Here is a 62370-nt window from a genome sequence, read left to right as displayed (position 1 = left end):
TTTTTAAAATCTGCAGTTTAATGGAGCAACGGTAACATGTGGTGCAAATTGCTCTTTTTTATTCATTTGGCTGCTGTCTCTGTTAGTGTTAGCTTTGGATCTGGTGTGTGTCTGTTGCAGAAAGTTGATGCTTCTAGTGCTGATCTTCCGAGAATTCTGTGCTGCGATGGCTTGTATATTGGAGTACTATCACCCCTGTGGCATGAAGTGAGTAAAGCCATAGAGCCTTAGTTTGGATGCTTCGTAATTAGGGAGAGGAAAGGAAAGAGAAGGAGAAGAATGACAGGGAAAGGAATGGACTGGAAAGTATATGAAAATAGGCCCTGTGTTTGAGAGAGAATGGAGGGAGAATATACTTCTCCAAATTTACCTCCCAATCCTAGAAAAGCCTCGTATGGAAAAAAAGAAATATGTATCTCCTGCAAATTGCAACATCCAAACAAAGTGCATTTTTTTCCTTTAGATCTTTTATTCTAGCCCATCTTGACTCTGCTTCCTTTGCAGGGCATGGAACTAGACCTGGGGGAATTGCTATAGAAACTAGTCCTTCGGATTAAGCCTAGTGTTACAAGATGCGTGAGATTGGTTAGATTATAGCAATGTGGCAGGATGACTGTAACCCTTTCGTGTTTCTTCAAACCTGTTTTTTTCAAGGAGAACAAATTCGGTTCTTGATTGGAAGTGCTTTTGATAGCTCAAAAGTCTATTCCCAGAGAATAGGCAAACAATAATAGAGGTGTTAGACTAAAAGATTATTTCTGCAGAGGAGGGGAACATCTGCTTTGATGAGAGCAAACACCCTTTATGCAATATTCGTAGTAGTGGTTGCTAAGATAATAATGGAGCTATGAATTGAGAAAACGAGGAAGCATAGACTGGAGGAGGAAGTTATATTGACTAGATGATTGTTCAGAGATATATATAGAATCTGATTTTCTTAACTTAGCAAAGTACTTACTATTTGCATATTTTGATATGAGTACTATGATGGGAAATAAAAAAGGCACGGTAAAAATGGTTGATGATTGGAAAATATATAAAAGGTCATTAATGGACAACATGTAGGGGCTGAAATTGGTTGCTTTGGAAAGCGTGGGGTCATTAAAGATTGGAGAAAATCATCACTTGTAGTGAACTGGACTGTAACTTGGTTAGTGGTTTAGCTGGCAAGTCAATTTATGAGGTTTAGGGCCCTTTAGTGTCATGCACTCACTTATGGGAATCCATATAAAGACTTATTGTGCTTACTTTGTTCGATATGATTTGTATCTTTTTGGTGTCTTTGGTTTCTGCACTGATAATATAGTAAATTCGGAGAAGACCTTACTTTGGATTATCAATGAGGTTATTGCCCTCATTATAGTCAAGTGAAGTGTGGACTCCTCTATGAGGCCATTACTATTAGCTGGAAACTGGAATTCGGGATAATTCTGAATTATTTTTAATTCGTGCGACTGCATCAGGAGATCTTATATAGGAGGATAACATAGTACTATTGATTTTGCTTGTGGAAAATCATTCTGACTCAAAAATAGTAGATGTGGGTAAATTTTGTTGCACTTTAATTTTTTTGATGTATGTTTCAATGTTGCCACAACACTCTTTTAGATATTGCATATGTCAACCAGTTTTTAGTTCATAGTACTAAATGAATAGGAGGTCTTATTGGTATTTGTAATTTCTTTGGAAATGATTGGAAACTTGAGGTATAGTTAAGGGTCATTTGTACACAATGGTTTTCAGTCATGGATCTCTTTGATTATATTTAGACTGCCGAGAGTTCAGCTTGAGCCTTCTTTTAGGTTCTAAACCTGAATATGTTTAATTTCTACTTTAGTTTTTGTTGTATGATTTAGCTTTCCCGGTTCTTTCTGGACTTATTTTGTCACTTTTCTGCCTGATACAGGACAAGATAGTGATAAGGCTTCTCAGTTTCATTCTCTTTCCTTTTCTCGAACTCCATTGTCCTTAAGAACAACTTATCGACAATCAATTAGAAGACAGACACCAATGCTTGACAGATATTTTCTCTCAAGATCGAAACAGGAATTGGCGATTTACTGTTCTATGGATCAAAGTTTATATCTTCAATCTATACCAGCGACATATGATGGTGGGCAAGACATGATTAGTCAAGAAATAAACAGTTCTGCTAGTCTCCAGCCGGAATCTAGAACATACCAGAATAGATTTCTGAACCTTGTACGAATAGGTTCAGTCCTTAATAATGCTGCCGAATCATTTTTCAAGAGCGAGATTCGGCGGAGATTATTTGTGACAGCTGTGTTAATTGTGATGAGCCGTGTTGGTTATTTTGTCCCTCTACCTGGATTTGACCGAAAATTGATACCCCAAGACTATCTCACCTTTGGCTCCGCATCTGTAGGTGAGCTCCACACATATTTGCAGCATCATTCATCAAGCATGTTAATAGATAATGATGCACTCATACATGATTGATGCATGATATGCACATGCATCAATGCTTTTAGCATCATTATGACATTATAGAATTCATGTATGTTCTGATAACTTCAGTTTTTTAATTAATTTTTGGCAGATGAGCTTGGTGATTTTGCGGCGGAACTTAAGCTCTCGTTTTTCCAACTTGGAATCAGTCCCCAGATAATTGCTTCAATTATTATGCAGGGCATCAATTGTTTTTTTTGGTCTCTCTTCAAATTACACTCTGTCACTGTGATGTTCTCAAGCATTAATCACGATACTTCTAACCTTTCAAGTTTCATCCAAAGTGGTATAACTAATTGACAATGAGTACAACCCATGCTGTCTTTTCAGAGAAAGAAGTGCAGCAAGTGCTAATTGTTGTAAAATCTCACTTAAAAGCTGCACACTTTTGCGTGTTCATTGTGTTGAGTCTTGATGGGTTCCCCCTGCATCAACCATAATTATCAAATCTGGTCAGACATTGGTTGGAAAAGCATAATATTGGTTTCCCTAGCCCATATATTGCCACCTGGGCTCCCTTTTTGAGCTTAACTATTGGGCTCATGAACATCTCAAATCTTCTGATCAGATCTCTGTTCCGGATTATGAGATAGAATAAGCCCCCTTTGCTTCCTTTTGTACTCGAGAACTCTCTTTACGTGGGAATCATGATTGATATTCTTATCCTCCCAAATAAAAAGATCTGTTGGACATTGAACTATTTATTGCTCTTACTATAATAATTCCAGAAGGTATAGATATAAAATATATAGGATTTTCCATTTCAGTCCGGGTTGAATAAAATGATCCAGCTGGTTCATCTTGGTTCTGTGGGTGAACCCTCTGGTCACAGCCCAGACCTATCTGTTCTTCTGCATATGGGTCCACATTCAGTATGTAGACTGGTTGGACTGATAGATCTGGCCCACTTTCAACTAAAATGATGCAGAGTCTTGAATCTTTCTCTGCATTGTGTGTTGTCTGACAGATGTGAGCTTGTCGTTATTATTGTCTAGGTGCTTGCTTACGATAAGCTGAATTTGCAGGTTCTTTGCCATGTTCTTCCGTCATTGGTGAAGCTGCGGAAAGAAGGCTTGGATGGCCATGAGAAGATTAAGAGTTACATGTGTGTGCACTAATTTACTTTAGCGCTGCAGGATTCTTCTTCCCTATGTGAAAGTTTTGTTTCTCTAGAGACTTTGATTTGAGCGTTTTCAAACCTTGTTAGTTCTCTTCTGCAGCTGGTGGATCTCTCTTGGCTTTGCAGTACTACAGGCTTTGATAGTTTCATATTCTTCACTTCCATACTCAATCTATGCATCCAGCAACAGGTTATTTTCTGTTCTAGTTTCAGCCTTTTTCTCTATGATTCTGCTTATCATCAATAAAGGGGGTCAGATCAAGAGCTTATCATGCATTGGAAAATTGTGGGATTAACTCCTCAACGAAGATTATGCTTTGAGAATTATTGTCTTTGCTAACTCTCATTCTTTCATTTTCGTGAAGTTCCGGGCATTTCTTTGTTTAAAATAGGTCTGGATTTTACTTGGATTATTATTTATATTTATAAGAGTTTTGTGCTCATTGGATAATTGTTGGGATTGGCAGTTTCAAGCATGTTATGGTGACAACTCTCTTACTGGTCTGTGGTGCGATGACAATGACATGGATATGTGATACAATATCGGAATCAGGATTTGGTACTTTTCTCTGCTGGTTGATTTGGAATTATCATTTTGTTTTCTGCTTTATTTGATCCTTTATTTTTATTTTCTGTTATTTTATTTTTTACTGATACATTAGAACTGATCGTGATTATATATAGTTGACTTGTTTGAATTTATATGCAAGTGTGGTATTTTCTCTGATTTATCTTTTTTCACCTAAATAGTCTCATCAAGACTCTGGTTTCATCTGATGCAAAGGAAGCTCTGTTATATGAAATCTGTTATTTTTCTGCCATTACTATATATATTAGATTTACATTTGTACTTGAAATCTCAAATAAGTTGATATTATCACCGAGGCACTTGGGTTTTTTATATAAAGAATTTCCAGATTTATATATGATAACACCCATGGACACCTTTATCTCACTGTCTCTTTCTCTGTTTCTGTTGTCATTCCTATTTACAGTGAAGCCGGGTTGGGGGGGGGGGGGGGGGGGGGGGGGGGGGGGGGGGGGCGGGGGGGCGGGGGGGGGGGCGGGGGCTCAAGGGCTTTGGACGCCTAAGGCAAAATATAAAACTAGGGCCTTTTCTTCTTTTTAATAAAATTTGTAGAATTTTTATTTGAAATTTATTTTCTAGCTTTTTGGATGCATAATTACTTATCAAATTTTTATATTCAATTTCTTCTATTCCTTTTCAATTGATAACATAGCGAATCCATTTAATCTTTCTTGAGAAATTGTGGATCTTTGTAAGATTTTATTAATTTTAGTTTTGAAAATCTTCTTTCTGCTGAAGCAAAGTTATAGGAATGGTTAAACATTATTCTATTGGCAATATATGTATTAAGAAAAGAGTCAATTTTTTTTTTACAATTAAGTATGTCACTTGGAGTCTTATATTGTGATTGTAAAATTTCTTTCAAAACTTGTAATTTTGAAAATAAATCTAAACCATCAATATCAAAATATTATCACGTTTTAGGGAATTTTCAAGATTAAGACAATGCTCTTTCAGTTTCTCGTTGTCTAATGATCTCAATTTTTCAACACAAAATAAAAAACCAAAAATAAACAATAGAAACCTATAAACCATATATATATTTAATAAAAAATTCAAATTAAAAAGAATAATCAAAGTTTAGAATAATATAACCTTATTAATTATGAAATTTGAAGGAGATCACTTGCTTCAACATGAGAGGATTGCTTAAATTGGAGGAGTGTAATTTAATAGAAAAAATGAGAAAATAGTTGTGAGAATTATGAGAATTTAAAAGTAAAACAACTCCTAAAGGAGTAAAATTTGAACGTTAAAACATTGATTGAAAATTGGTAGTTGGTGATATTAAGGAGATTAATGTTATAGGAGATTAAGTTACAAAGGTAGTTGGAGATATTAAAGGAGAGAAAAAAAAATAGATAATAAAAGAAATTGAGTAAATAATTAAATATGGAAGTTATGATTTATGAATTTATAAGTAGAAGAGAAATTGAGGAGTAATTAGATAATGTTGACTAATTTAATAAATGAGGCCTTAATTTTATTTTATTTTTTAAATTTGTGAGGCTTTGATTGTTAAATAATTTTTAGATTCTTTTTATAATTATTAAATATGATAATTAATAATATCGTTACAAACCTAAAATTAGGGACCTAATTTTTTGTGGGGCCTAAGGCCTTCGCCTTCCTTGCCAAATGGAAGAGCCTCCCCTGCATTGAAGATTGCACTGCTAGCCTTGGATTAAAAAACCATTTAAAAAAAAAAATCCGACTACTTCTCTGATCTAAGATGGCTTGTTTATCTTTCCACGACTAACCTCTTGTTAATTTTATAGGTCAAGGTTCCTCTCTGATCATATGCGTGGGGATATTGACGGGTTACAAGGAGACATTGTTCAAGATGCTATCTCAGCTCTCAGGTATGTCTAGCTCTTACTGAAATGAAATTTAACTTTGGACGAAAATTTTGGCTCCAGCCAAATGTAATACAGCCTTAATTAAGTGAAGATTTGTTTTTATGTGAATACTCCTTTTTCTGTTAAAGTCAAGGATCAACATGAAAGTTTTGATTAGAGTTTTCTCATAAATATTATTTGCTTAATTAGAAGTTCTTATGCAATAGAGAGCAATGCTTTGACATTTCTCCTGTAGAACAACCTGCTGAAGCCTTGAGTAATGTGTCTGGAAATTTTATTCTGAATAGGCAGTGAAAACTATGAGAGAGTTATATCTTCGTTGCTCAGTTGCCTTAAATTAATTAGCGTTCTTGGCTAGGCTAACTGAAAGATCATTTGATTTTTAGAATTATATCTAGTAAAAAAGGGTGGCCACCCTTTGCCCTACCAGGAGATGATGAAGCCACCACATTTGGCATTTTAAGATATAGTAGAACTTCTTACTATCATCATTGAATTTCTGACCTAAGTAAATTGACTTAAAATATAGGTTAATCTTGCAGATAAGACCTTTCAATTCATTCAACTCGCATTTTCCCAATTGATATTAAATATTCCATAACCTCAGTATTGGTTCTGTCAACATCATTATTGCAGGAAGTGCCATGAATTGGTGGCCTTACATGCTGGCAGTGTTGGCTATTTTCACCATAGTCACAATGTGGGCAGTAGTAGTAACTGAGGGTTGCAGGAAAATTAAGCTGCAGTACTATGGCTTCAAGCTTGCCTCTTCTGCAAGGTAATGGGATTTTCATTCTTTTATTCCCTTTTTCGATTTTTGATTCTGAATATGAGATCTTGTTGCAGTTTATATGTTTATACGTTGATTGAATTTTTCACTTCAAAGTATTAAGTTGCGGCAAGTCCTCTGAGCAGAGGATTTAGGAATAAATTTCTGTTTTGCTGACAGGGACGACTCCCCAGTTACAGAAGTGGAGCCCTATATTCCTTTTAACATCAATCCTTCAGGGATGCAGCCTGTCCTCACCACTTCGTATCTCTTGGCATTTCCCAGCATTATTGCGAGGTAGATCATCTCAGCTAATTGCTACTATGACTTCATATTTTGCCATTTCTTCTGACTGCTGTTTTCTGGGAACTGCTTTGCATTGGTTGACTTTGCATGAAATTGGAGTACTTTGGAAGAATGATACTTTGAACTAAGGTATTTTGGTGGTTCAATGTTTCTTATATTGGTCCTCTTCTGCAGTATCCTTGGTTCTCCTTTCTGGGAGCATGCGAAGGAGATTTTGAACCCTGCGAATTCTATTGGTGCTGAGCCTTGGGTCTACTATTCAATATTTGCATTTTTTGTGTTCATATTCAATATCTTTGACATTGTAAGTACCTCACAGCCTATGTCCTTTTCTTTAATGGTTCATTAATTATTAAATACCAACACGGTATAATCTTTCTTGATGCGTGTTCCTCTCCTTGGTTCTTCTCCTTGTCAAAGTTTGACAAGCAAAACGATTTAGCCGGAAAAAAAAAATCTATATATATATATATATTAAGAGCCGACTAGAATTAGTGTTTTACACGTGACTTCTTTGGAGAATGATGCTTGCCAAGTCATGCTATTTTCATATATTCTTCACTTGGGAATTCATTTTAGGCCAATCTGCCCAAGGAAATAGCCGATTATCTGAACAAAATGGGTGCTCGGATACCAAACATTAAGCGGGGAAAGCTACTGTAGAATACCTAACAAAGATGCAGGCATCCTCCCGTTTTTGGGGTATGACTTGGTACTCAAATATTAATGTCTCTCTCAGAAAATGTATGTATGCTCGATTGCTTATCTAGTTTTGGATTTTTCTCCTTGGAGGAATTCTACAGGTGGCTTATTATTAAGTATTTTGGCTACTACATCGACAATGCTGGATCAATACTTGCGGCATATCAACGAGGGATTTGCAATCGGGTTGACTTCAGTTCTCATCATAGTAAGCAACAAAAGCGACTCCTGCTGCTTGTTTGTCTTCATGGCGTTTCATTTCAATTCAGACTAATTCGAGTTTTGTGGAGATCACGTTCCTGACTTTAATCAATTTCCTGTCGCAATTCAAATAACTGCGTTCGACCTGAGGTAGCCTGATTACAATGTTAATATGGTGTTTGGTGGTGTAGGTGGGCTCAATTATCGAGCTAAGAAGGTCATATCAAGCGTACAACGTGATGCCCAGTTTAAGCAAAACCCTCAAGCGATATGGCGTATGATAGCTCCCCGAGGCAGAATTTCTTCATGTGCATGTAAGACTTCATTTTTGTTTTCTCGGAATAGACCTTGAACTCGTTTTGCCTGTCTAATAGCTATACATCCTCCTCTGGTAGCAGATCAGAAGCTTTGCATATCAAGTCTTTGTTGGTATGGAGGAACCCTGTAGGAAAATGAGGACTTCCAGAAATCTGAGATCTGTTGCTGTATAAGCGATATGATGATTTCATCACAAATTTAAGTCTGTTCTGAAGTGCCAAGAGTATTTGAAGCACACATTGCCCATGGTTTGAGCAGACTTTAGAGGGCTGATTTTAGGAGCAATGTTCTTGTGAAGGAACAGTTGATTGACAAATTGAATACCACGATCGGCCAGCCTCTTAGAAAGGGTAGAGGATGTAATTTTTGGTATGGATGGGAACAACAGGGTGATACATCATACATGCGATGAGAGGATTAGTTGGATATTTATCGGTTAGCTTTGATCCCAAACAATGTCAATGTATCAAGTTAACATTCCTCGAGGTCTATTTTGTGCGTCGAGCTCTTAATATGTATGCATATATACGATTCTACTGATAAATAAACCCGAAATTCTCATTTCATTTTTATGTATGATGTAAATTACTTCGGTCAATTCGTCTAATAGAAGAATTTATTTACTAGGTCCTATTGTGCAATAATTTGTTCATGACGCCTCCTATGGGCCTGCCCGTTAATCGGGTCAACCTGGAAACCGAACCGAACAAAAATTCGGTTCGTATATACGGTATATATATGTGAAAGCGATCTGAATCGACAACTGAAATATTTGGACTTTGGTCCATTTCAAAGCCCAGCCCAATCTCGGCCCGGCCCAGACCACTCCCAGCCCAGCCCAGCCCAGCCACAGTCCCATTGGCTTTGACTTTTTTTCTTTTTGTTGTTTCTGGTTGACTCGCGCTCCGCTCCGCTGCCTCAGTCACCGCCTACGACCGCCACCCCGCGTCAATTTACAGTCCAACTCTCGCTACGGCGGCTCCACCCCACCGTGCATCGTCTCCCTCCCTCCGTCGTTCCGACCTGGTGCCAGGGCCTCAGGCACCCGCCACCGCCACAGAAGGCCCTCGATTACCAGTAACCAGGTTCGTATGAGGTCCGCTTGCCTTACTCGCGAAGCTTCAATTTCGTGTTCCTCTTTGGTTTGATGAGCAGTCCGATGATTTCTTGCCGTCGGGAGCTTCTGATAGTTTGATTATCGATGAGAGTTGACATTTGAGGTGTTCTCTGTGTCTCTTATGATCACAGCAATGAAGTTCCAAATCGAGGACGTGACGGTGTACTTCCCCTACGATAACATCTATCCGGAGCAGTACTCGTACATGGTGGAGCTCAAGCGTGCACTGGATGCCAAGGGCCACTGCCTCCTCGAGATGCCCACTGGCACCGGCAAGACCATCGCCCTCCTCTCCCTCATCACCAGCTACGCCCTCTCCAAGCCCCAGTCCCCGCTCAAGCTCCTCTACTGCACCCGCACTGTCCACGAGATGGAGAAGACCCTCGCCGAGCTCAAGAAGCTCCACGATTACCAGGTCCAGCATCTCGGCCCTGCTGCCAGGATCCTCGCCGTCGGCTTGTCGTCGAGGAAGAATCTGTGTGTGAATCCACGGGTGGTGTCTGCGGAGAACAGAGATTCGGTGGACGCTGGGTGCAGGAAGCTCACTGCGAGCTGGGTCCGGGCTTTGGCAGAAAAAAATCCTAATGTCCCGACTTGCGAGTTCTTTGAGGAGTACGAGAGGGCAGGATCGGGGGCTGTGTTGCCTCCCGGTGTATATACGCTGCAGGCATGTATCTGGTGCAAAAGCTTTGAACTTTTTTGTTTTCAAGCAGAAGCCGCTATGTGGCATTCATTGTTGCTCATTCACACCCGTGTGAGATTGTCCATCAAATAACCAGGCAAAATGTTTCTGTAGGAACTGACTTTTGGTCGGTCATGCTCAACTTTTATTATTACATATGGAGTTACTACATGACTTCATGTCCTTTTGATTTGGGTTATTGTCACTACCAAGTAATTTTGTCATCACCTCTTGAATTGGTCTTGACTTTGACTATCTGATTACATGATTTAGCATGACGCATATCTTTTTGATGGGACCTGAATATGTCTCTTTCTCGATTTGTAGGATTTGAGGGCATTTGGAAAATTGAAAGGGTGGTGCCCGTACTTTTTGGCCCGGCATATGGTGCAGTTTGCTAATGTGGTAGTGTACAGCTACCAGTATTTGCTCGACCCTAAAGTGGCTGGGATCATTTCAAAGGAAATGCAGAGAGAGTCTGTTGTGGTTTTTGATGAGGCGCATAATATCGATAATGTATGCATAGAAGCTCTTAGTGTCTCCGTGAGAAGACAAACCCTTGAAGGGGCAACAAGAAATCTTTCAAAAATGGAGCAGGAGATACAAAGGTATGTTTACTGTTTCCGGAGGTGATATGTTTATATATTAATTCTTACAACCATAATGTTCTTAGCTATGCACTGCCTGCTTTTACTTATGTTTTATATGCATCATTCTTTTCTATTGCTCTTGCTTTTTTTCATCTTTCGTGAAGCAAGATAGGAAACTAACTTATATGTTAAATGGCAAAGCTCCTACGAAAGTTGAAAATTTGATGTGGGTTTATTATGTTCTTGCATCATTCTCTTCTATTGCCCTTGCTTTTTTTCATGTTTCGTGAAGCAAGATAGGAAACTAACTTATATTTTAAATGACGAAGCTCCTCCAAAAGTTTAAATTGTGATTTGGGTTTATTATGTTCTTGCACCTTTCAAAATACGCTATCTTAGAATGAGCTGTTTAATATGGTAGAAAGGTTCAAGGCCACAGATGAGAGTAGGTTGAGAGCAGAGTACAATCGGCTTGTTGAGGGATTGGCACAGAGAGGAGACTTGCAAGGTACGTGTGTGTGCCGTTGTTGTAGAAAGGCGAACTTATTCTGTCAACACATTGTACTGAAGTATCCTTGTTGCGTTTTTCATTTTTGTACAGTAGGTGATACCTGGCTTGCAAATCCTGCATTACCTGATGATATCCTGAAGGAGGCTGTTCCAGGAAATATTCGACGAGCAGATTTTTTTGTACGTGTGTTACGTAGATTAGTCCAATACCTAAAAGGACGGTTGGAAACAGACAGTGTTGAGAAAGAAGGCCCTGTTACTTTTGTTGCTTCCATAAACAATCATGCTGGAATTGACCAGAAAACCTTGAAGTTCTGCTATGATCGGCTGCACTCTCTCTTGCTCACACTAGAGATAACTGACACTGATGAGTTCTTGCCCATACAAACTATCTGTGATTTTGCAACACTTGTGGGCACATATGCTCGTGGCTTTTCAATTATTATCGAGCCTTTCGATGACAGAATGCCAGATGTACGAGACCCTGTACTGCAGCTCAGTTGCCACGATGCTTCTCTTGCGATAAAGCCCGTCTTTGACCGCTTCCAGACAGTTGTTATAACATCTGGAACTCTGAGTCCGATTGATCTCTACCCTCGTCTTCTGAATTTTAATCCTGTAGTTAGTCGGAGTTTTACAATGTCCCTGACAAGAGATTGCATATGCCCGATGGTCCTTACCCGTGGAAGGTAAAGTATATACTTGAACGCTATTTCATCAACAATCCATTTTATGAATTTTTATTTTCTGTTGCAATCCTCAATCTTATTATGCAATATTTAGCTTTATGAAGCCTGTAAGATTGATGAATTTCTTTCTTTTATTTCAGTGATCAGCTGCCAGTTAGTACCAAATTTGACATGCGAAGTGATCTTGGAGTAGTTAGGAATTATGGGAGGCTCTTGCTGGAAATGGTTTCGGTTGTTCCTGATGGGATTGTGTGCTTCTTTGTTAGTTATTCTTATATGGACGAAATAGTGAATAGTTGGAATGAGACTGGGATTTTGAAGGTAATTACATTGTCCGGTCCCTTCTTACCAAGTATTGCCTTCTGTATCTCAGCCAAATACGGGGAAATTTCGCTTTCCTAGATTGCTTGGTCTTGTTATAACATCATTAATGATGTGATGCATTCTCTTATTGTAGGAAATAATGCAGCATAAGCTTGTCTTCATTGAGACACAAGATGTGGTTGAAACCACATTGGCCCTCGATAACTATCGTAAAGCTTGTGATTGTGGGAGAGGGGCGGTCTTTTTCTCTGTTGCAAGGTACCTGATATGATATAATAGTTATTTTTAACAAAATAATATGATGCAGTCGATAATCCCCTGGAACCAGCAGACTCTTGCCATGCACATATCTATTTTCTGGCTACACATGTATTTTACCCCTATCATCCTGGACTTTGACGACTTGAAAGCAACTCTGACTATATCTCCATCTTTCACAATCTCATTCCAGCAAGTTGAAATATTGGGAAGACCCAATGCCTCATTGTTGTAGGATTTTTCCTGTTAATTTGCTCACAGGACAACTTGCAACTACTTTGCTGTGTCAAAAAATTCATGTTGTGGGGCCCATGGTGCCTCTAAGATCTGCTCCACATCTTATAACTATGATCTTTTGTCGTATATTTTATTCATCTCTACTTTTGCAGGGGTAAAGTGGCTGAAGGAATTGATTTTGACCGACATTATGGGAGGCTTGTCATCATGTTTGGCGTTCCCTTCCAGTATACATTGAGCAAGTAAGTTTCAACATGCGACTCTGATGTAATGAATACTTTTCGTCAAAAATGGGAGATGGAACGATGACATTTAATCTGCTTGGTTTATGGTGCTTGGCCCTTGATTGGAAATCTAAATTCTTTTGCAGAATTTTGCTGGCTAGGTTGGAGTACCTACGTGATACATTTCAAATAAAGGAAGGCGATTTCTTGACTTTTGATGCCTTGGTATGGTTCTTCTGTTTGCTATGTTCTTTCCAATTACTTTAATGGGAGTGTAACAACTTTGTATTGATACAATTGTCTGACAGAGGCAGGCGGCTCAATGTGTTGGTAGAGTAATTCGATCAAAGGCTGACTATGGGATGATGATTTTTGCAGACAAAAGGTTAGTGCATATCTTCTTGAATTCGCCTGACATCCCCTAATTGTGAAAATTTCTTCTAGTGTTGATCAAATTGTTGACCCTGTCACATAACAGACAAACTTTTTGTACTTAGATGTGATTTATTTACTGAAGTTCCAGTGATGGGTTTTGTTATCTCAATATTTGTACTTCTTTTGCATATCCCTTCTAACCAAATTTGCAACCCCCCTTGGTGCATTTAGTAATACAAACGAAGAATTATTATTTCAATGGTAGAAGCTGTTTTTTTCACCAAATAAGCCTTCTTGTTTCCGGATTCTGCCGCTTCTGCTGGCAGTTAGGCCAACCATGTCAGCTTCAGTTGACTAAGTCAGTGCAACTTATCTCAATCTTTGTTGTACATATATGAGAAGCTATAGTCCTAAAGAAGTACATAACTAATGAATGTGTCAAAATATGTCTAGTTTTACCAAGAGCTGCTAGCCCCTCCTGTTATTAATTGCCAGCACAGTTGGATTTCCTGTCCTCAAAGTATTTTAAGAAATGATCAAACTATTTGCAGGTATAGTCGTCATGATAAGCGTTCAAAACTGCCTGGGTGGATACTGTCCCATCTACGGGATGCACATCTCAATTTGAGCACTGACATGGCTGTGTATATTGCACGGGAGGTATTTCCTTTCTCATCTTACTTCTTAGCTCATCTTATATTTGAACGATGCGAAGAGAAAGGGTAGTATTTTGCTAAAGAACTATTCGTTTGTTGGATTTCTGTCCATGTTTAGCTCTTGTTTCAATTCTTCTCAAGTTTATGTGTTCGGTTCTTTCAGTGTCTGAATTTCTGATTGATGCCTAAGTACATTATTTCTCAACTGATGTGTCAGCTTACTTTCTTTTCTTAAGAAACTGCTGAATAATGTGCATTTGAAGCTAAGTGTATTTATTATTCTTTGAGCTAACTTTGATTCTCTTTGCAGAGCTTAAGTTGTCTTACCCAGTATGCAAACAATTTATAGTGTGGCTTATCAACTGATAATCTGCACGTTTAGTCAAAAGAAAATTCCTTTACTTCGGAGCTGCTCGCTTTAAAAGCTAGACAGCTAGTACAATTTCTTCAATTTTATGACACTAAATTCTCATTGAAATCTGTCAAGTACAGTTCCTTCGGAGGATGGCCCAGCCGTATGATAAAGCCGGTGGTGGTGGTAAGAAAACCCTTTTATCCCAAGAAGATTTGCAGAAAATGGTGGAAGGACACATGAATGAAATGTTGTATTGAAGATTTTAAGTTTATTTTGCCACCCACATCTAAGTCCATGGTACTCATTGGGACGGCCTTGGAGTGTCGGGAAATTTTGTTCCAGTATTGGAGTTATGGAGAAAGTTTAGCATATTATGGGGCATCCTTGGTCCAAATTGGAAAATTTACTTTGGATTTCTCGTAACTTAATTCGCGGTTAGCCTTTTTTGTAGGCTTATGGGTAGTACATGGTTTGGTTTTTCAATCTCGATCTAGTACGCAATGTGGCAATATGGGTGAAATTATATGTTTTCCTTGTAATTTGTCCAATTCTGAGCCTAGTGAAGGGAAGTGATTACTTTTTGGTGAGTTAATGTCGTCTTACATCAACAAAGGCATCATGACGAAACTCTTCTAACAATTAGCTGCCGTAACAACAGATCAGAAAATTTGCAGAAAATGGTGGGAAAAAACCATTTCATGTTATTGCCATCCACATCTCAGTCCATGGCACTCATCTGGGCGCGCTTGATGATGTCTGTGTTGGAAAATTTTGTTCTAGTATTGGGGTTATGGAGAAGTTAGCATATTAGAGATCTTCCTTGCGGCTTCTAATTAGGAGGTTTACTTTGGATTTCTTCTAGTAACTTAATTCATGAACTGTGGTTTTACTTTGGGCTTATCGGTTGTACATAGGTTTGATTTTTGATCCAAGTACAAGAGTGTGTCTATACTGGCATAATTGTTCATACCTTACAATTATATTTTTGTGGGGGACAATATTTTGTCCAGTAACTTTTCCATTCTGAGCCTAGATGAAGAGAGAGAATTGCTAATGGGTGAGTGAATTTTATCTCATTTTGCATCAACAAAGATATCTCATTTTAACAACGAGGTTTTGTTCTGGAGCTGATCAGAAACTTGGAGGACATCACTTCGTCAATGGGATGCTCATATGTTCTGATTTAGTCCTTTCCTCCAGTAATTGTGGTGTCGGGCCAAACCACGAACGAGCATTCACTTGTAGAAAGCGGCATTATTCCAACTGATAGGTGATATTATTACACATTCGCTGCTGTTATTTGAAATGGAAGATCCAAGTCCTGCATAGTCATGTGACGGTGTACGTACTACATAGAATTGATCGGTGAACCCCACTGTGAAGCAAATCTAGCAAAAGTAAGAGCAGGAGCATTCCCGGCGAGCAACATATAGTGCATTTTATCGATGAAAATGTAGTTTATATCTGGGTGTAGGCCTGAAACCTCAAGATCATCATCCTCTAGCTGAGGCATTTACCTTTCTAGTTAGAGACCAACGTCTTGGGGCAACGATTGGTTATGATATTTGGGTAAAGGTAAATTATATGAATATTAGGTCGCCCTTAGTAAACGCGAAACGAATGATGGACATCGATATGTTCTCTAGATCTGGCAGGGCTGCAAAACAAAGGGGAGGAACCAAAGAAATGTATCAATTTTTACCCATCTCGAGTTTTTTTATGTGTCGGAATGTGTTTGAATCTGCTGGGTGAAGAAGAAATAACTCCTATTGAAGAAGAGGCTATAGGTTAGGGTTCTCTTATATTTGAGAAAAAGCTTCACTATTTCTTCCTCCGGAACTTGTGTTCGCTCGAAAATTCGATCTCTCTTGTTCTCCCATAGTGATATCAATTCGTTCTGTGACAAAATATTCTTTGGAAGCTAGAATATCACGACCCGGTTAGCTGTGGAGTCTCAATCATGACACTTTGATCGTGTATCTGGCAACATCTCTTCATAGTTAAGCTCAACTGGTGGAAAGAAAAAAAAACAAAAGTTGGATTGAAAATCAAATGCGGTAACATAGTCGAGCTAAATAACAAATCTTCCTAATGTTAAACAGAAGATGTTGTACCCTTTGCATCGCCAGTTCCATAAACGATCACAGCATTCCTATGTTCTGATGGATGGAAAAGATAATTAACAAAATGTGCACACTAAGCAAATTCGCAGCAATGCAAGGAATGCCAGCAGGTTCTGCTGCCCTTCTGATACGTTTCTTCTTGTCTAGGAATGCTTGGAATTGGAACAAAAGAAGCGCCTTATTCCTGTCTTCTTCAACGTCGAAGTCCGAAGTAATGAACCTCTAGTTATACTCCGAGAACACTGATCATTAAGATTTCAGAAAAAATAGAAACAGGAATAGATGATACTTGCCAAGCTACATCCAATTTCATTGAGGTATTCAGCAGCCTTTTATCAGCTGTCCCCGAAGGTGCTCTGAGCACCAGTCCCGATTTACGAGCCCTTTCAAGCCGAGGGTCCTATTAAGATGGGCTTATTTATTACTTTTCAAACATATAAATCAAATCCTAAAAAAACTATATATATATATATATATAATGCGATATCAAATTAAAAAAATACTTAACATATTATTAAAGTTTTAATAAGGACCATCATTATTTGCAGACCCATATGGTCAAGCTAGAATAAAGCATCTAACAATGCTTTACATGATTCGTTGATATACCAGCATCAAAGCCATCTTCCCTGAACATTTACTTGCTAGGAGAATTGCCGTCAGAGAGAGAATAGTAACAATTACTTAAAAATCTCATATTTTATTAGTAGTACTCAGAACATAAAGAAATTAGAAACTTTTATTTGTATATATTAGCTAAAGAATAAAACGGACAGCAAGAAAGCTATCTAAGATAAAATGAACTGATTCGCTATTGAATCATTAATTATTATATTACCTCTTTAAAAGGTTGTGTTTTGGGCTCATACTCAGGGTCCAACCTTCACTTCTCAAAAACATCCAAAGCCCCTGAAATTCCCAAAACCAGCAAATCAGACTTTCAAGAAAAAGAAAATGTCTAAATCAAGATAACGTGGTGAGTAAAACTTAGCATTGACCATCTCGTCTTCTCCTAGAACAACCCCATAAAGAAGAATTGAATATTGTTAATCAATCAAAAAGAACATTTCAGCAAGGAAAAAATTGGTCATGGATAACACATAATAGCTCGTCCTATCAAATAATTAAGACGATTGCAAGTAATATGTAGAGTTACAACTCAAGCAATGTTGATCAGGGTTCCTCTCAAATTACTTGAAAACTAAATGAAGACTATGCATATCATCGAGATACCGCGACCTTTGGCTAAAGTAAGTAACCGGTCCATTAACCTCTAATTAACCAATATACCAGCTAAAGCCAAGGCACCATTATCGTATTGATTCATATTTAGTATGATATTGAAATAATCAGGTCCCTAGAAAGTGACAGAATTTACAACGTTGAGAGAGTCAAACATCAACTTGGGAAAAATGCAATAGAGCATTTTTCTTAAATCTAAAAGCGTAAAATTGAAACGACTTGACTTTGCATTGCACATCATAGATAAAAGCTAATTTCTTAACTCATAGCAGATTTTTGTTATTCTCGAGACCAGAAGTATAGACAACCCTATGCACTTTTCCCCAATTCCACTAAAGATATCAAAAGTGTCTGTTGCATCAAGCACAAAAGTGATGCTTATCATTATGGAATTTTGCACAATATTATCTTCGCACGAGCAAATAAGTTAGCATGCTACATCAAGGATCGGAATTTATCAACTAAAGGAAAGATATACTCCCAAGAGTTTAAGATCAACTACTTTATCAAGTTGCTACTCTTTCTCCATATCAACTGGATCATTTTGAAGTGCCCAAGGAGTAAACGGAGGCAAAGTAGCGGGAGTTTCATTAGAAGAGGAAAAAGACTATGAAATGCTGCACAGGTCCATCCTGTACATATCTCTAGAAATGCAATGGCATCTAGTCAAGCACGCGGGTGGGCATAAGAAAAAGAGATGCTGGTTATACATATTCAATAATTCCAAGGCCAAAAAGATATTAAGGGATATTTAAAATCAGATAAGGAACAATAAACTCCAGAGGAAACAGATTAAGTGGCATATTAAAATGTGGTTCCAGCATTCATTCTGCCTAGCATGCAGCCGGAATAGGAGAAGGACGATGCACTAGCGGCCTTAGAAGTGGTGCAAAGACTTAATATGCATTAGACAACGATCAAAAATAGGATGAGACAATGAATCCAATCAATTCTGCCTAGATACCATGAATCGTTGCACAAGAATAGAAACATATTAAGAAGCATGTTATGACGTCCTTCTAGCACCAAGCACGCTGCAGGCATGGGAGAAAGACGACACAGTGGCAACATTGAAGCGGTGCAAAGCCTTAAAATGCATTGGCCAGCGCTAACTATAGGTTCAACCATAATGGGCGAGCACAAACCTGTGAATGAATCCAATTGATTCTAGATGTCAAGGCATCTGGGTGGGGAAGGATCGCAACAGCACCGTCTGTATGCGACGAAGGAACAAGAGCGGAGGGAGGGTGGAATTGGTAGGCGGAAGAGCATAGGGGGGGAAGAACAGAAGCGCAAAGTCAAAATCGTGCAGGGGAGGATGAAGAAGGGAACAAGAATGTTAGGGAACAAACTTATGTAATGAGGCCCAATGGTTGTTAAATAAATGCAAGGGGAAATAGTAAGAACGTTAAGAACTGAGGGACTTTCTTTATTAAATATCCAAAGTTAGTTTGTCAGAAGGGAATGTCTGCGGGTGAAGAGCAGCATGTATCGTCAATCATCATGTGAGAAAAAGTAATATCATCCGCCTTCTTCTGAGTTCATCTTCTTCCCCAAGTCTTCTTCTCCCCTTCTTCTTCTCTTAACGTGCTACTGTGCTATTGCCTTCCTTCCTTGTTCTGCTCTTGTCGATCTGTCCAGTCTATTACAAAGAAGGCACAGGGAGAGGTGGCCGCTAGGTGCTTGCGGATTTGGCGGGCGCGGGCAAGGAGAAGGAGGAGGGAGCAGTTAATTTGGTCAGGCGTGAACAGGTAGCAGGAGGGCTGTGTAAACATGCTAATCTTTAAAAGCAAAAAGGCGGCACAAACAATGTTCAAATGTGAAAACACACGACGTGAATGCACACGAAGAAGATTCTCCTTTTTTTTTATAGGGTAATAGATTACTAGCGAACCCATACGTGCGTTGCATACTCATAAATTGCAAGAAAACATATATATAATTTAAATTTCATGAAAAATATATAATTAATTACATAACATCTTTAATTATTTTATTGGTTGGTTAAAAATGCCAAATCAATAAATATGGAATTACTTAACATCATTAATTTATATTGATAATTTTTTATTTAATAAAACATAATTGATTGTATAAAAAATTATACATGATTAATTCGCTTCTTTGTTTGCCAAAATTAAGTCGATTTACTTTAAAAAAATTTTTGAAAAATTAAGGTTAACATACGAAGTGAAGGTATAATATTTTAACAATGCACATCACCAAACTATTATATATTTATTCTGACTTTTGAAATAATTAATCGAAGGAAAGAAGAAAAAATATTTCAATTCTAATGTTCAATCCAAAAGAAATTGTAATAATTATTCATTTTAAGTAAATTAGTAATTTAATATTCTTGCTGTATAGATCATACAAAAATTTTAAAACACCCATAAAGAAAAATGAGCAATAGATTAATTGATATAAAAAAGCCCTAGCAAAAAGCATGAACAAAATCATGATAATTAAGAGCGAAAAGAGTGAACACTGTTAAAGACGATGAAAGAAAAGCAAATAAGAAAAAGAATCGTCTAATTGCTAATAAATCTAATTATTTGTAAAAAAAATTGCCTTTAAAATAATGAATAATTATTGCTAATATTCTTTTGTGTGTGTATCACGTATAATTTTAATTTATTCTCAATTTTCATTTGATAAGTATAAAAAAAGGTCAAAACATTAAATATTTTCTTTTTTGGCCAAAACGTTTACTTTGGTGTGACATAACATTTGTTAATATTTAAATAAAGCCTTTTGATTATTTTGAATACTTTTAAGCTTTAAAAGTTAAACCTAAAATTTGTAAATTCTAAAAAACAAAAAACAATTATATATATACACATAAAGAACAAACTTATGCGAAAAAACGAAAGATAAAGGCAGATCTGGCCAGTATTGTCTCGTCGAAGATCACCACCGCTCAAGGTGAGGTCGTCAGCCAGTGGTGTGGCTGCCGACCAAAGGCCCCCACCCCTTAATTTCCTACTTCCTATGAAAATATGACCAAGAGTACAGACACAAAGTTATTAAAAAAAAGACAAAAGACAATCATATATTTATCAAAATGTAGAGAAAAACTTATATAATATAAAAAGAGTCACATCAATGAAGAACAACAAATAAACAGTTACTTGAGAATCACATGTAAATATATATTTTTTAATTTAAGACAAAAAAATCTACAAATTATAAAAGAATAGATAATCTTATAACAATTGAATTACCTTTTCGAGATATAAAAACACAACCATTAAGAACTTCAGGCAACAATGTCGAGAATCTTCTGAGACTTTTTAATAAACTATTTAAGAGAAGAGTTTTAGAGGGTAGAGGAAGTTCAAATGATTTTTTATATGTCTATTTGAAAATTGAAAGATATGAATAGCCGAAATATATACAACTCTTTGAATAGTCGCATCCTTTTAGGTTAACATCACATCCTTTCATGACTAGAAAATAGTATTTCATCAAAAATGAAATAATATTTTAGATTTATCTATACTAATCTAACTATTAAATAATTATAGTTTTCTCTTTAGTTTTCAGGCGTAGCATTTATATGCTTTTTTTGTTATACTAAAAAGAGATAATTTTCTAATAAAAATAAAAAATTAAGTGATGTGTGAATTTCATTTAGCCCTAGCGGATGCAAGTGACTCTTAAAAAGTTGTTTCACTGGTATTGTATGAGAAAACAGACATTAACCAAAAGGTACGATAATTTCAATTATTAATTTGGCTTTGTTAATTATGTAAATGGGCAAATTTGTAATACTATTATTTAAGTAAGGGTGAAATGGAAAGAAATATTAGAGAAATACCTCATACTTTTATATGTAAGACAAATACAGTGCTTGAACATCATTTTGCCCCAATTATAAAGTGCTTCCAATCAATTTCGATTCCTTATATTACAAATAAAATTTTCTAAATGACAATTTAATAGATTGAGTTCAGCACCATAAATGATGTTCCCTCGTCACATGGATAGTTAATGCAAGTCCACATTCAAATTGCAATCATAATATACTAGAGGAAGACACAACTAGAAAATTGCCAATTACAGATGGGAATTTATAGGCAGACAATACCCGTATATAATTGAGACGGATTAAGAAGTGATTACAGACGAAATTATTAAATGCGCGTGTTGAGATGGAAATGTCCGTCTCTAAATATTATGGACGGAGGCTGAGATGGAAAAGGCCGTCTCTAAGTTATGTATCCCTCCAAAATCCCATCTCAAATCTCGTCTGTAAACTGTACAGACGGAGTATAGACTGATTATAGACGGATATGATCCGTCTCAAGTTTGAGACATAAATTCCGTCTATATTCTGTCTATAAAATACATTTGTAGTTAGTCATAAAATTCGACAAAGCAGATTATAGTACAGAGAGCAGCTTAGGAAAAATATAACAGCTCTGTTTCTTTCTTCCACAGCAGCGAAAGTCACCCCTTTTCCTACACCTCGACAACTCGTATACAAGGGATCTTCGAGGGATTTTAAGTTCCATTCATCTTTACCTATCATCTTTCGATCTTATGCGATATGTATTTCTCATTTCTCGTAATTCTATGCTTGTATGTGGTATAGTTGACGAAATCCTAGGAATACAACATTGCAAATATATCTATGTAGCTTCTAATACTTGTTGGTAGATACAATATATGGTTTCTTTGGACTGAGTTTTTGGATCACACACGATTAATTATATATAATTTTGTCATCAAATATAGATGGCCAATCAAATTCCTCTGCATAGGTTATGAATATATGAGATGACGTATACAAGTCATGGGAGCCTTAAACCGGAGTTTGAAGTGGGGGTTAACACATTTATACAACACGCAAAGGGCTTGCCTCTATTTGCGAGAGAGCATACAATCATATGCCCTTGTGCACATGACAAATACAAAAGGAAAGGTACTATGTATATTGAAGAAAATGAGAAGAAACATTTATTAAAGTATGGGTTCAAACTTAGTTATTGGTATTGGACTGATTATGGAGAGATTGCACTTGTGCATATGCCACATATTAGTTTTGATGCACTGCGAAAGGCTGAAGAAATGGTATATGGTGTTTCTATACAAAAATATGGGTATGATGATGGTCATAATGACAATGCAACTCTCGGAGACGAGGAGAATGACATTGAGGAAGACACTGACAATTATGAGGAGCCTAATATTGAAGCCAACGAATTCTATGATATGCTCAACAAGTAAAACCAACCATTGTATGCTGGGTGCAAGAATCATTATGCATTAACTATTGTTATGCGAGTGATGAGCATTAAAAGTGATTTCAATGTGGCCAATGGTACAATTGATGAGTTTTTCAAGATATTGGATTCAATATTACCCAAAGAACATAGTATTCCAAAGGACTACTATGAGGCAAAGAAGATTGTGTCCAAACTTGGGTTAGTCATGCATAGAATAGACTGTTGTGAAAATGGATGCAAGTTGTACTTTAAGGACGATGCCAAGGCAGACAATTGTAGGTTCTGTAGTTCACCTCGTTATAAGAAAGTAGGGAGGCGGCTTGCTGCAAAGACAATGTACTACTTACTAATCACTCATAGGTTGAAGCAACTTTTCACTTCAATGAGTTCAACACCTCACATGAGTTGGCATTACGAGAACTGAAGAGAAGACGAAGTACTATTTCATCCTTCCAATGTAAAAGCTTGGAAGGATTTTGATAGTGAATAGCCAGAGTTTGCCAAAGACCCCAGAAATATGAGGCTCGATCTTGTTTAGATAGGTTCAACCCTTTTAGTCAATTGGCAAGCCATTATTTTTGTTGGCCCGTTATTGTCACCCCTACAACTTGTCGCCCAAAATGTGCATGACGACGTTTTATATGTTCCTATCTTGTATTATTCTTGGACCCAAGAATCCAAAGGGCAAAATAGATGTGTATCTGGAATTGCTAATCGAGGAGCTTAATTTCTTGTGGGAATGCGGCGAAGAGAATTATGATATCTCTAAACGAAAGAGTTTCACAATGAGAGTAGCGTTGATATGGACTGTGAATGACTTCCCAACATATGGTATATTGTCGAGTTGGAACACGGCCGGAATATTAGCATGTCCCTTTGCATGGAGTCGAGTAAGGCATTCACTCTAAAGTATGGTCGGAAGCAGAGTTGGTTTGATTATCATCGTCGATTTCTATCGGTGGGTCACGAATACAGGACTAATAGGAACAATTTCAGGAAGAGAACAATCGAATCGGAAGGTCCCCCAGAAAAACTGAGCCCACTTGAGGTGTGACATTTGGTGCGAAATACACCGAAAGTCACCGATCATGGACACAATTGGACCAAGCAGAGCATATTTTGGAGGCTTCCTTATTGGAAGAAGAATGAACTGCGTCACAATCTCGACGTCATGCATATTGAGAAAAACTTCTTTGATAACATTTTCAACAATGTAATGGATGTGAAGGGGAAGACGAAGGACAACAAAAATACTCTCTTGGACTTGGAATTATACAACAGACGTCCTGAGCTACATCTTGAGCATCTTCCTAATAATCGAGCAGGAAAGCCGAAGCCCAAATATACATTCTCACAAGATCAGAAGAGAGCTATTTGTGAGTGGGTGACAAACTTCAAATGCTCGATGGTTATTCTTCCAATCTTTCCCAACGTGTTGACATATTAAAAGGAAGTTTTTGTGGGTGGAAGAGCCATGATTCTCATGTTTTCATGGAATAGCTGTTTCCAATCGCTTTTAAAGAGTTGCCCAATCACATTTGGAAGCCATTGGCCGAGATTAGTAAGTTTTTCAAAGATTTGTGCTCCATGACACTAAAATTGGACGACTTGGCAAAAATGGAGGCGAATATCCTTGTAATCCTGTGCAAGTTTGAACGGATTTTTCCACCTGCTTTCTTCGATGTAATGGAGTATCTACCTATTCATTTGATAGATGAGGCTCACAATGGAGGCCCAGTCCAATATAAATGGATGTACCCATTTAAGAGATAATATATACTCTGATTTAGAAGATGTTCCGTTCTCATATGAAATAAATTATTCTATTACTAATGGATTCTACTTTGTTGTTAAATTGCACTAACAAATATCTTGGTAAGATTAAGAGAACGATTAAGCAAAAAGCTAGAGTGGAGGGTTCCATTTGTGAAGCATATGTCTGTAAAGAGACGGTGAATTTTTGCTCATATTATTTCGGCTCAGATGTGCTTACATCGAGAACAAGAGTGCCACGAAACGACGATGGAGGACTGAATATGTCGGTCAGCCCTTCGTTTTTCAACGAGTCCGGTCGAGTAGCCGGAAAATATAGGTAGAGGTGGTTGAGTGATGAAGATTTGAATGTTGCTCACTGACATGCTTTGATCAACTATGAGAAGGTTACTCCATATATCGAGTAAGATAAAATCTATACTAAAGTTAAATAGTCAGTTCTTTTTACGCTCTCAATTGCTAATTAATTATCCTACTTGCATTATGAAATAGTTATTTTGTGGCGTCGATCAAAATCCTTGTAGATCGAGTTTCAAGTGAATTTTCAACCTGGTTCAAGAGTTACGTAAGTATATTATTAGTCATGAGGACCCTAACTGAAGTATGCATGAAAGCAAGTTATATCAATTCGATTTATTCTTGGTTGATATCAACATCAATAAATATCCGTGACAGGTTGCAGATCGGAGTAATCTTATAAAGGGCCTAGATTTGGTGTACATGTCCTGGCTTCCCAATAAGAAGGTCAAAACGTGAGAAACATACTTCATCAATGGGTTCAAGTTCCAAACAAATGAATGTACAAAGAATAAGACGACATATAATTGTGGCGTTCGGGTTAAGGGGAATATCGACGAAGGAGCAACTCATCATGACTATTATGGGATATTAGAAAGGGTCGTTGAATTACAATATCCTGGATATCCTATAAAGAAGTTGATTTTATTCTTGTGCCATTGGTTTGATTCATCCTCTCCCAATGGAACCCACAAATTATATCCTGAGTATAGTATTGTTGAAGTGAATCATAAGGGTTGGTACCAGACGATCCATTCATTATTCTAGAGAAGTATCGACAAGTATACTATATACCATAACGTTGCAGCATCAAAGGTAAAAGGAATTGGTGGGCAGTTATTCACACAAAACCGATTGGGCATGTCGAACTAGCTGATTCCTTGGAAGTGGCATTTCAAAATGAGGATCGCTCATGGGTACGTGTATCTGGCACTGACATCGTTGAGCCTTAGCTTGTTGAAGAGGACGACACTTTCGAGTACGTGGAGATTCCACGTACGAGAAGTGATGAAACTAGACCAAGTAGGACGATTGATGACTTCATTGTGGACAGTGATGATGAAGATGAAATTGATGAATATGAAGAAGGCGAAGTAGAAGAGTTGTAGCATATCCCGATGAAGGAGAATATCAAGTCCGGGAAGTGATTCTGAGTTGATCTTATAAAACCCATTTGCTGGTTTATTAAGTTGTAAGCTAAATTTGTAATGGATTTTAATATATATCCTCTGTGATTGTTTTTTGAAGCAATTTGTGCAGGGTTTGGAATGACCAAAAAAAAAATCATTTCAATTTATATATTTATTTTTAGGCGGATTATAGACGGATAAGTTTTAAAATCCGTCTCAAAACCCGTTCGTACGAAATATTTCGCAATGGCACCCTTCTTGAATCCCTAATTTAAATTTCCGCCGCCCCCAAACAACCCAAACCCAACCCAACCTTCGAACTCTTAATCAGAATCGACATCGACCGCAGAAGCAAAGGAAGGAAGAGGGAGCGGGTTCTGCACCATCCCCGGAGCCACTCGATACGCCCAAGCCCGGTCTTCTTCGGATTCTTCCACTCGGAGTTCGAGTCTCCCACTTTCTGCTCGGTGACAGGAGCCGGAGTTCTTGCAGTTCTTCCACTCGGAACTCTGTCACTCCCCGGAGGTTTGTTTCGCTGTCTTGCCCCCACTCTGAACTCTGTGTTTGATTGCTGGAGAATTGATTGCTTTTCATATGCTCTGAAGGTGTTTGAACTCTGTCTTGCCCCCTCACGGAAAGTTTGAACACGGAAAGGGTGAGGATAGTTGGGCTGGGATTTGAACACGGAAAGTTTCGCTGTCTTGCCCCCTCACCCTCACACGGAAAGGGTGAGGATAGTTGAGCTGTGCTTTTAAGTTGTAGGTGAGGATAGTTGAGTTGAGCTGAGAATGGAATGAGAGGGAGAAGAGAATGAAAGGGTAAGGTCTAAATTCTCTGAATTCTAAAGAATGGGCAACTTTTATGGTCTAAATTACAAAGAGGGTTTATGGGTTTAAGTTGTATGTGTGAGAGAGTGAAGGGAGAGGGGAGAATGGGAAGACAGGGAGAAGAGAATGAAAGGGTTAGGATAGTTGAGCTGAGTGCTTTTAAGTTGTAGGTGAGGATAGTTGAGCTGAGCTGAGAATGGGATGAGAAGGAGAAGAGAATGAAAGGGCAAGGTCTAAATTCTCTGTCTGCTTTTCACATTGGCAGCTGATTCCTGTGTTTGATTCATACTTTTTATCTAAAGTTTGGATTTTTGAAAATAGTTGAGCTGAGTTCCCAGCCCACCAAGTTCTGTGGAAGGACTAAGCTTTATTTTTATTTATTTTTAGCTTTTTTCTTGTTTTCCAAAGAGTTATTTTGATTAAGTGTTGATCTTTTTTCTTTGTTTTCCGAAGAGTTGTTTAGATTCTTGGTTCTGCTGGTTGTTTCTCGAGGCTGGTTTTAGAAATTTAAGGTTGTCTTCGTATTGCCACTGTGAACTAATAGTGGAAAATTTTGTTTTGGAAGAGATTCTGGAAGGCTATGTCTGGGATTAGGTACTGCCCTTTGGCCTTGTGTTGTTTTTGTTTGGATTGTTAGGCCTTTTGTTTCAGTCTCTTGAATATACATGAGTTTCAATTGGTGCGTGTGGACTTTGGCTATTACAGTTTGAGGCTGATGTTCCATATTATGGTTGTAGTTTTGTGATGTTGCTGCCTTATAGCATTCATCTTGTAGTTCTGGGCCTTCTGGTTCATCACTGGCATAGGCTATTTGTGTTATATGAGACATATATATTGTTAGATAGCATCAGTGAATGACATTCACTTTCTCATGATATAGCAAGGATTGAATCCTTTTGCTCATAAGTAGACAAAAGGAAAGATGGTAATCACGCAAATGCTGTACTCTGTGCATCTTCTCTCTTTCTCTAGAAGTAATGCAAGTCCCCCAGATTTAATCGGTTTGCATCTCCCTGTCAGCTGTGTTTATTCTTACTGTTATCCTTAGCTGCTGAGTGCATAGAGATATTGTATTGTTGTGGCCGTACTTTGTTCTATTTCTGCTGAGGGCATTGAATGGATTTGCTCGATTTTGGTTTAAATTTTGCTTTTTTCTTTTCAGTTTTCATTGACTGGTTTTGTGAATGTTGTGGGGAATATGTAGGTGGTTTAATTTGCTCGGTTTAAACCGACTGGTTTCAGTTTTCATGGATTTTGCTCGATTTTGTTTAATTTCTTTGAAATTAGATGCAATATACTGCTTATCTTTGATCCTAATGAAGATGAATGTTCTTGCAGAAATATAGAAAATGGCTGGTTCAAAGCTAAATGTGTTAGGAAAAAATCAACAATGAAGGGGAATACCCCTCCATCAGGCGAGCCATCCACAGATTCTCCAGCACAAAGGCAGTCAGCTCCTCTGGGTACACGGAAGCAGTCAGCGCCTCCGGTCAGCTCTACACGGAGGCAGCCAGCTCCAAAACTCTGTCCAGAAGACTTTTAGACGGGAGTTCTAGGGATTCCAGTCCAGAGTAAAGAAGTGTAAAGGTCCCCTTGTGAATTGAAAAGATAAAGACTCACCGCCCCCCCCCCCCCCCCCCCCCCCGTGTGTCAATGATAAAGACTTACTGAAGCTGCATTTGCCTCCCACCCGCCCCCCAAAACAGCTTTTTTGTCCCTCAGGCGTTTTCAATTTTATAAAATTGATACTATATAATCACTATGTTAATATTTCATATAAACTTTTGCCTTTTCTATATTTTTCTTATCATATCATTTAATTAATTCTCTTTTTTTTTTCACTACGTCTATATGTTCATTAAACTAAGACAATTTCAAATTTAAAGTATTATATCAAATTTTCACGCGATATTAATTTGTTAATATTTTATAATTTCCAATATTACAGATATCATTTCTCGCTTTTCGATCATACTGACTATATTAATGTAAGGGTATAAGGATTATATTGATGAAAAATGGAAACAAAAATTCTATAAAAATGATAAAAAAAGCCCAAATAAAAAATATAGACATAAGGACATTTGTGATACACATCAATTTGGATGAACTTGATGTGACTAAGGATAAAATTGATGTGAGTAAGGACTAAATTGGAGTGGCCAAACTCTAAATTGATGTGATCAACAATCTAATTGATGCAATATTTTTTTCAGGGATTCAATTGATGCAATTTGTATAAGTCATGAACGAAATTGTCAACTTACTTGATTTAGAGTAAAAGAACATTAGAGTGGCATATTATTTACAGTTTGGGTCTGATTTGAAACATTAAGATTTTAACTATATAACAAAGAGTTTTTTTCAAAAGAGGTTGCAGCGTTGCGGCGTACATTCACTCTTGGTAACTAAAATGTTTCAAGTACAATATTTTGTGGGACTATAGGTGCTCTTTTAATAGTTATTAAGTTTTTTTATTTCTTTGTATTATATTTATGCCTTCTCTTGTAATCGAAAAAAAAAAAATTTTAACAGGAATTATTTGAAATTATCAAAGAAACTTTTAATATTCGAGAAAGAATTATACGGCAAAAGAAATTACCCAAAAAAAAAATACGGCAAAATTCATTTTTACACCTAAAATATGAGGAATCTCTCTTTTTTATTTTTATTTTTTGTGCTCTTAACAGTCGATCTTTAATATGGAGGTAAAGATTTTTGAATTCGACTTATATGGTGCATTGGTATTCTCTTCCAGCCTCTGTATATTTACTAGCTTCATCGGCACGTTCCTCGGTGTCGTTGTTAGTGACAGTATATTATATTGTTTAAGTTAGTCTTTGAAAAGAATAAGTAACGTAGTTGTGCGGCTCGGGCGTTGAGCAGACTTGCAAATTTTTAATTTTTGATAATTTATATGCTGACAACAGATTTTGATAATTACTAGTTATGTGCTTCAGATACGAACGATTTGTCTACGATTTAGTCATGTATAGTGTCTCCAATTTCTCCCATACTTCTATTGGAGAGGTCAAATCGCAGATCTCCTGCAGGAGCTTGTCTGTTAGGCTCAATATTATCATGCTGAAGGCCTTTGACATCGCGGCCTTCCCATCATCTGGTTTCAGAGCCTATGGTAGCTTGTCTTCTTCATCAATCGCCCCTTCAAGTCCATTACGGATTAAGAGCATCTTCATCTTCACTCTCCACAGTCCAAAATCATTTGTTCCATTGAATTTCTTGACCTCAAGCTTTGGGCCCAACATCCTTGTTGATCGACCATAGCTATGATACCAACTGTTGTGATCTCAATGAGATTAACGAATAAGTGAACAAAAATTGAGAAATCAAGACATGAATGTATACGTGGTAAAATCCCACTCAACGAGAAAGGGGAAACCTTCAGGGGTAGCACCAGAGAACAATTCACTTTAAAGAACGAAGATTATAAGATACAGAGATTCAATCTCACTCGACTCACACCAAAGATTGCTACGTCGAGAAGTAGATTGAATTTATATGAGTAAAGTATGGTCCTTAATGGTATGTATATCAAATTAAAATAAAATTATTTATTTTCTAGTTTTAGTCGTTCAATATGCCTATAAATTACAGTCAAGCTGTTTTTGTTTCTTTTACAATCAAGTTGTTTTTATATGATTTTTCGAGTTCTTCAAAATAATCAATTATTATTTTTTCGTAGTTTTGATACTATGGGCACCACTAGGCTCATCACTAATACATATTTTTTTTTCGATGAAATAAGAGGCGGAGCCCAATAGAACATATTGTTTTAAATTTCTTCGTTGACGTTGGTAGAGGGGTACAAAACACAGCCAAATGAATATCTAAAATATAGATAGACAGAAACGTATGAACACCAGTAAGGTTTCATTGCTGAAAAACACAAAAAGAAGGAACAAAAAAAGTGAATTTTAATCCTCAATCTTTTAAACCTTTTTTCCATTTTTATCTTAAATCTTTTTTTTTTGGAAGGAATTTGTTCTTGATATTTAATTATTTTTTCATTTTCATTATGTATCATTTTTTGAATGATTTAGAATATATTATTTGGTAAACACCCAAATTCGAGTTATCGTGAAACCATGTATGTGATTATGATCTCACTGTCAAAGACAGCTGCATGCACGACTTTTATAATTAGGGGCGAAGCCAGGATTTCTGTCGAGAGAGGGCAAAAATATTATAATAAATATAATTTTGGGGTAAATTTTAAAAATTCAAAGTTCAGGGGGGCAAGGGGGACAAAAATGTTACAATAAACATACTTTTGAAATAAAATTTTAAAACATTTAAAGTTCAGGGGCAATTGCCCCCCCTGATATGCTGGCTCCGCCCCTGTCTATAATTATAGCTGCATAGTTAGTTAGCCAATAGCCTTGTGCACCATGGGAATCAATTGTCAAAAAAGGAATTTATAATACACTGACATTTAACTCCTGACCTATAAATAATTCGATTCTTATAAGTAAATTTTTTTTTTCAATCATAAGAGAGGCCTATAAACTTACAATGAAATGAAAATTCTAAATATTTAATAAATGATGCTTGTTTTTAATATTTAATTATTTTTTCATTTTCATTCGGAATCATTTTCGGAATGATGTAGGTTTGGATTTAGAATTTTTTTTTAACTCAACTCAACTCCACTTATCTTCATATTACTTTTCCATTTTTTTAATTTTTTAACCATTCAATTTAATTTTTAATACTAAATTCTCTCAATATTCACTATTTTTTCCACAATTCATTAACACAATCATTATTTAATCATTACTTTATCTCAACTATTCATTACTTTTTCACACTTTTTCTCATAATTCAACAACACAATTATTACAAACCAATTAAAACCAAAACTCAACTCAACTCAACTCTAATACCAAACACACAGATTCAGTAAACCCGCAAATTCGAGTTATCGTGAAATCATGTAAGTGATCATGTACTCACTGTCAAGGCAGTTGCATGAACGACTTGTATAATTGTACTTGCATATTTAATTAGTCAATAGTCATGTGCATCATGGAATCAATTGTCAAAAGAAAAATTTATAATACAATGACATTTTACTCTCGACTTATAAAAAATTCAATTCTTATAAGTAAGATGTTTTTTTTAGATCACAAGAGAAGTTCGTAGATTTATAATCAAATATAAATCATAAATATCTAATAAAGGGGCACAATATCGACACAAACCTATAATCCCTGTGCATTCTAGGGATTCCAGTCCAGAGTAAAGAAGGGTGAAGGTCTCCCTGTGAATTGAAAAGGTCAAAGACTTTTTTTTTTTTTCCTGTCAATGATAAAGACTATACTGAAGCTGCATTTGCCCCCCACCCGCCCCCCAAACAGTTTTTTTGTCCCTAATGCATTTTTCAATTTTATAAAATTAATAAAAACTCTAACATCTATATATATATAGTTCTCCTTCCTATATATAGATACTATATAATCACTATTTTAATATTTCATAAAACCTTTACCTTTTTATATTTTTCTTATCATATCGTTTAATTAAGTTTCTCTTCTTCTTCCTTTTCTCTACGTCTATATGTTCATTACTCTAAGACAATTTCAAATTTAAAGCGTTGTATCAATTTTTCCCGCGATATTAATTTGTTAATAGTTTATAATTTCTAAGATTAGAAATATCATTCCTCACTCTTCGATCATATGAAAATATTGTTGATTGATAACATTTTTTGAATGCCGGCGGCATCGCTCAGGTTCCTTTCTAGTATATACTAAAGAAGTTTGAATACTATTTATTTTTAATTTTAGGATTGGAGGATTGAAATCCATTTAAGCAACTTTAATTTATAATTAGTTATGCTTCATACTTACATGAAAGATAGAGAGAAGGATTTATATACTTGTATTTTATGACTTGTTATGTTATTAGAATTTTCTATAACTCTCTCCAAATCAACTATGTAAAATGCCTGTTTTCAATTCATGACTAGTTATATTAATTATAAGAAAAAGTTTTTGCATTCATGCACGTGTTTGAATTGCGTAGATCGATTCTTCTTGTAAACATTGGTGAATAATGATGCCTGAAAGCCGTGACATGCTAGAGGGGGAGACGGGAGACACTAAAGATGGGGTGATGGCGTCGTACGATTTCAAGATTCTCAATAAGTTCGATGCTGATTTATTAGATACATTTGAACATAAATTATTTGATTAGGCTGCAATGACTGTACGAGCATTTTTCAAGGACTGATCCTGGATATGGATTTAGGAGGGCGAAGTCCTTGATGGAGCACTGGGGATATATATATATATACATATATTTTTTTTCAATTATAAGAGAGGTTAATGGGTTTACTTAAATGAAATAGAAAGCTTACCTATTTAATAAATGTGCACATGTAGTTTCACCTGAGTATCGAAACTGGAACCTCTTGGTTATCAGGCGACGATGTGTGCCACCGCGCTACACAATCTTTGATGGAGTTTTTTTTTTTAATTAGGGGAAAAACAAGGAATAAAAATATAAAAAGAAATATGTAAATTTTCTTAAAATATCAAAATTTTAAGGAATAAACTACAACTCTCTTCCCTCGGTCCATCTCTAACTCTCTTGAATGATAAGTTCTTTCCAGCTATGCTTGTACGGTTTGAATTAAATTTAGGGACATCATTTTTTTCCATAAGGCAACTAGTTTCGGTATTTTAGGAAATAAATATTGATCATTATAAGTTATAACAATTGTATTATGAAAAAATTGTGGCAGCATCTTAAAAAACATAAAACAATTTTGCATATGTAATAAGAGGAAAAATTATGCAATAAAACTAAGAAGTGCAAAGTTGCGTAATTGGGAGAGACACTCTTTTCCTACGAGATTGTCAGTGACTTAGAGTAAAAGAACGTTAGAGTGAAATATTATTTTCAGAAATGTACCGTTTGGATTTGATTTAAAACGTCGAGATTTTAACTATGTAACAAAGAGTTTTTTTCAAAAGAGGTTGTAGCGCAGCGGCGCAATCTCACTCTTGGTAACTAAAAAGTTCCAAATTTGATATTTTGTGGGATTATCTGTGCTATTTTATTAGTTATTAGAATTTTTATTTCTTTATATTAAACCTATACCTTCTCTTGTAACCGAAAAAAAGAAAGAGTTTTTTTAAAAGGAATTTGTTTAAAATTATCAAGAAATCTTTCAATATCCGAGGAGGAATTATAGGGCAAAAAAAATTACCCAGCAAAAAAAAAACGGAAAAATTCATTTTTACACTTAAAATATGAGGAATCTTTCTCTTTTTTATTTTTTGCTCTTAAGAGTCAATCTTTAATATGGACTTAAAGATTTTTGAATTCGACTTATATGGTGCCTTCGTATTCTCTTCCAGCCGCTGTATATTTACTAGCTTCACCGGCACGTCCCTACGTCCCTCGGTGTTGTTGTTAGTGACAGTATATTATATTGTTTAAGTATATAATATTGTTTAACTTGGTCTTTGAAAATAATTATTAACGTCGTTGTACGGTTCGAGTGTTGCGCAGACTTGCAAATTTTTAATTCTTGGTAATTCTGTATATATGCTGACAACAAATTTTGATAATTGCTAGTTGTATGCTTCAGATACATACGATTCGTCTACGATTTTGTCATTTAGTGTCTCCAATTTCTCCCATACCTCCGTTGAAGCGGTCAAATCGCAGATCTCCTGCAGGACCTTGTCTGTCAGGCTCAATATTATTATGCTGAAGGCCTTTGACAACGTAGCCTTCTCATCATTCGGTTTCAGAGCCGATGGTAGCTTGTCTTCTCCATCAATCGCCACTTCAAGTCCATTACGGATTAAGAGCATCTTCATCTTAACTCTCCATAGTCCAAAATCATTTGTTCGATCAAATTTCTCGACCTCAGGCTTTGGTCCCAACATCCTTGTTGACTAACCGTAGCTCTGATACCAATTGTTGTGATCTCGATGCGATTAACGAACAGGCGGACAAAAATCGAGAAATCAAGAGATGAACGACATACGTGGTAAAACCCCTCTCAATGAGAAAGGAGAAACCTCCAAGGGTAGCGCCAGAGAACAATCCACTTTAAAGAACGAAGATTATAAGATACAGAGATTCAGTCTCACTCGACTCACATCCAAGATCGCTACGTCGAGAAGTAGATTGAATTTATATGAGTTTTCAATAGAATATTAAAGTATGATCCTTAATGATATGTATATCAAATTAAAATAAAATTATTTATTTTCTAGTTTTAGTCGTTCAATATGCCTATAAATTACAATCAAGCTGTTTACAATCAAGTTGTTTTTATATGATTTTTCGAGTTCTTCAAAATAATCAATTATTCCTTTTTCTTAGTTTTGATACTATAGGCACCACTAGGCTCATCCCTAATACATATTTTTTTTCGATGAAATAAGGGGCGAAGCCCGACAACATATTGTTTTAAATTTCTTCGTTGACTTTGGTAGAGGGGTACAAAACACAGCCAAATGATTGTCTTATATATAGATAGACAGCAACTTATGAACACCAGTAAGGTTTCATTGCTGAAAAACACAAAAAGAAGGAACAAAAAAAGTGAATTTTAATCCTCAATCTTTTAAACCTTTTTTCCATTTTTATCTTAAATCTTTTTTTTTGGCAGGAATTTGTTCTTGATATTTAATTATTTTTTCATTTTCATTATGTATCATTTTTTGAATGATTTAGAATATATTATTTGGTAAACACCCAAATTCGAGTTATCGTGAAACCATGTATGTGATTATGATCTCACTGTCAAAGACAACTGCATGCACGACTTTTATAATTAGGGGCGAAGCCAGGATTTCTGTCGAGAGAGGGCAAAAATATTATAATAAATATAATTTGGGGTAAAATTTAAAAATTCAAAGTTCAGGGGGGCAGGGGGACAAAAATGTTACAATAAACATACTTTTGAAATAAAATTTTAAAACATTTAAAGTTCAGGGGCAATTGCCCCCCCTGATATGCTGGCTCCGCCCCTGTCTATAATTATAGCTGCATAGTTAGTTAGCCAATAGCCTTGTGCACCATGGGAATCAATTGTCAAAAAAGGAATTTATAATACACTGACATTTAACTCCCGACCTATAAATAATTCGATTCTTATAAGTAAATTTTTTTTTCAATCATAAGAGAGGCCTATAAACTTACAATGAAATGAAAATTCTAAATATTAATAAATGATGCTTGTTTTTAATATTTAATTATTTTTTCATTTTCATTCGGAATCATTTTCGGAATGATGTAGGTTTGGATTTAGAATTTTTTTTTAACTCAACTCAACTCCACTTATCTTCATATTACTTTTCCATTTTTTTAATTTTTTGACCATTCAATTTAATTTTTAATACTAAATTCTCTCAATATTCACTATTTTTTCCACAATTCATTAACACAATCATTATTTAATCATTACTTTATCTCAACTATTCATTACTTTTTCACACTTTTTCTCATAATTCAACAACACAATTATTACAAACCAATTAAAACCAAAACTCAACTCAACTCAACTCTAATACCAAACACACAGATTTAGTAAACCCGCAAATTCGAGTTATCGTGAAATCATGTAAGTGATCATGTACTCACTGTCAAGGCAGTTGCATGAACGACTTGTATAATTGTACTTGCATATTTAATTAGTCAATAGTCATGTGCATCATGGAATCAATTGTCAAAACAAAAATTTATAATACAATGACATTTTACTCTCGACTTATAAAAAATTCAATTCTTATAAGTAAGATATTTTTTTTAGATCACAAGAGAAGTTCGTAGATTTATAATAAAATATAAATCATAAATATCTAATAAAGGGGCACATTATCGACACAAACCTATAATCCCTGTGCATTCTAGGGATTCCAGTCCAGAGTAAAGAAGGGTGAAGGTCTCCCTGTGAATTAAAAAGGTAAAAGACTTTTTTTTTTTTCCTGTCAATGATAAAGACTATACTGAAGCTGCTTTTTCCCCCCACCCGCCCCCCAAACAGTTTTTTTTGTCCCTAATGCATTTTTAAATTTTATAAAATTAATAAAAACTCTAACATCTATATATATATATATAGTTCTCCTTCCTATATATATATAGATACTATATAATCACTATTTTAATATTTCATAAAACCTTTTACCTTTTTATATTTTTCTTATCATATCGTTTAATTAAGTTTCTCTTCTTCTTCCTTTTCTCTACGTCTATATGTTCATTACTCTAAGACAATTTCAAATTTAAAGCGTTGTATCAATTTTTCCCGCGATATTAATTTGTTAATAGTTTATAATTTCTAAGATTAGAAATATCATTCCTCACTCTTCGATCATATGAAAATATTGTTGATTGATAACATTTTTTGGATGCCGGCGGCATCGCTCAGGTTCCTTTCTAGTATATACTAAAGAAGTTTGAATACTATTTATTTTTAATTTTAGGATTGGAGGATTGAAATCCATTTAAGCAACTTTAATTTATAATTAGTTATGCTTCATACTTACATGAAAGATAGAGAGAAGGATTTATATACTTGTATTTTATGACTTGTTATGTTATTAGAATTTTCTATAACTCTCTCCAAATCAACTATGTAAAATGCCTGTTTTCAATTCATGACTAGTTATATTAATTATAAGAAAAAGTTTTTGCATTCATGCACGTGTTTGAATTGCGTAGATCGATTCTTCTTGTAAACATTGGTGAATAATGATGCCTGAAAGCCGTGACATGCTAGAGGGGGAGACGGGAGACACTAAAGATGGGGTGATGGCGTCGTACGATTTCAAGATTCTCAATAAGTTCGATGCTGATTTATTAGATACATTTGAACATAAATTATTTGATTAGGCTGCAATGACTGTACGAGCTTTTTTCAAGGACTGATCCTGGATATGGATTTAGGAGGGCGAAGTCCTTGATGGAGCACTGGGGATATATATATATATACATATATTTTTTTTCAATTATAAGAGAGGTTAATGGGTTTACTTAAATGAAATAGAAAGCTTACCTATTTAATAAATGTGCACATGTAGTTTCACCTGAGTATCGAAACTGGAATCTCTTGGTTATCAGGCGACGATGTGTGCCACCGCGCTACACAATCTTTGATGGAGTTTTTTTTTAATTAGGGGAAAAACAAGGAATAAAAATATAAAAAGAAATATGTAAATTTTCTTAAAATATCAAAATTTTAAGGAATAAACTACAACTCTCTTCCCTCGGTCCATCCCTAACTCTCTTGAATGATAAGTTCTTTCCAGCTATGCTTGTACGGTTTGAATTAAATTTAGGGACATCATTTTTTTCCATAAGGTAACTAGTTTCGGTATTTTAGGAAATAAATATTGATCATTATAAGTTATAACAATTGTATTATGAAAAAATTGTGGCAGCATCTTAAAAAACATAAAACAATTTTGCATATGTAATAAGAGGAAAAATTATGCAATAAAACTAAGAAGTGCAAAGTTGCGTAATTGGGAGAGACACTCTTTTCCTACGAGATTGTCAGTGACTTAGAGTAAAAGAACGTTAGAGTGAAATATTATTTTCAGAAATGTACCGTTTGGATTTGATTTAAAACGTCGAGATTTTAACTATGTAACAAAGAGTTTTTTTCAAAAGAGGTTGTAGCGCAGCGGCGCAATCTCACTCTTGGTAACTAAAAAGTTCCAAATTTGATATTTTGTGGGATTATCTGTGCTATTTTATTAGTTATTAGAATTTTTATTTCTTTATATTAAACCTATACCTTCTCTTGTAACCGAAAAAAAGAAAGAGTTTTTTTAAAAGGAATTTGTTTAAAATTATCAAGAAATCTTTCAATATCCGAGGAGGAATTATAGGGCAAAAAAAATTACCCAGCAAAAAAAAAACGGAAAAATTCATTTTTACACTTAAAATATGAGGAATCTTTCTCTTTTTTATTTTTTGCTCTTAAGAGTCAATCTTTAATATGGACTTAAAGATTTTTGAATTCGACTTATATGGTGCCTTCGTATTCTCTTCCAGCCGCTGTATATTTACTAGCTTCACCGGCACGTCCCTACGTCCCTCGGTGTTGTTGTTAGTGACAGTATATTATATTGTTTAAGTATATAATATTGTTTAACTTGGTCTTTGAAAATAATTATTAACGTCGTTGTACGGTTCGAGTGTTGCGCAGACTTGCAAATTTTTAATTCTTGGTAATTCTGTATATATGCTGACAACAAATTTTGATAATTGCTAGTTGTATGCTTCAGATACATACGATTCGTCTACGATTTTGTCATTTAGTGTCTCCAATTTCTCCCATACCTCCGTTGAAGCGGTCAAATCGCAGATCTCCTGCAGGACCTTGTCTGTCAGGCTCAATATTATTATGCTGAAGGCCTTTGACAACGTAGCCTTCTCATCATTCGGTTTCAGAGCCGATGGTAGCTTGTCTTCTCCATCAATCGCCACTTCAAGTCCATTACGGATTAAGAGCATCTTCATCTTAACTCTCCATAGTCCAAAATCATTTGTTCGATCAAATTTCTCGACCTCAGGCTTTGGTCCCAACATCCTTGTTGACTAACCGTAGCTCTGATACCAATTGTTGTGATCTCGATGCGATTAACGAACAGGCGGACAAAAATCGAGAAATCAAGAGATGAACGACATACGTGGTAAAACCCCTCTCAATGAGAAAGGAGAAACCTCCAAGGGTAGCGCCAGAGAACAATCCACTTTAAAGAACGAAGATTATAAGATACAGAGATTCAGTCTCACTCGACTCACATCCAAGATCGCTACGTCGAGAAGTAGATTGAATTTATATGAGTTTTCAATAGAATATTAAAGTATGATCCTTAATGATATGTATATCAAATTAAAATAAAATTATTTATTTTCTAGTTTTAGTCGTTCAATATGCCTATAAATTACAATCAAGCTGTTTACAATCAAGTTGTTTTTATATGATTTTTCGAGTTCTTCAAAATAATCAATTATTCCTTTTTCTTAGTTTTGATACTATAGGCACCACTAGGCTCATCCCTAATACATATTTTTTTTCGATGAAATAAGGGGCGAAGCCCGACAACATATTGTTTTAAATTTCTTCGTTGACTTTGGTAGAGGGGTACAAAACACAGCCAAATGATTGTCTTATATATAGATAGACAGCAACTTATGAACACCAGTAAGGTTTCATTGCTGAAAAACACAAAAAGAAGGAACAAAAAAAGTGAATTTTAATCCTCAATCTTTTAAACCTTTTTTCCATTTTTATCTTAAATCTTTTTTTTTGGCAGGAATTTGTTCTTGATATTTAATTATTTTTTCATTTTCATTATGTATCATTTTTTGAATGATTTAGAATATATTATTTGGTAAACACCCAAATTCGAGTTATCGTGAAACCATGTATGTGATTATGATCTCACTGTCAAAGACAACTGCATGCACGACTTTTATAATTAGGGGCGAAGCCAGGATTTCTGTCGAGAGAGGGCAAAAATATTATAATAAATATAATTTGGGGTAAAATTTAAAAATTCAAAGTTCAGGGGGGCAGGGGGACAAAAATGTTACAATAAACATACTTTTGAAATAAAATTTTAAAACATTTAAAGTTCAGGGGCAATTGCCCCCCCTGATATGCTGGCTCCGCCCCTGTCTATAATTATAGCTGCATAGTTAGTTAGCCAATAGCCTTGTGCACCATGGGAATCAATTGTCAAAAAAGGAATTTATAATACACTGACATTTAACTCCCGACCTATAAATAATTCGATTCTTATAAGTAAATTTTTTTTTCAATCATAAGAGAGGCCTATAAACTTACAATGAAATGAAAATTCTAAATATTTAATAAATGATGCTTGTTTTTAATATTTAATTATTTTTTCATTTTCATTCGGAATCATTTTCGGAATGATGTAGGTTTGGATTTAGAATTTTTTTTTAACTCAACTCAACTCCACTTATCTTCATATTACTTTTCCATTTTTTTAATTTTTTGACCATTCAATTTAATTTTTAATACTAAATTCTCTCAATATTCACTATTTTTTCCACAATTCATTAACACAATCATTATTTAATCATTACTTTATCTCAACTATTCATTACTTTTTCACACTTTTTCTCATAATTCAACAACACAATTATTACAAACCAATTAAAACCAAAACTCAACTCAACTCAACTCTAATACCAAACACACAGATTTAGTAAACCCGCAAATTCGAGTTATCGTGAAATCATGTAAGTGATCATGTACTCACTGTCAAGGCAGTTGCATGAACGACTTGTATAATTGTACTTGCATATTTAATTAGTCAATAGTCATGTGCATCATGGAATCAATTGTCAAAACAAAAATTTATAATACAATGACATTTTACTCTCGACTTATAAAAAATTCAATTCTTATAAGTAAGATATTTTTTTTAGATCACAAGAGAAGTTCGTAGATTTATAATAAAATATAAATCATAAATATCTAATAAAGGGGCACATTATCGACACAAACCTATAATCCCTGTGCATTCTAGGGATTCCAGTCCAGAGTAAAGAAGGGTGAAGGTCTCCCTGTGAATTAAAAAGGTAAAAGACTTTTTTTTTTTTCCTGTCAATGATAAAGACTATACTGAAGCTGCTTTTTCGCCCCACCCGCCCCCCAAACAGTTTTTTTTGTCCCTAATGCATTTTTAAATTTTATAAAATTAATAAAAACTCTAACATCTATATATATATATATAGTTCTCCTTCCTATATATATATAGATACTATATAATCACTATTTTAATATTTCATAAAACCTTTTACCTTTTTATATTTTTCTTATCATATCGTTTAATTAAGTTTCTCTTCTTCTTCCTTTTCTCTACGTCTATATGTTCATTACTCTAAGACAATTTCAAATTTAAAGCGTTGTATCAATTTTTCCCGCGATATTAATTTGTTAATAGTTTATAATTTCTAAGATTAGAAATATCATTCCTCACTCTTCGATCATATGAAAATATTGTTGATTGATAACATTTTTTGGATGCCGGCGGCATCGCTCAGGTTCCTTTCTAGTATATACTAAAGAAGTTTGAATACTATTTATTTTTAATTTTAGGATTGGAGGATTGAAATCCATTTAAGCAACTTTAATTTATAATTAGTTATGCTTCATACTTACATGAAAGATAGAGAGAAGGATTTATATACTTGTATTTTATGACTTGTTATGTTATTAGAATTTTCTATAACTCTCTCCAAATCAACTATGTAAAATGCCTGTTTTCAATTCATGACTAGTTATATTAATTATAAGAAAAAGTTTTTGCATTCATGCACGTGTTTGAATTGCGTAGATCGATTCTTCTTGTAAACATTGGTGAATAATGATGCCTGAAAGCCGTGACATGCTAGAGGGGGAGACGGGAGACACTAAAGATGGGGTGATGGCGTCGTACGATTTCAAGATTCTCAATAAGTTCGATGCTGATTTATTAGATACATTTGAACATAAATTATTTGATTAGGCTGCAATGACTGTACGAGCTTTTTTCAAGGACTGATCCTGGATATGGATTTAGGAGGGCGAAGTCCTTGATGGAGCACTGGGGATATATATATATATACATATATTTTTTTTCAATTATAAGAGAGGTTAATGGGTTTACTTAAATGAAATAGAAAGCTTACCTATTTAATAAATGTGCACATGTAGTTTCACCTGAGTATCGAAACTGGAATCTCTTGGTTATCAGGCGACGATGTGTGCCACCGCGCTACACAATCTTTGATGGAGTTTTTTTTTAATTAGGGGAAAAACAAGGAATAAAAATATAAAAAGAAATATGTAAATTTTCTTAAAATATCAAAATTTTAAGGAATAAACTACAACTCTCTTCCCTCGGTCCATCCCTAACTCTCTTGAATGATAAGTTCTTTCCAGCTATGCTTGTACGGTTTGAATTAAATTTAGGGACATCATTTTTTTCCATAAGGTAACTAGTTTCGGTATTTTAGGAAATAAATATTGATCATTATAAGTTATAACAATTGTATTATGAAAAAATTGTGGCAGCATCTTAAAAAACATAAAACAATTTTGCATATGTAATAAGAGGAAAAATTATGCAATAAAACTAAGAAGTGCAAAGTTGCGTAATTGGGAGAGACACTCTTTTCCTACGAGATTGTCAGTGACTTAGAGTAAAAGAACGTTAGAGTGAAATATTATTTTCAGAAATGTACCGTTTGGATTTGATTTAAAACGTCGAGATTTTAACTATGTAACAAAGAGTTTTTTTCAAAAGAGGTTGTAGCGCAGCGGCGCAATCTCACTCTTGGTAACTAAAAAGTTCCAAATTTGATATTTTGTGGGATTATCTGTGCTATTTTATTAGTTATTAGAATTTTTATTTCTTTATATTAAACCTATACCTTCTCTTGTAACCGAAAAAAAGAAAGAGTTTTTTTAAAAGGAATTTGTTTAAAATTATCAAGAAATCTTTCAATATCCGAGGAGGAATTATAGGGCAAAAAAAATTACCCAGCAAAAAAAAAACGGAAAAATTCATTTTTACACTTAAAATATGAGGAATCTTTCTCTTTTTTATTTTTTGCTCTTAAGAGTCAATCTTTAATATGGACTTAAAGATTTTTGAATTCGACTTATATGGTGCCTTCGTATTCTCTTCCAGCCGCTGTATATTTACTAGCTTCACCGGCACGTCCCTACGTCCCTCGGTGTTGTTGTTAGTGACAGTATATTATATTGTTTAAGTATATAATATTGTTTAACTTGGTCTTTGAAAATAATTATTAACGTCGTTGTACGGTTCGAGTGTTGCGCAGACTTGCAAATTTTTAATTCTTGGTAATTCTGTATATATGCTGACAACAAATTTTGATAATTGCTAGTTGTATGCTTCAGATACATACGATTCGTCTACGATTTTGTCATTTAGTGTCTCCAATTTCTCCCATACCTCCGTTGAAGCGGTCAAATCGCAGATCTCCTGCAGGACCTTGTCTGTCAGGCTCAATATTATTATGCTGAAGGCCTTTGACAACGTAGCCTTCTCATCATTCGGTTTCAGAGCCGATGGTAGCTTGTCTTCTCCATCAATCGCCACTTCAAGTCCATTACGGATTAAGAGCATCTTCATCTTAACTCTCCATAGTCCAAAATCATTTGTTCGATCAAATTTCTCGACCTCAGGCTTTGGTCCCAACATCCTTGTTGACTAACCGTAGCTCTGATACCAATTGTTGTGATCTCGATGCGATTAACGAACAGGCGGACAAAAATCGAGAAATCAAGAGATGAACGACATACGTGGTAAAACCCCTCTCAATGAGAAAGGAGAAACCTCCAAGGGTAGCGCCAGAGAACAATCCACTTTAAAGAACGAAGATTATAAGATACAGAGATTCAGTCTCACTCGACTCACATCCAAGATCGCTACGTCGAGAAGTAGATTGAATTTATATGAGTTTTCAATAGAATATTAAAGTATGATCCTTAATGATATGTATATCAAATTAAAATAAAATTATTTATTTTCTAGTTTTAGTCGTTCAATATGCCTATAAATTACAATCAAGCTGTTTACAATCAAGTTGTTTTTATATGATTTTTCGAGTTCTTCAAAATAATCAATTATTCCTTTTTCTTAGTTTTGATACTATAGGCACCACTAGGCTCATCCCTAATACATATTTTTTTTCGATGAAATAAGGGGCGAAGCCCGACAACATATTGTTTTAAATTTCTTCGTTGACTTTGGTAGAGGGGTACAAAACACAGCCAAATGATTGTCTTATATATAGATAGACAGCAACTTATGAACACCAGTAAGGTTTCATTGCTGAAAAACACAAAAAGAAGGAACAAAAAAAGTGAATTTTAATCCTCAATCTTTTAAACCTTTTTTCCATTTTTATCTTAAATCTTTTTTTTTGGCAGGAATTTGTTCTTGATATTTAATTATTTTTTCATTTTCATTATGTATCATTTTTTGAATGATTTAGAATATATTATTTGGTAAACACCCAAATTCGAGTTATCGTGAAACCATGTATGTGATTATGATCTCACTGTCAAAGACAACTGCATGCACGACTTTTATAATTAGGGGCGAAGCCAGGATTTCTGTCGAGAGAGGGCAAAAATATTATAATAAATATAATTTGGGGTAAAATTTAAAAATTCAAAGTTCAGGGGGGCAGGGGGACAAAAATGTTACAATAAACATACTTTTGAAATAAAATTTTAAAACATTTAAAGTTCAGGGGCAATTGCCCCCCCTGATATGCTGGCTCCGCCCCTGTCTATAATTATAGCTGCATAGTTAGTTAGCCAATAGCCTTGTGCACCATGGGAATCAATTGTCAAAAAAGGAATTTATAATACACTGACATTTAACTCCCGACCTATAAATAATTCGATTCTTATAAGTAAATTTTTTTTTCAATCATAAGAGAGGCCTATAAACTTACAATGAAATGAAAATTCTAAATATTTAATAAATGATGCTTGTTTTTAATATTTAATTATTTTTTCATTTTCATTCGGAATCATTTTCGGAATGATGTAGGTTTGGATTTAGAATTTTTTTTTAACTCAACTCAACTCCACTTATCTTCATATTACTTTTCCATTTTTTTAATTTTTTGACCATTCAATTTAATTTTTAATACTAAATTCTCTCAATATTCACTATTTTTTCCACAATTCATTAACACAATCATTATTTAATCATTACTTTATCTCAACTATTCATTACTTTTTCACACTTTTTCTCATAATTCAACAACACAATTATTACAAACCAATTAAAACCAAAACTCAACTCAACTCAACTCTAATACCAAACACACAGATTTAGTAAACCCGCAAATTCGAGTTATCGTGAAATCATGTAAGTGATCATGTACTCACTGTCAAGGCAGTTGCATGAACGACTTGTATAATTGTACTTGCATATTTAATTAGTCAATAGTCATGTGCATCATGGAATCAATTGTCAAAACAAAAATTTATAATACAATGACATTTTACTCTCGACTTATAAAAAATTCAATTCTTATAAGTAAGATATTTTTTTTAGATCACAAGAGAAGTTCGTAGATTTATAATAAAATATAAATCATAAATATCTAATAAAGGGGCACATTATCGACACAAACCTATAATCCCTGTGCATTCTAGGGATTCCAGTCCAGAGTAAAGAAGGGTGAAGGTCTCCCTGTGAATTAAAAAGGTAAAAGACTTTTTTTTTTTTCCTGTCAATGATAAAGACTATACTGAAGCTGCTTTTTCCCCCACCCGCCCCCCAAACAGTTTTTTTTGTCCCTAATGCATTTTTAAATTTTATAAAATTAATAAAAACTCTAACATCTATATATATATATATAGTTCTCCTTCCTATATATATATAGATACTATATAATCACTATTTTAATATTTCATAAAACCTTTTACCTTTTTATATTTTTCTTATCATATCGTTTAATTAAGTTTCTCTTCTTCTTCCTTTTCTCTACGTCTATATGTTCATTACTCTAAGACAATTTCAAATTTAAAGCGTTGTATCAATTTTTCCCGCGATATTAATTTGTTAATAGTTTATAATTTCTAAGATTAGAAATATCATTCCTCACTCTTCGATCATATGAAAATATTGTTGATTGATAACATTTTTTGGATGCCGGCGGCATCGCTCAGGTTCCTTTCTAGTATATACTAAAGAAGTTTGAATACTATTTATTTTTAATTTTAGGATTGGAGGATTGAAATCCATTTAAGCAACTTTAATTTATAATTAGTTATGCTTCATACTTACATGAAAGATAGAGAGAAGGATTTATATACTTGTATTTTATGACTTGTTATGTTATTAGAATTTTCTATAACTCTCTCCAAATCAACTATGTAAAATGCCTGTTTTCAATTCATGACTAGTTATATTAATTATAAGAAAAAGTTTTTGCATTCATGCACGTGTTTGAATTGCGTAGATCGATTCTTCTTGTAAACATTGGTGAATAATGATGCCTGAAAGCCGTGACATGCTAGAGGGGGAGACGGGAGACACTAAAGATGGGGTGATGGCGTCGTACGATTTCAAGATTCTCAATAAGTTCGATGCTGATTTATTAGATACATTTGAACATAAATTATTTGATTAGGCTGCAATGACTGTACGAGCTTTTTTCAAGGACTGATCCTGGATATGGATTTAGGAGGGCGAAGTCCTTGATGGAGCACTGGGGATATATATATATATACATATATTTTTTTTCAATTATAAGAGAGGTTAATGGGTTTACTTAAATGAAATAGAAAGCTTACCTATTTAATAAATGTGCACATGTAGTTTCACCTGAGTATCGAAACTGGAATCTCTTGGTTATCAGGCGACGATGTGTGCCACCGCGCTACACAATCTTTGATGGAGTTTTTTTTTAATTAGGGGAAAAACAAGGAATAAAAATATAAAAAGAAATATGTAAATTTTCTTAAAATATCAAAATTTTAAGGAATAAACTACAACTCTCTTCCCTCGGTCCATCCCTAACTCTCTTGAATGATAAGTTCTTTCCAGCTATGCTTGTACGGTTTGAATTAAATTTAGGGACATCATTTTTTTCCATAAGGTAACTAGTTTCGGTATTTTAGGAAATAAATATTGATCATTATAAGTTATAACAATTGTATTATGAAAAAATTGTGGCAGCATCTTAAAAAACATAAAACAATTTTGCATATGTAATAAGAGGAAAAATTATGCAATAAAACTAAGAAGTGCAAAGTTGCGTAATTGGGAGAGACACTCTTTTCCTACGAGATTGTCAGTGACTTAGAGTAAAAGAACGTTAGAGTGAAATATTATTTTCAGAAATGTACCGTTTGGATTTGATTTAAAACGTCGAGATTTTAACTATGTAACAAAGAGTTTTTTTCAAAAGAGGTTGTAGCGCAGCGGCGCAATCTCACTCTTGGTAACTAAAAAGTTCCAAATTTGATATTTTGTGGGATTATCTGTGCTATTTTATTAGTTATTAGAATTTTTATTTCTTTATATTAAACCTATACCTTCTCTTGTAACCGAAAAAAAGAAAGAGTTTTTTTAAAAGGAATTTGTTTAAAATTATCAAGAAATCTTTCAATATCCGAGGAGGAATTATAGGGCAAAAAAAATTACCCAGCAAAAAAAAAACGGAAAAATTCATTTTTACACTTAAAATATGAGGAATCTTTCTCTTTTTTATTTTTTGCTCTTAAGAGTCAATCTTTAATATGGACTTAAAGATTTTTGAATTCGACTTATATGGTGCCTTCGTATTCTCTTCCAGCCGCTGTATATTTACTAGCTTCACCGGCACGTCCCTACGTCCCTCGGTGTTGTTGTTAGTGACAGTATATTATATTGTTTAAGTATATAATATTGTTTAACTTGGTCTTTGAAAATAATTATTAACGTCGTTGTACGGTTCGAGTGTTGCGCAGACTTGCAAATTTTTAATTCTTGGTAATTCTGTATATATGCTGACAACAAATTTTGATAATTGCTAGTTGTATGCTTCAGATACATACGATTCGTCTACGATTTTGTCATTTAGTGTCTCCAATTTCTCCCATACCTCCGTTGAAGCGGTCAAATCGCAGATCTCCTGCAGGACCTTGTCTGTCAGGCTCAATATTATTATGCTGAAGGCCTTTGACAACGTAGCCTTCTCATCATTCGGTTTCAGAGCCGATGGTAGCTTGTCTTCTCCATCAATCGCCACTTCAAGTCCATTACGGATTAAGAGCATCTTCATCTTAACTCTCCATAGTCCAAAATCATTTGTTCGATCAAATTTCTCGACCTCAGGCTTTGGTCCCAACATCCTTGTTGACTAACCGTAGCTCTGATACCAATTGTTGTGATCTCGATGCGATTAACGAACAGGCGGACAAAAATCGAGAAATCAAGAGATGAACGACATACGTGGTAAAACCCCTCTCAATGAGAAAGGAGAAACCTCCAAGGGTAGCGCCAGAGAACAATCCACTTTAAAGAACGAAGATTATAAGATACAGAGATTCAGTCTCACTCGACTCACATCCAAGATCGCTACGTCGAGAAGTAGATTGAATTTATATGAGTTTTCAATAGAATATTAAAGTATGATCCTTAATGATATGTATATCAAATTAAAATAAAATTATTTATTTTCTAGTTTTAGTCGTTCAATATGCCTATAAATTACAATCAAGCTGTTTACAATCAAGTTGTTTTTATATGATTTTTCGAGTTCTTCAAAATAATCAATTATTCCTTTTTCTTAGTTTTGATACTATAGGCACCACTAGGCTCATCCCTAATACATATTTTTTTTCGATGAAATAAGGGGCGAAGCCCGACAACATATTGTTTTAAATTTCTTCGTTGACTTTGGTAGAGGGGTACAAAACACAGCCAAATGATTGTCTTATATATAGATAGACAGCAACTTATGAACACCAGTAAGGTTTCATTGCTGAAAAACACAAAAAGAAGGAACAAAAAAAGTGAATTTTAATCCTCAATCTTTTAAACCTTTTTTCCATTTTTATCTTAAATCTTTTTTTTGGCAGGAATTTGTTCTTGATATTTAATTATTTTTTCATTTTCATTATGTATCATTTTTTGAATGATTTAGAATATATTATTTGGTAAACACCCAAATTCGAGTTATCGTGAAACCATGTATGTGATTATGATCTCACTGTCAAAGACAACTGCATGCACGACTTTTATAATTAGGGGCGAAGCCAGGATTTCTGTCGAGAGAGGGCAAAAATATTATAATAAATATAATTTGGGGTAAAATTTAAAAATTCAAAGTTCAGGGGGGCAGGGGGACAAAAATGTTACAATAAACATACTTTTGAAATAAAATTTTAAAACATTTAAAGTTCAGGGGCAATTGCCCCCCCTGATATGCTGGCTCCGCCCCTGTCTATAATTATAGCTGCATAGTTAGTTAGCCAATAGCCTTGTGCACCATGGGAATCAATTGTCAAAAAAGGAATTTATAATACACTGACATTTAACTCCCGACCTATAAATAATTCGATTCTTATAAGTAAATTTTTTTTTCAATCATAAGAGAGGCCTATAAACTTACAATGAAATGAAAATTCTAAATATTTAATAAATGATGCTTGTTTTTAATATTTAATTATTTTTTCATTTTCATTCGGAATCATTTTCGGAATGATGTAGGTTTGGATTTAGAATTTTTTTTTAACTCAACTCAACTCCACTTATCTTCATATTACTTTTCCATTTTTTTAATTTTTTGACCATTCAATTTAATTTTTAATACTAAATTCTCTCAATATTCACTATTTTTTCCACAATTCATTAACACAATCATTATTTAATCATTACTTTATCTCAACTATTCATTACTTTTTCACACTTTTTCTCATAATTCAACAACACAATTATTACAAACCAATTAAAACCAAAACTCAACTCAACTCAACTCTAATACCAAACACACAGATTTAGTAAACCCGCAAATTCGAGTTATCGTGAAATCATGTAAGTGATCATGTACTCACTGTCAAGGCAGTTGCATGAACGACTTGTATAATTGTACTTGCATATTTAATTAGTCAATAGTCATGTGCATCATGGAATCAATTGTCAAAACAAAAATTTATAATACAATGACATTTTACTCTCGACTTATAAAAAATTCAATTCTTATAAGTAAGATATTTTTTTTAGATCACAAGAGAAGTTCGTAGATTTATAATAAAATATAAATCATAAATATCTAATAAAGGGGCACATTATCGACACAAACCTATAATCCCTGTGCATTCTAGGGATTCCAGTCCAGAGTAAAGAAGGGTGAAGGTCTCCCTGTGAATTAAAAAGGTAAAAGACTTTTTTTTTTTTCCTGTCAATGATAAAGACTATACTGAAGCTGCTTTTTCCCCCCACCCGCCCCCCAAACAGTTTTTTTTGTCCCTAATGCATTTTTAAATTTTATAAAATTAATAAAAACTCTAACATCTATATATATATATATAGTTCTCCTTCCTATATATATATAGATACTATATAATCACTATTTTAATATTTCATAAAACCTTTTACCTTTTTATATTTTTCTTATCATATCGTTTAATTAAGTTTCTCTTCTTCTTCCTTTTCTCTACGTCTATATGTTCATTACTCTAAGACAATTTCAAATTTAAAGCGTTGTATCAATTTTTCCCGCGATATTAATTTGTTAATAGTTTATAATTTCTAAGATTAGAAATATCATTCCTCACTCTTCGATCATATGAAAATATTGTTGATTGATAACATTTTTTGGATGCCGGCGGCATCGCTCAGGTTCCTTTCTAGTATATACTAAAGAAGTTTGAATACTATTTATTTTTAATTTTAGGATTGGAGGATTGAAATCCATTTAAGCAACTTTAATTTATAATTAGTTATGCTTCATACTTACATGAAAGATAGAGAGAAGGATTTATATACTTGTATTTTATGACTTGTTATGTTATTAGAATTTTCTATAACTCTCTCCAAATCAACTATGTAAAATGCCTGTTTTCAATTCATGACTAGTTATATTAATTATAAGAAAAAGTTTTTGCATTCATGCACGTGTTTGAATTGCGTAGATCGATTCTTCTTGTAAACATTGGTGAATAATGATGCCTGAAAGCCGTGACATGCTAGAGGGGGAGACGGGAGACACTAAAGATGGGGTGATGGCGTCGTACGATTTCAAGATTCTCAATAAGTTCGATGCTGATTTATTAGATACATTTGAACATAAATTATTTGATTAGGCTGCAATGACTGTACGAGCTTTTTTCAAGGACTGATCCTGGATATGGATTTAGGAGGGCGAAGTCCTTGATGGAGCACTGGGGATATATATATATATACATATATTTTTTTTCAATTATAAGAGAGGTTAATGGGTTTACTTAAATGAAATAGAAAGCTTACCTATTTAATAAATGTGCACATGTAGTTTCACCTGAGTATCGAAACTGGAATCTCTTGGTTATCAGGCGACGATGTGTGCCACCGCGCTACACAATCTTTGATGGAGTTTTTTTTTAATTAGGGGAAAAACAAGGAATAAAAATATAAAAAGAAATATGTAAATTTTCTTAAAATATCAAAATTTTAAGGAATAAACTACAACTCTCTTCCCTCGGTCCATCCCTAACTCTCTTGAATGATAAGTTCTTTCCAGCTATGCTTGTACGGTTTGAATTAAATTTAGGGACATCATTTTTTTCCATAAGGTAACTAGTTTCGGTATTTTAGGAAATAAATATTGATCATTATAAGTTATAACAATTGTATTATGAAAAAATTGTGGCAGCATCTTAAAAAACATAAAACAATTTTGCATATGTAATAAGAGGAAAAATTATGCAATAAAACTAAGAAGTGCAAAGTTGCGTAATTGGGAGAGACACTCTTTTCCTACGAGATTGTCAGTGACTTAGAGTAAAAGAACGTTAGAGTGAAATATTATTTTCAGAAATGTACCGTTTGGATTTGATTTAAAACGTCGAGATTTTAACTATGTAACAAAGAGTTTTTTTCAAAAGAGGTTGTAGCGCAGCGGCGCAATCTCACTCTTGGTAACTAAAAAGTTCCAAATTTGATATTTTGTGGGATTATCTGTGCTATTTTATTAGTTATTAGAATTTTTATTTCTTTATATTAAACCTATACCTTCTCTTGTAACCGAAAAAAAGAAAGAGTTTTTTTAAAAGGAATTTGTTTAAAATTATCAAGAAATCTTTCAATATCCGAGGAGGAATTATAGGGCAAAAAAAATTACCCAGCAAAAAAAAAACGGAAAAATTCATTTTTACACTTAAAATATGAGGAATCTTTCTCTTTTTTATTTTTTGCTCTTAAGAGTCAATCTTTAATATGGACTTAAAGATTTTTGAATTCGACTTATATGGTGCCTTCGTATTCTCTTCCAGCCGCTGTATATTTACTAGCTTCACCGGCACGTCCCTACGTCCCTCGGTGTTGTTGTTAGTGACAGTATATTATATTGTTTAAGTATATAATATTGTTTAACTTGGTCTTTGAAAATAATTATTAACGTCGTTGTACGGTTCGAGTGTTGCGCAGACTTGCAAATTTTTAATTCTTGGTAATTCTGTATATATGCTGACAACAAATTTTGATAATTGCTAGTTGTATGCTTCAGATACATACGATTCGTCTACGATTTTGTCATTTAGTGTCTCCAATTTCTCCCATACCTCCGTTGAAGCGGTCAAATCGCAGATCTCCTGCAGGACCTTGTCTGTCAGGCTCAATATTATTATGCTGAAGGCCTTTGACAACGTAGCCTTCTCATCATTCGGTTTCAGAGCCGATGGTAGCTTGTCTTCTCCATCAATCGCCACTTCAAGTCCATTACGGATTAAGAGCATCTTCATCTTAACTCTCCATAGTCCAAAATCATTTGTTCGATCAAATTTCTCGACCTCAGGCTTTGGTCCCAACATCCTTGTTGACTAACCGTAGCTCTGATACCAATTGTTGTGATCTCGATGCGATTAACGAACAGGCGGACAAAAATCGAGAAATCAAGAGATGAACGACATACGTGGTAAAACCCCTCTCAATGAGAAAGGAGAAACCTCCAAGGGTAGCGCCAGAGAACAATCCACTTTAAAGAACGAAGATTATAAGATACAGAGATTCAGTCTCACTCGACTCACATCCAAGATCGCTACGTCGAGAAGTAGATTGAATTTATATGAGTTTTCAATAGAATATTAAAGTATGATCCTTAATGATATGTATATCAAATTAAAATAAAATTATTTATTTTCTAGTTTTAGTCGTTCAATATGCCTATAAATTACAATCAAGCTGTTTACAATCAAGTTGTTTTTATATGATTTTTCGAGTTCTTCAAAATAATCAATTATTCCTTTTTCTTAGTTTTGATACTATAGGCACCACTAGGCTCATCCCTAATACATATTTTTTTTCGATGAAATAAGGGGCGAAGCCCGACAACATATTGTTTTAAATTTCTTCGTTGACTTTGGTAGAGGGGTACAAAACACAGCCAAATGATTGTCTTATATATAGATAGACAGCAACTTATGAACACCAGTAAGGTTTCATTGCTGAAAAACACAAAAAGAAGGAACAAAAAAAGTGAATTTTAATCCTCAATCTTTTAAACCTTTTTTCCATTTTTATCTTAAATCTTTTTTTTTGGCAGGAATTTGTTCTTGATATTTAATTATTTTTTCATTTTCATTATGTATCATTTTTTGAATGATTTAGAATATATTATTTGGTAAACACCCAAATTCGAGTTATCGTGAAACCATGTATGTGATTATGATCTCACTGTCAAAGACAACTGCATGCACGACTTTTATAATTAGGGGCGAAGCCAGGATTTCTGTCGAGAGAGGGCAAAAATATTATAATAAATATAATTTGGGGTAAAATTTAAAAATTCAAAGTTCAGGGGGGCAGGGGGACAAAAATGTTACAATAAACATACTTTTGAAATAAAATTTTAAAACATTTAAAGTTCAGGGGCAATTGCCCCCCCTGATATGCTGGCTCCGCCCCTGTCTATAATTATAGCTGCATAGTTAGTTAGCCAATAGCCTTGTGCACCATGGGAATCAATTGTCAAAAAAGGAATTTATAATACACTGACATTTAACTCCCGACCTATAAATAATTCGATTCTTATAAGTAAATTTTTTTTTCAATCATAAGAGAGGCCTATAAACTTACAATGAAATGAAAATTCTAAATATTTAATAAATGATGCTTGTTTTTAATATTTAATTATTTTTTCATTTTCATTCGGAATCATTTTCGGAATGATGTAGGTTTGGATTTAGAATTTTTTTTTAACTCAACTCAACTCCACTTATCTTCATATTACTTTTCCATTTTTTAATTTTTTGACCATTCAATTTAATTTTTAATACTAAATTCTCTCAATATTCACTATTTTTTTCACAATTCATTAACACAATCATTATTTAATCATTACTTTATCTCAACTATTCATTACTTTTTCACACTTTTTCTCATAATTCAACAACACAATTATTACAAACCAATTAAAACCAAAACTCAACTCAACTCAACTCTAATACCAAACACACAGATTTAGTAAACCCGCAAATTCGAGTTATCGTGAAATCATGTAAGTGATCATGTACTCACTGTCAAGGCAGTTGCATGAACGACTTGTATAATTGTACTTGCATATTTAATTAGTCAATAGTCATGTGCATCATGGAATCAATTGTCAAAAGAAAAATTTATAATACAATGACATTTTACTCTCGACTTATAAAAAATTCAATTCTTATAAGTAAGATATTTTTTTTAGATCACAAGAGAAGTTCGTAGATTTATAATAAAATATAAATCATAAATATCTAATAAAGGGGCACAATATCGACACAAACCTATAATCCCTTTGCATTCTAGGGATTCCAGTCCAGAGTAAAGAAGGGTGAAGGTCTCCTGTGAATTGAAAAGGTAAAAGACTTTTTTTTTTTTCCTGTCAATGATAAAGACTATACTGAAGCTGCATTTTTCCCCCCACCCGCCCCCCAAACAGTTTTTTTTGTCCCTAATGCATTTTTAAATTTTATAAAATTAATAAAAACTCTAACATCTATATATATATATATAGTTCTCCTTCCTATATATATATAGATACTATATAATCACTATTTTAATATTTCATAAAACCTTTTACCTTTTTATATTTTTCTTATCATATCGTTTAATTAAGTTTCTCTTCTTCTTCCTTTTCTCTACGTCTATATGTTCATTACTCTAAGACAATTTCAAATTTAAAGCGTTGTATCAATTTTTCCCGCGATATTAATTTGTTAATAGTTTATAATTTCTAAGATTAGAAATATCATTCCTCACTCTTCGATCATATGAAAATATTGTTGATTGATAACATTTTTTGGATGCCGGCGGCATCGCTCAGGTTCCTTTCTAGTATATACTAAAGAAGTTTGAATACTATTTATTTTTAATTTTAGGATTGGAGGATTGAAATCCATTTAAGCAACTTTAATTTATAATTAGTTATGCTTCATACTTACATGAAAGATAGAGAGAAGGATTTATATACTTGTATTTTATGACTTGTTATGTTATTAGAATTTTCTATAACTCTCTCCAAATCAACTATGTAAAATGCCTGTTTTCAATTCATGACTAGTTATATTAATTATAAGAAAAAGTTTTTGCATTCATGCACGTGCTTGAATTGCGTAGATCGATTCTTCTTGTAAACATTGGTGAATAATGATGCCTGAAAGCCGTGACATGCTAGAGGGGGAGACGGGAGACACTAAAGATGGGGTGATGGCGTCGTACGATTTCAAGATTCTCAATAAGTTCGATGCTGATTTATTAGATACATTTGAACATAAATTATTTGATTAGGCTGCAATGACTGTACGAGCTTTTTTCAAGGACTGATCCTGGATATGGATTTAGGAGGGCGAAGTCCTTGATGGAGCACTGGGGATATATATATATATACATATATTTTTTTTCAATTATAAGAGAGGTTAATGGGTTTACTTAAATGAAATAGAAAGCTTACCTATTTAATAAATGTGCACATGTAGTTTCACCTGAGTATCGAAACTGGAATCTCTTGGTTATCAGGCGACGATGTGTGCCACCGCGCTACACAATCTTTGATGGAGTTTTTTTTTTAATTAGGGGAAAAACAAGGAATAAAAATATAAAAAGAAATATGTAAATTTTCTTAAAATATCAAAATTTTAAGGAATAAACTACAACTCTCTTCCCTCGGTCCATCCCTAACTCTCTTGAATGATAAGTTCTTTCCAGCTATGCTTGTACGGTTTGAATTAAATTTAGGGACATCATTTTTTTCCATAAGGTAACTAGTTTCGGTATTTTAGGAAATAAATATTGATCATTATAAGTTATAACAATTGTATTATGAAAAAATTGTGGCAGCATCTTAAAAAACATAAAACAATTTTGCATATGTAATAAGAGGAAAAATTATGCAATAAAACTAAGAAGTGCAAAGTTGCGTAATTGGGAGAGACACTCTTTTCCTACGAGATTGTCAGTGACTTAGAGTAAAAGAACGTTAGAGTGAAATATTATTTTCAGAAATGTACCGTTTGGATTTGATTTAAAACGTCGAGATTTTAACTATGTAACAAAGAGTTTTTTTCAAAAGAGGTTGTAGCGCAGCGGCGCAATCTCACTCTTGGTAACTAAAAAGTTCCAAATTTGATATTTTGTGGGATTATCTGTGCCATTTTATTAGTTATTAGAATTTTTATTTCTTTATATTAAACCTATACCTTCTCTTGTAACCGAAAAAAAGAAAGAGTTTTTTTAAAAGGAATTTGTTTAAAATTATCAAGAAATCTTTCAATATCCGAGGAGGAATTATAGGGCAAAAAAAATTACCCAGCAAAAAAAAAAACGGAAAAATTCATTTTTACACTTAAAATATGAGGAATCTTTCTCTTTTTTATTTTTTGCTCTTAAGAGTCAATCTTTAATATGGACTTAAAGATTTTTGAATTCGACTTATATGGTGCCTTCGTATTCTCTTCCAGCCGCTGTGTATTTACTAGCTTCACCGGCACGTCCCTACGTCCCTCGGTGTTGTTGTTAGTGACAGTATATTATATTGTTTAAGTATATAATATTGTTTAACTTGGTCTTTGAAAATAATTATTAACGTCGTTGTACGGTTCGAGCGTTGCGCAGACTTGCAAATTTTTAATTCTTGGTAATTCTGTATATATGCTGACAACAAATTTTGATAATTGCTAGTTGTATGCTTCAGATACATACGATTCGTCTACGATTTTGTCATATAGTGTCTCCAATTTCTCCCATACCTCCGTTGAAGCGGTCAAATCGCAGATCTCCTGCAGGACCTTGTCTGTCAGGCTCAATATTATTATGCTGAAGGCCTTTGACAACGTAGCCTTCTCATCATTCGGTTTCAGAGCCGATGGTAGCTTGTCTTCTCCATCAATCGCCACTTCAAGTCCATTACGGATTAAGAGCATCTTCATCTTAACTCTCCATAGTCCAAAATCATTTGTTCGATCAAATTTCTCGACCTCAGGCTTTGGTCCCAACATCCTTGTTGACTAACCGTAACTCTGATACCAATTGTTGTGATCTCGATGCGATTAACGAACAGGCGGACAAAAATCGAGAAATCAAGAGATGAACGACATACGTGGTAAAACCCCTCTCAATGAGAAAGGAGAAACCTCCAAGGGTAGCGCCAGAGAACAATCCACTTTAAAGAACGAAGATTATAAGATACAGAGATTCAGTCTCTCACTCGACTCACATCCAAGATCGCTACGTCGAGAAGTAGATTGAATTTATATGAGTTTTCAATAGAATATTAAAGTATGATCCTTAATGATATGTATATCAAATTAAAATAAAATTATTTATTTTCTAGTTTTAGTCGTTCAATATGCCTATAAATTACAATCAAACTGTTTACAATCAAGTTGTTTTTATATGATTTTTCGAGTTCTTCAAAATAATCAATTATTCCTTTTTCTTAGTTTTGATACTATAGGCACCACTAGGCTCATCCCTAATACATATTTTTTTTCGATGAAATAAGGGGCGAAGCCCGACAACATATTGTTTTAAATTTCTTCGTTGACTTTGGTAGAGGGGTACAAAACACAGCCAAATGATTGTCTTATATATAGATAGACAGCAACTTATGAACACCAGTCAGGTTTCATTGCTGAAAAACACAAAAAGAAGGGAAGAAAAGAGTGACTCTATAGATACAGTTCCCATCTTTATTGATAAGAAATATCGGGGCTTGTGAGAGAGGAATGGAGGAGCTTCGGAACGCTGCCTTGGCTAATTATCAGTCGCTGACGGAGAAGCAGAAGGGCTTAGCAAAGGAGTTCTTCAAATCAATGGACACGGATGGAGATGGTAGCGTGAGTCTAGTTGAGTTCCTCGAGTTCCTCCAAGAGGCGGGCATGTATAATGGAACTGATTCCGCTGATATGTTCAAAATGTTCGACCGAGATGGTAATGGGACTCTCGATTTCAATGAGGTCATCACGCTCTACTACTACCTCACTCTCGTACCTGGTGTGCATAATCGATCCGCTGCTAGAGGCATAAAAGAGGTAATATGTCTATAATCAGAAGATTTTTTTTTTTTTACATATTTCAACGAAAAGTTAATTTTTGACCATGTCTTAAACGATTCTTGCTCGAGCTTTAATTACATTTTAAAGTTGCCACCAACCCTTATCCCATCCTAGAAGTATCTGAAATACGAATTTAATATATATATATATATGTATTATGTTCACTGAAAAAAATATGTTGATATATATTCTGGGATATGAGAAATTGAGAAATCGAGAAATCGTGATGGTGATATATATTCTTGAGATGTAATCTAGATTTTTAGATATTTCTTGTGTATACATATTAGGAATTTAAATATTATTAGGATATCTATAGATAGATTTCTATGGGATTCCTTAAGTTGTTTGGGATTTAGTGTCTCCTAATAAATAGGGATATGTGGGAGTTCTATGGGATTTAGGGGAGTATGCTAAATTATAATTTCTGTTTTAATTTGTTACCGGAAATAAGAAGAATATTGTGCCCGGAGTCTTGCCCGTGGATGGATGTATGGACATCACTGTCCTGAATCACATATGCCAATCGTGTTTTTCCTCTCTTCCTAATCTCCTCAATGTCACGAGTTTATTTTTGTACGAACGATCCTGGAATTCCCTAACAAGTGGTATAAGAGCGAGGTTCATGAAGCGAAATTGTGTTCGTGTTGTTTTGATCTTGATGAAAGGAACGAGTATGACCGGATTCCAGATACCGCGATTTGATTGGACAAACTTTTCCCTGTGGGAGCTGAAGATGCATGCGGTGCTAGTGAAACACGAGTGTTCAATGTAGCTGATACACAGTAATATTAAAACTTTTAAGAATTAGGGTAAGCTATGAATAAGCAATTTTTATTATTTCTATATATACTAGTTTTGAAACCCTCGCATTGCGCAGATGCTAAGAATTATTCGTATTTTAACAATAGGTTATTATACAATATCGATAAGAATATCTTTATAGACTTATTGAAATATGCTCATATCATACAAAACATGAATTGAGAATTGGTTATGGGTGATTTATAGTCTATTTGACCATGGAAGTCCACACTAGATAGAATAGAACTCTCGTATATTAGAGGGGGGAGAGAGTTAAAATGTTAAACTGAGAACAATGTAAATTTACTTCTTATAATTATTTTTTATTGGAAAAATCATAGAAAAAAACATAAATAATTACAAATGTTCAGTAAAATTTCAAATCTATATCAGTCAACGAAAACTCGTAGATTGAATGGAGAACTCCTTACTTACAGGGGCCTACTTTAATTATATATGATAGATACTTTTCTAATATTTCTTACATTAAAATCTAGTATTATCTTTCTAATTATAGATTTACTTAATTCTTAAACTTATCTTTCCTGTATGTCTATAGTTCTTACTATAATTTAACTGAAAAATCATAAACATGATAAATATTGATAATTTTTAGAATTTTCATTTTGATATACTTGTTTTGAATTTAATTAAATTTCATTATTTTACTATGATTGAAACATTAATTTATATATATATATATATATGTATTGGAGTAAAATAAGTAATGCATAAAATTATTTCATATATTCAAATTATGTAAATAACGTCATTTTAATTTTTAGGTGTTTTATCTTGAATTTCTAGGTGTATAAACTGATAAGATAAGAACTCGAAAGATTTTAGTTATCATATCTTGCACATGAAGTAATTCCTTTCCGGTTCGTGAAAAAGGCTCAACGATGAGTTGAGGGTTTGTCGTTTCGTCATATATGGTGAAGTACATTTATCCTTACATACATTACATGTTGCCATTATATATTATATATAGATAATTAAGTAATTATAATATTTCTCAGGGGAAATGGAATAGGGCTTTTAAGGCAATGGAGGCCTTTGCCGTGGGTGCCACCGTCGGACAAGTCATTGGAGGCGTTGCTGTGGCAGCAGCATGTTCTATAATGTAATTAATCGATCAGACACCTCATGATCGAACTCTACCTCTAGATGGAGTATCTAATTAAGAGTTCTATATTTGTATTGCCCTTTAATGTACTAGGCCAAAACATGTGAAACATATTAACACCATGATCTTTATATGCCTTACAGAGTTAATTCTTGGTCCTTTCATAGAAAAGGTGGCGCCCGATCTTGTCCATCTATGGTCGACCATCAAATAGAGATCGATAATCGAAATAAAAAAACTTGTTTGGATATGATGGGCAATATGAGTCGTGTTAAGGGAGGACCATGCTCCTAGTAGGACATAAAGAGGAGAAATAACAATATACGAGAAGTTTTTTAACATAAAATATGTTGATTTCATACTGAAAATAAATGGCATCGCACTAAATTTTCTTTCTTGGCAAAAAACAAATACCACTAGCTAGTTTTTTTTTTGTTATACAGTTTAAACAAGACAGCTAAGATACCAAGTGTTGGGCAGATTTTTCCGATGTTTATTTGCTCTAGCCATGATCTTTATATGCCTTACAGAGTTAATTCTTGGTCCTTTCATAGAATAGGTAGCGCCTGATCTTGTCCATCTATGGTCGACCATCAAATAGAGCATCGAATATCAAAATCAAAAGGTTGTTTGGATAGGATGGGCAATATGAGTCATGCTAAGGGAGGACCATGCTCCTAGTAGGACATAAACGAGAGAAATAACAAGATACGAGAAGTTTCTAACGAAAAATATGTTGATTTCATATTGAAAATAAATGGCATCGCACTGAGCTCTCTTTCTTGGCAAAAGAAAATACCACTAGCTAGTTTTTTTTTTTTGTTATAAAGTTTAAAGAAGACAGTTAAGATACCAAGTGTTGGGCAGATTTTTCCGATGTTTATTTGCTCTAGCCATGATCACTAGGCCGATAACAATATTATCAAAACGTATAGACATTTGTGAATGAAAAAAGTATGGACATTCAGAGAGAGAGAGAGAGAGAGAGAGCGATTTCGACAATGGTGATGCCAATGGCTCGGAACTCGTCACGCAGATCCAAGTTAGCCGGAGGAATGCTGTGCGCAGAGAGCGGTCGAGCGTACACGAAAGTGGAATGCCCAAGTTCCAAAGTCGCCCTTACCGTGTTCTTGCCAATGTAGCCTGCTCCTCCAAAAAAAAGTATCGTCCACTTGTTGCC

The 62370-nt window shown here is 34.4% G+C and overlaps 3 protein-coding genes and 2 long non-coding RNA genes across 6 annotated transcripts; 4 read left to right on the top strand and 1 right to left on the bottom strand.

The window, feature by feature from the left end:
- The first annotated feature begins 1864 nt into the window (after positions 1-1864).
- LOC116187836 (preprotein translocase subunit SCY2, chloroplastic-like) lies at positions 1865-8931 on the top strand. Its single transcript, XM_031516799.1, is given in 14 exon segments — positions 1865-2386; positions 2561-2649; positions 3495-3574; positions 3690-3779; positions 4057-4148; positions 5957-6040; positions 6674-6815; positions 6987-7103; positions 7287-7416; positions 7692-7755; positions 7758-7814; positions 7916-8022; positions 8207-8329; positions 8414-8931. Coding segments are annotated over 13 exon segments (1518 nt in total). The 5' UTR covers positions 1865-2010; the 3' UTR covers positions 8297-8329; positions 8414-8931.
- A 304-nt stretch (positions 8932-9235) lies between these two features.
- On the top strand, positions 9236-14942 carry LOC116187835 (general transcription and DNA repair factor IIH helicase subunit XPD-like). Of its 2 annotated transcripts, none has more exons than XM_031516798.1 (12): positions 9236-9418; positions 9582-10117; positions 10460-10740; positions 11148-11230; positions 11327-11921; positions 12062-12242; positions 12379-12503; positions 12893-12982; positions 13111-13189; positions 13273-13349; positions 13891-13999; positions 14488-14942. In XM_031516798.1, exons 2-12 carry the CDS (start codon positions 9584-9586, stop codon positions 14605-14607), a joined length of 2274 nt encoding a protein of 757 aa, XP_031372658.1. In that variant the 5' UTR covers positions 9236-9418; positions 9582-9583; the 3' UTR covers positions 14608-14942. The 2 variants fall into 2 exon arrangements, with proteins under 2 accessions (XP_031372658.1, XP_031372657.1); XM_031516797.1 differs by having other exon boundaries at positions 11324-11921.
- Positions 14943-16392: 1450 nt separating this feature from the next.
- Positions 16393-19432, bottom strand: LOC116189250. The gene is made up of 3 exons (XR_004152364.1): positions 18861-19432; positions 17312-17382; positions 16393-16873 (listed from the first exon to the last, which is right to left on the bottom strand). It is a non-coding gene; the product is annotated as an uncharacterized LOC116189250 (long non-coding RNA).
- Positions 19433-26162: 6730 nt separating this feature from the next.
- On the top strand, positions 26163-28353 carry LOC116187282. The gene is made up of 2 exons (XR_004152023.1): positions 26163-26674; positions 28315-28353. It is a non-coding gene; the product is annotated as an uncharacterized LOC116187282 (long non-coding RNA).
- Positions 28354-58824: 30471 nt separating this feature from the next.
- On the top strand, positions 58825-61330 carry LOC116189117 (calmodulin-like). The gene is made up of 2 exons (XM_031518651.1): positions 58825-59236; positions 61084-61330. Exons 1-2 carry the CDS (start codon positions 58931-58933, stop codon positions 61189-61191), a joined length of 414 nt encoding a protein of 137 aa, XP_031374511.1. The 5' UTR covers positions 58825-58930; the 3' UTR covers positions 61192-61330.
- Positions 61331-62370: the final 1040 nt, after the last annotated feature.

This window comes from Punica granatum, chromosome 8, assembly GCF_007655135.1.
Source record: "Punica granatum isolate Tunisia-2019 chromosome 8, ASM765513v2, whole genome shotgun sequence".
NCBI lineage: Eukaryota > Viridiplantae > Streptophyta > Magnoliopsida > Myrtales > Lythraceae > Punica > Punica granatum.
This window is presented reverse-complemented; position numbering and strand designations above follow the sequence as displayed.

Coding starts and splice junctions, on each gene's coding strand:
- LOC116187835 (XM_031516797.1), top strand. CDS start 9,584: ATGAAGTTCCAAATCGAGGACGTGACGGTGTACTTCCCCTACGATAAC. Junction 12,504..12,892: donor GTCTTTTTCTCTGTTGCAAG/GTACCTGATATG, acceptor CTACTTTTGCAG/GGGTAAAGTGGCTGAAGGAA. Junction 14,000..14,487: donor CTGTGTATATTGCACGGGAG/GTATTTCCTTTC, acceptor TGTCAAGTACAG/TTCCTTCGGAGGATGGCCCA.
- LOC116189117 (XM_031518651.1), top strand. CDS start 58,931: ATGGAGGAGCTTCGGAACGCTGCCTTGGCTAATTATCAGTCGCTGACG. Junction 59,237..61,083: donor CTGCTAGAGGCATAAAAGAG/GTAATATGTCTA, acceptor AATATTTCTCAG/GGGAAATGGAATAGGGCTTT.